The sequence below is a fragment of the Cololabis saira genome, chromosome 1, assembly GCF_033807715.1.
Source record: "Cololabis saira isolate AMF1-May2022 chromosome 1, fColSai1.1, whole genome shotgun sequence".
Lineage (NCBI taxonomy): Eukaryota > Metazoa > Chordata > Actinopteri > Beloniformes > Belonidae > Cololabis > Cololabis saira.
This window is the reverse complement of record NC_084587.1, coordinates 55721884-55793972: the sequence shown is the minus strand read 5'-3', so window position 1 is coordinate 55793972 and position 72089 is coordinate 55721884. Positions and strand designations below refer to the sequence as shown.

Genomic DNA, 72089 nt, shown 5'->3' with positions numbered 1-72089 from the left:
GTGGAGGACTAGTGGAGGACTAGTGGAGGACTAGAGGAGGACTAGTGGAGGACTAGTGGAGGACTTGTGGAGGACTAGTGGAAGACTAGAGGAGGACTAGAGGAGGACTAGAGGAAGACTAGTGGAGGACTAGTGGAGGACTAGAGGAGGACTAGAGGAGGACTAGAGGAGGACTAGTGGAGGACTAGAGGAGGACTAGAGGAGGACTAGAGGAGGACTAGTGGAGGACTAGTCGAGGACTAGAGGAGGACTAGTGGAGGACTAGTGGAGGACTAGAGGACTAGTGGAGGACTAGAGGAGGACTAGTGGAGGACTAGTGGAGGACTAGAGGAGGACTAGAGGAGGACTAGTGGACGACTAGAGGACTAGTGGAGGACTAGAGGAGGACTAGAGGAGGACTAGAGGAGGACTAGACGAGGACTAGAGGAGGACTAGTGGAGGACTAGAGGAGGACTAGACGAGGACTAGAGGACTAAAGGAGGACTAGTGGAGGACTAGAGGAGGACTAGAGGAGGACTAGAGGAGGACTAGTAGAGGACTAGTGGAGGACTAGAGGAGGACTAGAGGAGGACTAGAGGAGGACTAGTGGAGGACTAAAGGAGGACTAGTGGAGGACTAGAGGACTAAAGGAGGACTAGTGGAGGACTAGAGGACTAGTGGAGGACAAGAGGAGGACTAGTGGAGGACTAGTGGAGGACTAGAGGACTAGTGGAGGACTAGAGGAGGACTAGAGGAGGACTAGAGGAGGACTAGAGGAAGACTAGTGGAGGACTAGTGGAGGACTAGAGGAGGACTAGACGAGGACTAGAGGAGGACTAGACGAGGACTAGAGGAGGACTAGAGGAGGACTAGAGGAGGACTAGAGGAGGACTAGTGGAGGACTAGTGGAGGACTAGAGGAGGACTAGAGGAGGACTAGTGGAGGACTAGTGGAGGACTAGTGGAGGACTAGTGGAAGACTAGAGGAGGACTAGAGGAGGACTAGAGGAGGACTAGTGGAGGACTAGTGGAGGACTAGTGGAGGACTAGAGGAGGACTAGTGGAGGACTAGAGGAGGACTAGAGGAGGACTAGTGGAGGACTAGAGGAGGACTAGAGGAGGACTAGTGGAGGACTAGTGGAGGACTAGTGGAGGACTAGAGGAGGACTAGTGGAGGACTAGAGGAGGACTAGAGGAGGACTAGTGGAGGACTAGAGGAGGACTAGAGGAGGACTAGTGGAGGACTAGAGGAGGACTAGTGGAGGACTAGTGGAGGACTAGAGGAGGACTAGAGGAGGACTAGTGGAGGACTAGAGGAGGACTAGAGGACTAAAGGAGGACTAGTGGAGGACTAGAGGAGGACTAGTGGAGGACTAGAGGAGGACTAGTGGAGGACTAGAGGAGGACTAGAGGAGGACTAGTGGAGGACTAGTGGAGGACTAGAGGACTAGAGGAGGACTAGTGGAGGACTAGAGGACTAGTGGAGGACTAGAGGAGGACTAGTGGAGGACTAGAGGACTAGTGGAGGACTAGAGGAGGACTAAAGGAGGACTAGAGGAGGACTAGACGAGGACTAGAGGAGGACTAGTGGAGGACTAGAGGAGGACTAGACGAGGACTAGAGGACTAAAGGAGGACTAGTGGAGGACTAAAGGAGGACTAGAGGAGGACTAGAGGAGGACTAGAGGAGGACTAGTAGAGGACTAGTGGAGGACTAAAGGAGGACTAGATGAGGACTAGAGGAGGACTAGTGGAGGACTAAAGGAGGACTAGTGGAGGACTAGAGGACTAAAGGAGGACTAGTGGAGGACTAGAGGACTAGTGGAGGACTAGAGGAGGACTAGTGGAGGACTAGTGGAGGACTAGAGGACTAGTGGAGGACTAGAGGAGGACTAGAGGAGGACTAGAGGAGGACTAGAGGAGGACTAGTGGAGGACTAGTGGAGGACTAGAGGAGGACTAGACGAGGACTAGAGGAGGACTAGACGAGGACTAGAGGAGGACTAGAGGAGGACTAGTGGAGGACTAGAGGAGGACTAGAGGAGGACTAGAGGAGGACTAGTGGAGGACTAGTGGAGGACTAGAGGAGGACTAGTGGAGGACTAGTGGAGGACTAGTGGAGGACTAGAGGAGGACTAGAGGAGGACTAGAGGAGGACTAGTGGAGGACTAGTGGAGGACTAGTGGAGGACTAGAGGAGGACTAGTGGAGGACTAGTGGAGGACTTGTGGAGGACTAGTGGAAGACTAGAGGAGGACTAGAGGAGGACTAGAGGAAGACTAGTGGAGGACTAGTGGAGGACTAGAGGAGGACTAGAGGAGGACTAGAGGAGGACTAGTGGAGGACTAGAGGAGGACTAGAGGAGGACTAGAGGAGGACTAGTGGAGGACTAGTCGAGGACTAGAGGAGGACTAGTGGAGGACTAGTGGAGGACTAGAGGACTAGTGGAGGACTAGAGGAGGACTAGTGGAGGACTAGTGGAGGACTAGAGGAGGACTAGAGGAGGACTAGTGGAGGACTAGAGGACTAGTGGAGGACTAGAGGAGGACTAGAGGAGGACTAGAGGAGGACTAGACGAGGACTAGAGGAGGACTAGTGGAGGACTAGAGGAGGACTAGACGAGGACTAGAGGACTAAAGGAGGACTAGTGGAGGACTAGAGGAGGACTAGAGGAGGACTAGAGGAGGACTAGTAGAGGACTAGTGGAGGACTAGAGGAGGACTAGAGGAGGACTAGAGGAGGACTAGTGGAGGACTAAAGGAGGACTAGTGGAGGACTAGAGGACTAAAGGAGGACTAGTGGAGGACTAGAGGACTAGTGGAGGACAAGAGGGGGACTAGTGGAGGACTAGTGGAGGACTAGAGGACTAGTGGAGGACTAGAGGAGGACTAGAGGAGGACTAGAGGAGGACTAGAGGAAGACTAGTGGAGGACTAGTGGAGGACTAGAGGAGGACTAGACGAGGACTAGAGGAGGACTAGACGAGGACTAGAGGAGGACTAGAGGAGGACTAGAGGAGGACTAGAGGAGGACTAGTGGAGGACTAGTGGAGGACTAGAGGAGGACTAGAGGAGGACTAGTGGAGGACTAGTGGAGGACTAGTGGAGGACTAGTGGAAGACTAGAGGAGGACTAGAGGAGGACTAGAGGAGGACTAGTGGAGGACTAGTGGAGGACTAGTGGAGGACTAGAGGAGGACTAGTGGAGGACTAGAGGAGGACTAGAGGAGGACTAGTGGAGGACTAGAGGAGGACTAGAGGAGGACTAGTGGAGGACTAGAGGAGGACTAGTGGAGGACTAGTGGAGGACTAGAGGAGGACTAGAGGAGGACTAGTGGAGGACTAGAGGAGGACTAGAGGACTAAAGGAGGACTAGTGGAGGACTAGAGGAGGACTAGAGTAGGACTAGTGGAGGACTAGAGGAGGACTAGAGGAGGTCTAGTGGAGGACTAGAGGAGGACTAGTGGTGGACTAGTGGAGGACTAGTGGAGGACTAGAGGAGGACTAGTGGAGGACTAGTGGACTAGAGTAGGACTAGTGGAGGACTAGAGGAGGACTAGTGGAGGACTAGAGGAGGACTAGAGGAGGACTAGTGGAGGACTAATGGAGGACTAGAGGACTAGTGGAGGACTAGAGGAGGACTAGAGGAGGACTAGAGGAGGACTAGAGGAGGACTAGAGGAAGACTAGTGGAGGACTAGTGGAGGACTAGAGGAGGACTAGACGAGGACTAGAGGAGGACTAGACGAGGACTAGAGGAGGACTAGAGGAGGACTAGAGGAGGACTAGAGGAGGACTAGAGAAGGACTAGTGGAGGACTAGTGGAGCACTAGAGGAGGACTAGAGCAGGACTAGTGGAGGACTAGTGGAGGACTAGTGGAGGACTAGTGGAAGACTAGAGGAGGACTAGAGGAGGACTAGAGGAGGACTAGTGGAGGACTAGTGGAGGACTAGTGGAGGACTAGAGGAGGACTAGTGGAGGACTAGAGGAGGACTAGAGGAGGACTAGTGGAGGACTAGAGGAGGACTAGAGGAGGACTAGTGGAGGACTAGAGGAGGACTAGTGGAGGACTAGTGGAGGACTAAAGGAGGACTAGAGGAGGACTAGTGGAGGACTAGAGGAGGACTAGAGGACTAAAGGAGGACTAGTGGAGGACTAGAGGAGGACTAGTGGAGGACTAGAGGAGGACTAGTGGAGGACTAGAGGAGGACTAGAGGAGGACTAGTGGAGGACTAGTGGAGGACTAGAGGAGGACTAGTGGAGGACTAGTGGAGGACTAGAGGACTAGTGGAGGACTAGAGGAGGACTAGTGGAGGACTAGTGGAGGACTAGAGGAGGACTAGTGGAGGACTAGAGGACTAGTGGAGGACTAGAGGAGGACTAGAGGAGGACTAGAGGAGGACTAGAGGAGGACTAGACGAGGACTAGAGGAGGACTAGTGGAGGACTAGAGGAGGACTAGTGGAGGACTAGAGGAGGACTAGTGGAGGACTAGTGGAGGACTAGAGGAGGACTAGAGGAGGACTAGTGGAGGACTAAAGGAGGACTAGTGGAGGACTAGAGGACTAAAGGAGGACTAGTGGAGGACTAGAGGACTAGTGGAGGACTAGTGGAGGACTAGAGGACTAGAGGAGGACTAGTGGAGGACTAGAGGAGGACTAGACGAGGACTAGAGGAGGACTAGACGAGGACTAGAGGAGGACTAGAGGAGGACTAGTGGAGGACTAGAGGAGGACTAGAGGAGGACTAGAGGAGGACTAGTGGAGGACTAGTGGAGGACTAGTGGAGGACTAGTGGAAGACTAGTGGAGGACTAGTGGAGGACTAGTGGAAGACTAGAGGAGGACTAGAGGAGGACTAGAGGAGGACTAGAGGAGGACTAGAGGAGGACTAGTGGAGGACTAGAGGAGGACTAGAGGAGGACTAGAGGAGGACTAGTGGAGGAGTAGTGGAGGACTAGAGGAGGACTAGTGGAGGACTAGTGGAGGACTAGAGGACTAGTGGAGGACTAGAGGAGGACTAGTGGAGGACTAGTGGAGGACTAGAGGAGGACTAGAGGAGGACTAGTGGAGGACTAGAGGAGGACTAGAGGAGGACTAGAGGAGGACTAGACGAGGACTAGAGGAGGACTAGTGGAGGACTAGACGAGGACTAGACGAGGACTAGAGGACTAAAGGAGGACTAGTGGAGGACTAGAGGAGGACTAGAGGAGGGCTAGAGGAGGACTAGTAGAGGACTAGTGGAGGACTAGAGGAGGACTAGAGGAGGACTAGTGGAGGACTAAAGGAGGACTAGTGGAGGACTAGAGGACTAAAGGAGGACTAGTGGAGGACTAAAGGAGGACTAGTGGAGGACTAGAGGACTAAAGGAGGACTAGTGGAGGACTAGAGGACTAGTGGAGGACTAGAGGAGGACTAGTGGAGGACTAGAGGAGGACTAGTGGAGGACTAGTGGAGGACTAGAGGAGGACTAGAGGAGGACTAGAGGAGGACTAGAGGAGGACTAGTGGAGGACTAGTGGAGGACTAGAGGAGGACTAGACGAGGACTAGAGGAGGACTAGACGAGGACTAGAGGAGGACTAGTGGAGGACTAGTGGAGGACTAGTGGAGGACTATTGGAGGACTAGAGGAGGACTAGAGGAGGACTAGTGGAGGACTAGAGGAGGACTACAGGAGGACTAGTGGAGGACTAGAGGAGGAATAGTGGAGGACTAGAAGAGGACTAGTGGAGGAGTAGAGGAGGACTAGAGGAGGACTAGAGGAGGACTAGTGGAGGACTAGTGGAGGACTAGAGGAGGACTAGTGGAGGACTAGAGGAGGACTAAAGGAGGACTAGTGGAGGACTAGAGGAGGACTAGTGGAGGACTAGAGGAGGACTAGTGGAGGACTAGAGGAGGACTAGTGGAGGACTAGAGGAGGACTAGAGGAGGACTAGTGGAGGACTAGAGGAGGACTAGTGGGGGACTAGAGGAGGACTAGTGGAGGACTAGAGGAGGACTAGTGGAGGACTAGTGGAGGACTAGAGGAGGACTAGAGGAGGACTAGTGGAGGACTAGTGGAGGACTAGTGGAGGACTAGAGGATGACTAGTGGAGGACTAGTGAAGGACTGGTGGAGGACTAGAGGAGGACTAGAGGAGGACTAGTGGAGGACTAGAGGAGGACTAGTGGAGGACTAGTGGAGGACTAGAGGATGACTAGAGGAGGACTAGAGGAGGACTAGAGGAGGATTAGTGGAGGACTAGTGGATGACTAGTGGTGGACTTTCTTAGGGCTGTCATAGAGGGAATATCTCCTCCCCTCTGTGGGGTTGCTGGTGGCCTGGGTTCCTGGTTTTTCCTTGTCGGTCTCTGGTCTCGTGGGTGGCGGGGTTGCCTCCACCCCTTCCCCACTATAGATACACTTCAGGTGGAGCTTTGACTGGATTATCACACACACACACACACACACACACACACACACACACACACTCCCATATCCACACACATACATACACATAGCCACATAGACATACACATAGCCACATAGACATATACACACACACTCACTCAAGCACACATACACACACATATATATATATATATATATATATATATATATATATATATATATATATATATATATATATATATATATATATATATATATATATATATATATATATATATATATATATATATATATATATATATATATATATATATATATATATATATATATTCATACATGTACACATACGCACACATAGCTACACATATACATAGCCTACACACACGCACACACACACATATACACACATAGCCACACACACACATACACAGCCACACAAACATATACATACACACAAACACAAATACATACACACATACACACACATAGCGACACAGACATGTACATAAAAAACGCACGTATACACACACACACACACACACACGCATGATCATATACATACACGCACACACACACACACACATAGCCACTCAGACATGTACATACACACACACGTATACACACACACACACACACACACACACACACACACACACACACACACACACACACACACACACACACACACACATGATCATATTCATACACGCACACACACACACATAGACATACACACTGGCTTGTTCACCTGCATGCTTGCACTGTCGTTTTTGGCGTTAGTTAGCGGTAGCTTAGCTCAGACTGTGATCAGATCTCGAGATTTGGGTCGATTGCTGCTCGTGTTATTGTCGGCTCCGTGTCGGTCTTGTGTTTTGTTTGTGGTTTTTGTTGCAGATTTCCAGTGCTTGACGTGAGGCCTCCGTGCCCCCCCCCCCCCCCCAAAAAAAAATAATCACTGGGTTTGTATGTGTATGTATGTGTATGCGTATGTACGCACATATATATATATATATATATATATATATATATATATATATATATATATATATATATATATATATATATATATATATATATATATATGTATATATACTAAATATAGTAATAATACACATATATATGCCTTAGGTTTTTACCGGCATGGTATCAACCATTACTGTAATATGTGCAGACAAGGTAAAAAAAAAAAAAAGAGAGAGAATATCCGTGTTGGTGCTGCCGTCCTCTGTTGCTGTTTGGTGTGATGATACAAGAAAACTGAATTAATGAGAGAGAAGGCAGAGCCATGAAAGTGTCACACTTCAAAAAACACGCTACTTAGGTTGGGAGGGCTGAGAGCCGAGCACCGGCATCGGCCATTCATCAACCACTTCGGCTGAAGTAGAGGATAAAGAGATGGAAACAGGGAGAGAAGCAACAACTAAACCCACCTGGATTAATGCATTTAGTTCAGCAGCCCACATGGTGTGTGTGTGTGTGTGTGTGTGTGTGTGTGTGTGTGTGTGTGTGTGTGCGTGTGTGTGTGTGTGTGTGTGTGCGTGCGTGTGTGTGTGTGTGTGTGTGTGTGTGTTAAACCACACCTTATTTCAGTGTGATGAATGTCTTTGAGAATAAGTTAAGTGCATATTGAGTGTTTCCTTTTGAAAAATGTTTCCAGTGTTACTTTTGTGTGATCTTTGTGTAGATTTCTTATTCACTGTATGCCATTTTAATGACGCCACATGTAACTTCTATATGTCTGTACACTTAACAGTACAGTAAAGTTCGACAGCGAGGCCTTTTTTGTCAAGTGAAAAAAATGTATGCATTTGCCTTGTCCTGGTTTATTTCTCATCTGTTTAATACCTGGACCTGCAGTGCTGCCGCCCTGACACTGATCATGGTAAGTCCTGTATTTGTTATTAGGAATCTCCTTTTATTCCCATAAAATGTATTCAATATTGTCAGTATGTAACTAAATTGTGGGCTCAAGTGCAACTTTGACATCATTTTTTTTTTCAAAAAAAGCTTTATGCGTACTTTCTCACAAACACAAAATTAAATAAACAAACAGACATCAGCACCAAGATAAATAATATTCTACAATGAAGAAGTGGCAAGTAAATATTAAAGAGTATTCAAAAGGCACATTGTGAAATTTGTCATTCAGGATCAATCAGGAGCAATGTGAGCTCTCCTTTCTTATTTGCAGTTAACTTTACAATATTTACATATGAACAGAAGTGAACTACGAAAACAGCCATTTGGGAGAGTTTTGTAGGCCCTTGATTTATGGATATGAAATTTTCTTGAAAGGAGCATTACATTGATTATGAAGTTAAAAATTGTTTTATTACATTCAAACTTGACTATGATATCCTTAGGCCTGATTTGAATAGTGCCTGTGGATTTATCAAAGATAAATGTCTCTATATCCCTCCAAAACCCAGATGACAGTTACAAAACAAGTGTATTATAGTATCCCACTCAACTTGGCAAAAGGTACAATTTTCCACCAGATCCTTAAAAATGTATACTTTTTTATTACATGGATACATATTGTGCAAGATGTTGAAGTTAAGCCTTGTTTTATTTGAGTATTGAAAGTGAACCAATGCTCTCCGCCAATTTATAACAACAAACTGTGTGTTCCACAAAAACCTTCCTTTGGGTAGCACCATGTTGAAACTACACACAATCTTCCTTATATGCTGAGTTCAACATTTCTTGTCCATCAAGTCAGTTCCCCTAACGTTTAGAAAAGGTATCTGTAAACTACGACTGATAAACAAAGTGTGCTCTCATGAACTCCACTTTGTCTGAATGGCTCTCACGACCGAGACAAAGTCATTATATTTCACTGGAAAACACTTCATTCGCTCTCATAGCTGTTTTATATAAGCTTTGGTTGTGATATTACCATTATTCCATAATGTTTATTTATATGGGAGGACATGGGTATGACATATTTTCCATGAAAGAATAGCCTGCTGGTAAAACTTTAAAAAGTTTTACTGGTAAATTAGAAACAATAAAGTTGCAACTTAGCAAAAAAATGTAAGTGTAAAAATGTAAAATAAAATTCCATAAAGATTCTGGCATCTCCAAACATTTTCTAATCCATTTAATAATACATTACATTTATTTAAGGCACTTACAAATAAACCGTTTATTTCTTTACATAGACTTTGACATAATTTGAACATAAAGAGGATCAGAATGTCTGACGTCACTGTGACTCTGCAAGTTCCCCGTCGAGGCCACAGCGCCCTCTAGCGGCAGAGCTCAGGTCCTGCTTTGACACTTTGTATGCAAACAGATATTCATCACTGGTTGGACAAAACGCTTACCTTATCAGATACACTTACCTCCTATCTCTAAATTTGTTGTATCAAAACCAGTTTTAGCAACACCTACACAGATTATGATCATATCCCACATTCATTATACCAGTGTTAGTACACAGGTGAGGTTGCATCAGTGTTTAATGAGCGCACGAGGACTGAACTGTTGCCAGTTGGTGATATTTATCTCCATCTGCAGATATAATTAGGCATTTTTGGAGAGTCTTTCATATTATATCAGTATAACAGCCAGGAGTATTTAAGATCTTAATTGACATCATTTAAATCTCCAACAAGATGGTTTTCAAGATGAGAGAAACACCAATACTAGCACAAAGCTTACCAGCTATAAGAAAGTAATAACATGGTAGGCTGTATTAAAAAGTATTGCTTATATGGTGTTATAGATAATGAATGAATGAATTAATTAATCTTTATTTCGGCTTGTACAGAACAAGATGAAAAGGAAGAAAAAAAAAAAACCACATTTCTTTTGCCGAAAAGGTGTAGGCTGAAGCCGTAGCTTATAGTGCCTACCCTTTTTTCTTTTGATCAGCAAAAAATATGAGACATTAGCTTTTACTCAGTGAAAACAAACAATACATAAAGAAGAAAAAAAAAAAAATAAGTAAGACAAAATATAAAATTGACATTTCACATCCTAGAATGTTTTTGATAGTATACTTTAGTTAACTGTACAGGTAGATTGAATTTCCTGCTAGGCATTGCTGCCTGTCGCACCTCCATAGTGTTTTATATTTATTTACAATATTTTCTTTAAACAATTTCTTAAACTTGACGATAGAGCGACACATTTTTAGGTTGTTATTACAACTATTCCAAATTTCTCTAGCCTTAACTGATGTACATCTCTTTTTAATATTAGTTCTTGCTGTCGTCATCTCAAACATGAGTTTCCCCCTCAGGTCATAGCGGGTTTCTGTTATCTGGAACAGGTCCTGAATGCAGTTTGGAAGCAGTTTCTGCTGGGCTTTAAAGGCAAATAAAACAGTTTTCTGCTCTACTTTATCATGGAATTTTAAGATATTATATTTAATAAAAAGATTATTTGTTGGTTCATAATAGTCGGTTTTATTAATTATCCTTAACGCTCTTTTCTGTAATAGAAAAATAGGGTTTGTATTTGTTTTATAGGTGTTACCCCATACCTCCACACAATAAGTCATGTATGGAACTATGAGTGAGTTATACATTAAAAACTGTGCTCTTTGACAGAAAAAATAATTTGTTTTATTTACTATTGCTAAGGTTTTAGACATTCTTGATTTTACACTATTTATGTGTGATTTCCAGCTAAGTTTATCATCGATTATTACCCCCAGGAACTTATTTTCATATACTCTTTCTATATAATGATAATCTTGTGTATTTTATTTTATTGATTTCATAATTTGAGTTACATTTCCCATTATAATTAGAATCCTCATTATCATTCAGTTCCTAGCCCCTATAATATTACCAGTCAAGAGTTTTACTAATTATTTGCATTTTATAAGACATTTTTTATATCATACAACAATCTATCCAGCTCAGAATCACGAGTCAGCATTTCTTTCTTGATTTTAATGAATGCATGCGCCTCATGAATGCAAAGTCTACAATAAAGTAAACAGATAATAACCACCCACAGCAAGGGTTTAGTTGTTTCACCAGTAGCCTCTTATACGTTATATTATTACTATTGTGGAAATTGCATGACTGTTTGGTAAGGCCATTCATGGTTATTTGCATGCAGCGAACAACAATGTAGATTAATGAAACTATTAAAACTGAGTTAAGAGCTGAAAAAAAAACCCTGTCAACAGACATTTTAAAAAACATTTATAATTTCATATAATATTCCATCAGCTGGATAGTGAAGAGCCATCATCTGATAAGAAGAGTGGTGATTGGATAGTCATCTTGAATGACCGTCACAGAAGATCACTTATACTTAGTGTAGCCTACAGCAAAATATAGAATATTACAGCTACAGTAAACTCTGAATAAACACAGCAGTCAGAATCACCAGTTCAAGAGCTGTTACAAGAAGTTTATTATATAAAAAAAAATCATCATTTAAAATAGCAATTAGCTGGTCCTGCTAAAAATGAAAATGAATGAACAAATACCTCAAACTCAAATGTACATTCACATAGCCCAGTAAACCACAAGGATGTGTCATCTGGAAACAGCCCACACCCATCAGTCACCACACATAACAATCATCTGACATTTGACATGTGCAGTCTAACATCTCATGGCATCTACAAGGAAATACATTTGCAACCCCCATTCCCCAGATTATTTGTTGAATTGGCAGTTTCACTTAGTTCAGGCAGCTTAGCAATTCAAATCAAACAATAAACACAGCAAACAAAACACCCCAAGAAACTAACATTAATATAAAGCTGAATTACCTAAGGTACTCTAGTCTAAATTACCACAACTGCCCGTTTGAGGAGGGCCTGTGTTAAAATCAGCTTTCCTAATAGAAATACAGAGATATAACAGAGATATAAGCTAGCCGTCTAACTTCAAATTATGACACCTGAAACGGAAAAGATCACTGCAATGTCTTACCCAGAATGTGTGTGTGCCTCAAACCAGGGCTGCAAACTAACGGGAGACAAAGAGGCCTAGCCCACTTCAGCTCACTGTTTTCTCCCCCCAGCACCTCCCACTAACACACCTGCTCTTACTTCCCCTCATCCACCAGGATCTCCTCCAAACCACCACATTAGTAAAAAACAACTGAAGTAAATCCACAGCAGAACTGGTCAATGTTTGACTGTGAAACGAAGGACATCTCTACACTCATTTTTTTATTCTTATTTTTTTTATTTATTAACATACAGTACAAACAGCGACAAAAGACGACATCAGTTACAATGATATGTATCTAGGTGTGTGTGTGTGTGTGTGTGTGTGTGTGTGTGTGTGTGTGTGTGTGTAGGCCTAAATAATATTATATAATATTAATAACAAAACAAAAATGATATCAAAATGATATCACCATACTATAACGATATAATACATCTCTACACTCATAATGTGAAGAGAAGCAGAGTAACTGGAACTAAACACCCGTGTAGTTTTTAGTAAACCTGAACGCTTTAGAGAGTGTAAAGGTCACCGGGTTTATGATTGACCTGTTACAGGACCATGGAAGCAGCTACTGGTCCGGTCCCATTGCCGGGCTGTGATTGGCTGTTGGCGGTGACGTCATAGGTCCGCGCCCTGCCATTGGTGTGTTTTCCAGCCCTGCAGAGCGATTGAAGGTGAAGCTGCTCTCCTGTTCTCCTGCCGACACCAGCACCAGCCCGTCCCGGACCAGACCAGACCAGCACCCACCCAGCCAGCCTCTCCGCTCCAACATGTCCCTGTTCAGCGAGGTCCCGCAGGCCCCGCCGGTGGCCGTGTTCAAACTGACCGCAGACTTCAGGGAGGACGGAGACGCTCACAAGGTGAACCTGGGGGTCGGAGGTAAGACATGCTGCTGGTACTAGTGGGGCCGGTGGGGCTGCTGGGGGACCCGGGGCTGGGGGACCCGGGTCCTCTGGTTCCACAGCCCCTGCTTCACCGGTTCTCCTAGCTCGCTTCTCTGAGCTTCATTGATCATCGAGCCGAGGTTTGACCTTCCTACAGCTAGCTCTGAAGCTAACACGGTGGAACCAGATATCTGACCCAGTTTACTGACCATAAACTAGCAGGTTACTGTCATTTAAACTATAAACTATTAATGTATTTTTATTTATTTAAAATGGACAACGCACATTAATTGACATGAGCACTTGAGTCCATCATGTAAATGTGTATATTTATCCATACAGGCTGATTTACATCTGCAGTCCCTGGCAGGTTGATGGTATAACATTGAAAAAGAACACACTAAAACAAAGAGTACAGACAATTAGTAAAACCATGACACTCCGAATAATGACAAACAACATAAATGAAGAACTATAGCACACCAACACATTATCTCACACAAAAGCACATAAACACAAACGGGTATAAAAACAATAACCTGATTCTACCAGATATGACAGCATGTTTGATTATCCAGTAACCACTGTTTTATGTTTTTAGAGAAGGAATAAAGAGATGTGATGTTCCTTAGTTCTATGGGTTTAGTGTTCCAGGTTTGAGCTGCTCCAGAGGAAAAGGCTGACTTGCCCAAAGGCACTTTTTCTATGTGCAGTTTTACAATCCCCTCTGGTGGCAGCTCTGGTAGAGGAGTTTTGATTTAGTTTAAAGGTATTGTGACATAATTTTTAACCTAATTTTAACACTGTTAAAAGTCTTGGCCAATATCCCTCAAATGAGTCTAAAAAGGTATAACAAGAAAAACTTCACTCCAGTACTCCATGCCTGGCTTGGAGATGACGGTGTTTTTTGCGCAGTGAAAAACGCGTCCTTTTCCCCCTTTCCTGTCATTCATTGCCCCGCTCCTCCTCCAACCCAACTGCTACACACTTCTGCCGTCTCCACACACACACGCGCGCACACCGAACCACAAACACCCACACACACAGCCCAGACAGGGCGACTACAGCCCGGGGATGAAGTCCGGGACCAGAGGACTGGAAGGCAGCACTGTAGCTCCCCGCAAGCAATACGCTAACAGCCGCGTCGGAGAGTTAAGCCGGGAGCGACAGGCGAAGCATGCACGGAAAAGCAGCACGGCGAAGCAGTCCACAGCAAACAATCACAAAAATAAAGGCATGCGAAGCAGCAGTGTCCCCTTATCTTAAGTCCAGTCAGTGGCCGTTGGTCTTTTTAGCAGTTGTCCTCCGGTGATGAGAACAGAGGGGGCTCTAAACAGTGGGGGGGGCGGTGATTTAGCGGACCTATACGTATAGTTCCGCCACCCAACCAGATGCGCCGTTTTTGCATAATTATGCGGAAACTCCCAGAAAGCACACAATACACTGAATGTTAAAAGTTCGGTTTTTTTTGGGTGTAATTGATGTCAAGACACCCAACAAAACACAAAAAATCAAGAAAAATGTGTTTTTCATGTCACAATCCCTTTAATAAACTCATTGAGTGGAGGGGGGGCAGACCATGAACTAGCAGGTTACTGCCATGTTGCTTGTAAACTAGAAGGGTTACTTATGTGATGGTACACGTGGACTTGGATTTTTTTTCTTTATTTATCTTGTTGTGAAACATGGGTTCTTCAGACCAGTTTGATGAGAGGAAAAGACCATTTCTGAAAGCTTCACCTTCAATATTGAAGGGCAACCGAAGTCTGTGTTGGGGCAGGTGGAAAACTTCAAGCTGTCCAAATGTGATGCCCTAATTTATTATTCTTTATGGGCTGGAAAGGCTGTTTATTTCCCTTTTATATGGTAACACATTTCTGGGATGAGCAGCAGAGCTGAGTATGTAGGTTGCGCCCATGAAAAATTCAACAAATCCTCTCTGCCAATGCAAATGGGGGGACGTCATTGACAGATTGGGAAGTGAAAATGACACCCCAAAAAGAGTGTCCTTACTCTGTCAGCACTTAAGTACCGTCTAAGGCTGTCTTCTACAGATTTGCAGTCAAGGTTTGCAGGATGATTTGGTGGACTCTGCCAGAGTCTCTCCGGTCTCACAGGGCTGGGGGAGGCCATGACTGCCCTTGACTGGGTCTGTTTGTGCTGGTGTCAGCAACACGTGCACTGGGACCGGAACATGTGGAGGAAAGTGTTCAGTAATGAGTCCAAGTTCTGGCTACAGCAGTTGGATTGCAGGGTCAGTGTGAAGAATATGCGGGGAAGGCTATGCTGATAGTAGAGATGCACCGATCAATCGGTAACTTATCAGGACCGGCCGATAGTGCCCCTATCGGTTTTGATCGGAGTACTCCAAATTACAGTTCAAAGCAGGCCGATCCGGTGACGTTTACAACAACAAACTGCAGCCAGGGCGTGCGTTCCTACATACCCAAGGTCTCCTGAGGTGCATGGCCGTCTCTACGGAGCATCAATACTGAAAATGGTTTTGCCATATGGTATGCAAGGTGTGTACAAAGGAGAAACCCTGAGGAGGAATGTTATAAAAGAATTTCAACAAAACGAAGCTGATAAAACATTTAAAAGTTTCTCACACGAAGGAGTATATTGAGTTTTAAAAGTTGTCGCTAAGGCAGAGAAAGAACAGGAGCGTGCAGCAACGCCGCTAACTCAGCTGAACGTAACAGAGACCTATTAACGACAGCAACAAGGAAAATAAAACTACATCATAAGGTAATGGATTCATACGCTTTGATCATCAGCTGCTTTTTGATGTAGAAGACATCGGATTTAAACGCCTCGTTAGCTGCTTGGATCCACAGTACGCGCAGCCGATTTGCAAATATCTCACTGATGAACGCCCGCCAGAGTTATACCAAACTATATACAGTCACATCCAAACCCTAATCCTTACGCAGGACGACAGTCATGTCAGTCGCTTCACGAGTGACATCTGGAGCTCTAGTGTTAAGAGTTTCACTAACAAGAAGTTTCCTCACACACGGTGGATGCTATCGCTAAAGCTTTAACAAAGCTTTCAGAATTCATTCATTTTAATTTTAAGATTGAATCCCTTTTTCCACAGGATTACTTAGGTTTAGTTTACAACTTGTATCAACTCTAAAAGAGTGACATGTCTACTGTTTGTGTTGAGGCACATGTTGTACATAATTATTGCCACAGGAAAGCTTAAGCTAGTGAGCTACACATACTCTTTGTAAGCCGAGTTTAAGTCGTCTCTAAGAGTGTCTAGAGTCTGAAATATTGCTCATTGCCTCAACCTGCAATAAAACAGTCAATTCATGATACTTTCTCATCTCCTAATTTTTATACCTAATAATACAATGTCAGTGATGTGTACATGAGACAACAATATTGACAAATTTATGAATTGCAAGCTGTAATTGGTGATCGGCAATATCAATATCGGCAGATACTGCTTTTGGTGATCGGCCCTCAAAATCCTGATCGGTGCATCTCTAGCTGATAGCTTCATCGATAGTCACATCTTTTGGTGAGGCGGTGACGGTGTGGTGCGGCTTCCCCCTCTCTGGAAAAACAAGGCTTGTCATTGGAGGCAATCTCAATGCAGAGAGGTATCGAGATGAGATTCTGCAACAAGTGGCGATCCCATATTAACAGTCTGGGATCCATCCCACAGCAGCGTGAGCAGACTGGTGACCAGTATGAGGGGGAGGAGCCAGGCTGGTGGGGCTGGGCTTGGTTCTTCCACACGCTGCTGAAGCTCCTGTTTGTTAAATGGATAAATTGTTAAATTGCCAATATGTGTTGTTTCTTTAAACTTCAATCGTCCAACCCACCAAACATGTGTCAAAGTTGTTTGGAAAGTGGTTCCTGCCCGCCTCCCTGACGCCCCGGTCTGACCTCACCCCTCATTGCAATACATAAACCACCAAATCTAACTCTAATAATTATTCCTGGCATTATCATGATATATTGTTTCATAGTGTATTATTATATTAAGTTAGGAAATCTCATGGGATGTTAAACTATAGTATTGTTATATATTATAGTATGGTGATATCATTTGGTTATACGTTATAATATTTTATAAAAATTATGTAATAATAGGATATTACTATATTATTATGCTATATTTATATATTGCGCTACACCACTCTATATGATAATTATTTCTTTGTTTTCTCTCAAATTAATATTCCCAATTTATGTATCTACTTTCATCATCTTATTTACACACACACACACACACACACACATACTGACGTCGTCTTTTGTCGTTGTTTGCACTGTATGTTAATAAATAAAATTAACAAAAAAAAAAAGTTGTTTGGAGAGGTGGTGGACGCCCAACACCATTGAAGAGCTTCCGTTGCAGATCAGAATGAGTTTCTTTAATATTCCGAGTATGGTGGTGTTTTTTTTAATGAATGTTGGTTTGGTTTCCCTCCAGCTTACCGCACTGACGACTGCCAGCCCTGGGTGCTGCCGGTTGTGAAGAAGGTGGAGCGTCTGATTGTAGATGATGAGAGCCTGAACCACGAGTACCTGCCCATCCTGGGCCTGCCAGAGTTCCGCTCTGCTGCTTCTAAGGTCGCTCTGGGAGACGACAGCCCTGCCATCAAGGAGAACAGGGTAAGATGCACACAGGTGGAGCAGCTCCAAGGAAGTTTGATGTGTTTATAAAGATGTAATACTTTGTCCTTTTTCATATTTTAAAATGAGGCAAAGATGATGGGAAGGGAAAAAATGACATATTACACCGTGCCTCTGTAGTTATTATAAAAAACAACCTGCAGAAGCAGCGCCTGGAAAAACAAATTCACTTTTACCGCTTTCCTGCGATTTACCAGTGAGTTACTGCCAATACTAATCAAATGCACCAAATCACTGAACGTAATTGTTAGTATGGAAAACAATAGTATAGAGGCGTGTACCGATCTGAATACAATGTTTAACAGCAGCCAGTGTTTTTTCCCCTTACTGTACCGAAAATGAATCGAACCATGATTCTTGTGTCCCGTAACACCCCTAGTTATAAAGCACTTTCCAGGCATTTTGGAGTCTGTCATTCAACAGGGAAAATAATTATTAACGAGTAGGAAGCCAGCGGATAGCAAGTCTTCCCCGGAGTGGACATCACCGCAAGTGCATTTTAAAGTCAAACAACATTTTTCAGAGAAACTGCACAAGTTTTGTAAGAGGTTCACGTCAGACCCTACAGGCCCTAGTGAGCATTTTAAATGTCAGAGTTCATGACAGTAGAGTTACAAATAGACTTCACTAGTATGACCTTGATTGGGAGGGTTGCCAGGAGAAGTTACGCTCTGAATCACAATCATGTTTATTTGGCCAGGTCAGGTCAGACAAGACATGGAATTTGATTCGGTTATTGAAACAAAAAGGCGGCCCAAGCCAAGTTTTACGGCGCTGCATCTCAACAAACGACAAGTTCTTTTGCAATATTGCTCTTTAGCAAAAGAACACATGAGAACAAAGGCCTCCAACCATCAATAACAGTGGTGGAAGGGGGAGGGTTTGGAGCTGTTTCTGTATCCACAAGGACCCGGGGATTTTACAGTGGTTGAGTCGAGCATTAACTCCTCTGTATACAGTATGTTAAACAATTAAAGCTTGGATGGAGCTGGATCATGACCTGGGAAGGACCAGGAGACAAACAAACATTTGTTTTGAGTTTGACTTTAGTCATGTTTGTCATTCTCAGAGCTTGAGAACAACTGGAAACATCAGGTCTTTTATGTTTGTTTTGTGCCCGCTATGGTAAGAGCTGATGGAGGCAAACGCAGATTGTTGCAAGTTGTGTGAATAAATGTTACTACATCCTATAAAGCTGACATTTTTAAGGATGTAAAGGGTGTGAGTGACATTACAAAACGTTTGGTCTCATTCTATTTGTAATCTCTGAAGCTGTTGACGCAGGGTTTGAAGGTGAAGCTAACTTAAGCGAGCATGTACTGGAAGAGCCATGAATGCATGTCAATGTCAATATCTGGAAGGAATGCCAAGAATTCTCAGGATATCTTGTGATTTCAAGAGAGCTTGCACTTGTAAAATCAGGAGGATTTCCACCTCCGTTTGTTTGATCTGGTTCCAACCATTTGCGTTTGAGTCAGGCCCAAGTTAGCATTTAAAATGTCAAAGTTCATGACGGTAGAGTTATAAAAGGACTCCACAAGTATGACTTTGATTGGAAGGGTTCCCAGGAGAAATTCTCCACGCTCTAAAAGAACAAGGCAGCCTAAGTGAAGGTTACGGAGCTGCAGCTCAACAAACCACAAGACTTTTGTAACATTAGAAGACAGAGGAGTGAAATAGTTCTGGCTGTAATGCCGAGCCACAGAATGAAACAACGCACGAGCAGAAACGCCCCAAACCACCGTCACAGTGGAGGAAGGGGGGGGGAATTTGGGCTTGTTTTTGCATCCACAGGTCCTGGGCTCTCATGCTGCAAAGTTGTGTGGATTTCATCTTAAATCTATCTATAAAAAATCTTGCCAATGCAAAAAAAAATATAAAAAAATCTGATGTTTAAAGCTGTGCATACGCCCGAATCTACACACGTTTTCACTGAACATCACAATGGAAGTGAGATTAAATGCAGGTTTGTTAGCACCGAACTCCTCCACGTCTCTTTCCTCAAGTAGATCAATTTGAATATGATCGTGAGTATAAATATCCACGAAAAACTGCTCATCCAAACGAGGAAATGCCAAAAGCAAGTGGGGGGAAAAAAAGAACATTGACCATGAGCTGGAGACACTCCTGTCAGAGGTTAAGGCCAGGAAAATAACGTATGTGGTGGTGTTTCCCCCGATCTAAGCCCTAAAAGTGTAGCGTGATGTGGTTGTGGTAACCGCATTGCATTATGGGTGTTCTTGTTCCTTGTTATATGTGTTGTGTTCAGTGCAGCGCTGTGGGTTTATTGTGTTCATAGGGGTTTGTGAATGTTTATGTATAGCTGTAGTGTAGCAACTCTTTGTACATTTTAGTTTTATAAGAATCAACATCATAAACCTTCTGTTTTTGCTAGTTACTCTTCATAAACTCTAGTGGTTGATTCTTCCCTGTCATCCAGCGGGTCCCCCCGTCCTCTGATGGTGGTTCTCCTCGTCTCTTTCCTCCTCCAGGTGGGAGCGTGCCAGGCCCTGGGGGGCACGGGAGCGCTGAGGATCGGCTCAGCGTTCCTGAGGAAGTGGTACAACGGCGTCAACAACGCAGCCACGCCCGTCTACGTCTCAGCACCTACTTGGGGTGAGTGTGGATCTAAAGCAGATGACTGGCTTCCACTGTGACGGGGCAGCAAAGATGTTTCCAGACAGAATTCCAGAGAGACTCTGTGTCTAAGGAGCTTTCAGACCTGTGGCCCATTGGTTTTGTTCCCATTCAGGGGCTAAATCCATACAGTTGTTTGGTTTCTCGTATGTGGAGTTTGTGTTCTCAAGGCAGCCGTCTGTAGCGGTTCAAAGCTGATAGCAAATGCCATGAAAACCAACTGTTCTCCCATTGGTCAGAAATGAACGCGGAAGGAGGTTCCTCTTCCGTATCCCGGGAAAAACAACAATGCTTATAACTAGGGATGGGCGGTATGGACTAAAAAATTTCTGGCATTTATCCCGATAACGATAAAAATGACGATTAAAAAAAATACCAATTTAACTCTTTCTTTCTTTCTTTCTTTCTTTCTTTCTTTCTTTCTTTCTTTCTTTCTTTCTTTCTTTCTTTCTTTCTTTCTTTCTTTCTTTCTTTCTTTCTTTCTTTCTTTCTTTCTTTCTTTCTTTCTTTCTTTCTTTCTTTCTTTCTTTCTTTCTTTCTTTCTTTCTTTCTTTCTTTCTTTCTTTCTTTCTTTCTTTCTTTCTTTCTTTCTTTCTTTCGAACGGTAAAATATCACCCATTCCTACTTATAACCCCTTTCACGCAAAGTGGCGACCGCCGCCGCCAATCCCATTCATGTATGTGCTACCGCAGCGCTAGAGCGGACCGCTCTGCCTCCGAGCTCAGCGGCGGACGAGAGGGCGCCTGCCTGAATTGAACATTTTTTTATTTCACCGTGCCGCGCTGTGACGACATCTCGGCTCGTCCAATAGGAGAGAAGGGAGAAGAGAGAAAGTTGTGTCCAGTAGGAGAGAAGGTGGTGGATGCTCAGCGGTCGCACATACACATGAATGGAGTTGTGTTGCTGTGTCGATTATGTTCTCGCTCCAAATAAAAACAAACGCACCGCTCCAGGTCTGGAATGGAAGCGATCCGAGAACCTAACCCTAACCTCTCCTAGACGATCTCGGCTCGCATGTTTTGTGCCGCATCCGAGCGCGATTGTGTTCAGATAAACCAAACCAGCCGATCTTTAGGGGGAAACGCTCTCTGTTCTGGAACAGCTGCTCCAAACGGGACAGAGGTGAAAGCTCCCTAAGATGAAGTGAATGGATTCGATGAGTAAAACAATCTCTGTGTATGGTTGAGCTTTTAACCGTGGTCTTGGTTCTCTTGCTCCTCCCAGAGAACCACAATGGTGTGTTTGCTGATGCTGGCTTCCAGGACATCCGCCCATACCACTACTGGGATGCTGCTAAGAGAGGCCTGGACCTCACCGGGCTCCTGGACGACCTGGAGGTAAGAGCTGCTGGAGCTTTTACCATCATCACAATGACTTTAGCTACTTTCACACAGAGTTTGCCATATAAAAATGGGCCGGACATCCCGTCTTTCTTCCAGCTGCACTCTAGTGGTTGACTCTTCACACTGGTGAATCCCCCCGAGGTGTGTGGGGCGGTTAAGTGGGGCCAGCCGGCCTCTCCTCTGCTTTACTGCAGCGTCTGGATCTGGCTTGTGGCCTGAAGCTTTTCTTGGCCCGTTTTGCAGCCATTCTTTTCATGTGTTATTTGGGTTGGTAAAATGACGGCGGCCACACACTTGAGCGATGTTTGTCATACGATACTGCGAACAGCTGCCTGAGGCTGCAGCTATATTAGTCTGTTTTCATTTTAGAATTAAATCAATGTGCATGTGCATTTCAGCTAGGCCTGTGTTGAAAAAATCGATTTCCCAATTCTAAATCGATTCTCATATTAATTCCTAAAAATCGATTCATATGTCTAAAGATCGATTTTTATTTTTTTTTTATTTTATTTATTTACGTTTATTTTTTTCATCATTACATTTTGGTTATTTTTTTGTTTATCCCCAAAAAAGGAATGTTTTGTTGGACACGAGAATAACTGGTGCCATGTTTTTGCCTTTAAATATGTTTAAAGGTATGAAAACATTAAAGTGTTAGGTTATAATTGCATAAATTGTCTATATTTCATTACTTTATATACTGTCTTGGGGTTACATTTGCAAAAAATGATAAAAACCAAATTCTCAAAAATTAAAAACCAAAATAGACCGAAAATGGAACAAATAGGGAGCTGATTGGTCCTTACAGCATCATTAGCTGCAATACTTGCTGTTTAATCTCAATATAATACTAGTATTAAGATGTTGCAGAACGACAGTCATATAATTCATGCAACAACTCAAAAAACAGTTTTAATAACGCTAACCCAAATAAATATCGGAATCAAATTGGATCGAATCAAATCTTGATAATCGATTCTGAATCTTAAAAATCGGAATCAAATCAATTCTTGACATTTGAATCTTTCCCCAGCCCTTATTTCAGCTAAATTTTGGAAAAGGTACATACAAAAAAAGAATTCTAATAACAATAATAATAATATTCAAAAATGTAGCCATACTTCCGAGGACGTAACCTAAGTCCTGTATTTTAAGTGATACAGCTCGGTGATTGTGACGCGTGGAGGATGATGTGCCTGCTTTCTATTAACTTGGACATTTTCACACACATGGACCAGTTGTATTTCTCACCAAGGAATGTTGTTCTGTCAGCGACGTTGAAAACAGCTAAAAGACAGTTTTTTTTTTCCTCTTTAGTCTTTTATGGGTAATAAAGATCTGTTTTTAAAAGCATCCTTTGCTCACGTGTGTGGAATGATCTGACTCTGTCGACAGAAAGCTCCAGAACACTCCATCTTCGTCCTGCATGCTTGTGCCCACAACCCCACGGGCACCGACCCCACCCAGGAGGAGTGGAAGAAAATCTCCGAGGTCATGAAGGTAAAACCGGGGCAAAGGTGGCGTCAGGGGTCTGTGCACCACGTCTTCTCATGCTGAACCTGCTGGTTTTAAACGGTTTACTCCTCAACATTTCCATGGTCTTCCTTCCACAGAGGAGGAAGCTGTTTGCCTTCTTTGATTCAGCGTACCAGGGCTTTGCTTCTGGAAGCCTGGACAAAGACGCCTGGGCCATCCGCTTCTTCATCTCCGAGGGTTTTGAACTCTTCGTTGCTCAGTCCTTCTCCAAAAACTTTGGCCTGTATAGTGAGTACATGACGCGCTCCCCCACCACACCGGGGCACATTTGAATTTAGATGGTTGGGAGTGGTGGAGCTCCATAACACAAGCCAAGAGTTAGTCAATTCAAAGTCCCATGTTCACTCGTACGTACTCTTGTGGTTGAATACGAGCTGTTTCCTCTCCGTGGTTGTTCTCAGATGAGAGAGTGGGGAACCTGACAGTGGTTGCCAAGGACAACGAGAACCTGACCCGCATCCTGTCCCAGATGGAGAAGATTGTGAGGGTGACCTGGTCCAACCCCCCGTCTCAGGGAGCACGCGTTGTCAGCAAGACCCTCAACTGTCCCGAGCTGTTTGCAGAATGGTACGGTGCTAGAGGTCGACCTGCTAGTGTCCTGCCGGTGTCCTGCCGGTGTCCTGCCGGTGTCCTGCTGGTGTCCTGCTAGTGTCCTGCCGTTACCAACGAGCAGGACGGAGTGCATGCAGAGAGCATGTCTTGTTGATTTAGAAAGTGTTATAAGTAGGGCTGAACGATTTTGGAAAATAATCTAATTGCGATTTTCTTCCTCAATATTGCGATTGCGATTATTTTTTCAAGGTCCTGTTCACTACACAAGCAATAAATCAGTTTGTTTTATAATAAACAATGTCAGATTTATTTAAAGCACAGATTACAACAATAAAGAAAACAAATCTGTGGCTTTAGCTCTTTAACACATCTACACACGTCTGTACACACGAGTGTTATGGGTTGTTCTCTGAACCCAATCACACGACACCAAACCGGGTTAAACTTTAGCCAAAACGAGGCAGAGTTTAATAGAAAAACACAGAAAAACTCCCACAGGGAACAAAAAACCTTCCTCACAGGGAACTCAGAACTTCTTCACAAATAACTCGAAAATCACAGAGAAATAAAAACCACCAGCAAACTAACAAACAAACCAACAAAGCTCAGAGTTAACAAAACGAACTAGCAATGAACAACTGGCAGCCGCTGTTTAACCTCCTGATGAGCTGACGGGCTGCAGGTGGTTTAAGGCTGATTTATGGTTCCGCGTTACACCGACGCAGAGACTACGCCGTAGGTTACGCGGCGACGCGCACCGTACGGTGTGCGTCGCCGCGTAACCTACGGCGTAACCTACGGCGTAGGCTCTGCGTCGACTTAACGCAGAACCATAAATCAGCCTTCACAGCGTGACTCCACTGTCCGTGGGAGCGCGCCCAGCTCGTGCGCGCCCGGCTCGTGCTCGTCGCGGCGCACAGCTCCTCGCCGACTCCGCGCTCATACATTTAATACATTTATAAAGCCCATATATTTATAAAGCCCCGCCTGGCCGAGCCCTGACACTGAGGCCATGGTAGATTTAGGTTACAGGCGGACAAGCAGCACTGTTGACTTTTTTTTCGCTGCCGGCAACGTGACCAGATCACGTGACTGGTCAAATCGCAGAGGACTCGAGTCTATTGCAGGTTTTAGATGTTTCTGCCTCAACACAACCCTGATAGACAAGGCTGTGTCTCCAACAGAGTTGTGTAAACCTTGATGATGTTGATGACGACCAGTGATTAGAATCAGGTGTGTTGAAGACGGGGAAACATCTAAAACATTCAGTAGACTAGCCCTGGAGTCCCGGCTTGTGTTATAAGACTCTGTTGATTTTTTTAACCCTGTTACTTGCCTGTTCAAACTAAAAGGGAAGCTTGTGAAGAGGAGACTGAGAGTAGAGAGGGAAGGACAGACTCGTGCTGCATGTTGGACCAGCGGAGGTTCAGCTGTTGAAGGAATATTCCAGCTTCAAATCAACTCTGGGTCTAATCAGTCTAAACTTTCAGTCTGTGAACTCTGTTCCAGTTTCAGTTCAGCCGGCCTCGGTATAGTCCTGATTCATATACTTTAGTTGTAGTTATAAGAAACCCTTTCTTTTCTTTTCTTTTATTTGAATTCCTATTTCTAATTGTGTCCTTTTCTCTTTGCTGTCTCCCCTCCGTTTCTCCTCTGTGCAGGAAGGGTAACGTGAAGACCATGGCCGACCGGGTTCTGCTGATGCGGGACCAGCTGAGGAGCAAGCTGGAAGCTCTGGGCACCCCCGGGACCTGGAACCACATCACCCAGCAGATCGGGATGTTCAGCTTCACCGGCCTGAACCGTGAGTGGAAAACACCAGCGCAGGAGCTTTTACTGGAGTCAAATCAGCCAGCAGCAGTCAAAGTGTTAACGCTGGATAATAACATCATGGTTGAATGTTCATGAAGGCAATCGACAAACAGATAAGAGGTCTCACATTTTGGATTTATGTGGGTTTTTTTTGTTGTTTTCTTCTAAATGTTTTCAAAGAGCTAGAAAGTACGGTGGCCGAGACCCGCCATTGCTGAAAATTAAAGAAACGCTGCAAATGTAAAGAAACTCTGCTGCAAATAAAAGAAACGCTGCAAATAAAAACAAACGCTGCTGCAAATAAAAGAAACGCTGCAAATATAAGGAAACCCCGCTGCAAATAAAAAAAACGACGCAAATAAAAAAGCCACAACGGAAGTGAATTACCGGGGACTATTTTTGCCGATGCACCGGTGTTTTTTACGTGAGAGGAGAAGAAGAAGACGAAGAGGACGTAAGTGAAAAGGAAGAAATAAGAAGAGCGAGGAATAAGAAGAACAACGAACGCGAAAATAAGTGAAAAGGTTAGTGTTTAACGTCGCCACGTGTAATTTTTAATGTGCAACACCGGTGCATCGGCAAAAATAGTCCCCGGTAATTCACTTCCACTTTTTATTTTATTTGCAGCGGGGTTTCTTTATATTTGCAGCGTTTCTTTTATTTGCAGCGTTTCTTTTAGTTTGCAGCGTTTATTTTATTTGCAGCGTTTATTTTATTTGCAGCGTTTCTTTTAGTTTGCAGCGTTTATTTTATTTGCAGCGGCGTTTGTTTCTATTTGCAGCGTTACTTTTATTTTCAGCAATGGCGGGTCTCGCCCACCGTAAGAAAGAGTTTGTTTTTCAAGGCATCTCAGAAGTGAACGTGCTCTGAAATTGGAGTCCAGGGTTTTTACACTTTCAGTAGTCAACGTGAGTTGAGGTCATCTCAACAGGCCCGTCCCTTTGCGTGTGTTAACTACTCTGCCGTAGTGTTGGTGCCCGGTAGATGACTGTTGTGTTCTGTGTTCTGCAGCCAAACAGGTGGAGTTCATGATCAAGGAGAAGCACGTGTACCTGATGGCCAGCGGCCGCATCAACATGTGCGGCCTGACCAGCAAGAACATCGACTACGTCGCCCAGTCCATCCACGAGGCCGTCACCAAAGTCCAGTAAAGGCGTGTCCGCCCACACAGTCCTGCCTTCTGTCTGCCATAGGAAGTACCGCCGTGTCTGCACCGCCGTGTCTGCCCCCCCCCCCCCCTGCTCGTCCTCTCCTCCGGTTGGTTCAACTGCAACACCGTTTGTTCCCAGCTGAACCAACGGGAGGACAGATGTGTTCTCATGTGAAAGTGTAATGATTATCAGAAGACACTTGAAAGCACAACTCCAGGTCTCACTGTTCCCACAGCTCCACAAATGAATGTTTAGAAAGGTAAATGTCGTTAGGTGAATTATCTCTGGTCACACAAGCTCACATACGTTTTAGTCCCAGAGCAGACGATGGGTTAGTCAGGGAGAGTTTTAATGAAATCATCATGCTTTCTCTAAAAGTATATTATTGAGCAAATGCAAGACGGGTAAGTTCATGTAAATAGGTGTCATCACATTGGAGGTCTTACTGTTATCTGCGTATGCACTAAATTCTAACTGTATTTCAGTTATAAAACTAAAAAACCACGAAGAAGAATATTGGTTTCATCCACTAGGACTTACAAAAGAGAAACTGTTTTAACCTGTACTGCCGGTACCGTTTAATTCTAGTGAAGACGACTGAAACGCATAGGACTTTGTCACGTGGAGGTTGAGAGTTGAACAGTTCTGCTCTCCGTCGTGATCAGGTTGCAGTCGTGCACGTGCCTCATGTTGAAGGATTTGCCTCATCAGGCTTCAGTTGGTCTAGTAATGAGTTAATAAATTCACTGTTTTGTGCCATCTCTGTACACAAGTCTTTTGTTTCCTTCCACCCTGCAGTGCCCTTGTTGTTTTACAGAAACTCACTTACTGTAAGGACCCAGTCTGACGAGACCTCCAGCCTGTCTTTAGCCACGCAGCTGCAGCCCCACGTTGTGCTGTTGTCTGTACTGGAATACTGTAATATGTACGTTCATGCTGGAATAAATTATGAACCACACAAACCAACCTTTCCTTTTCTTTCTTTCTTTCCTCCATCAAATCCTCTCGGGTATTAGTCGTTAAGTTAAGTATAGATGGCTAAATACAATAGCCTTGAGCTCTGTGTGTTGTGGAAACTCACTATTAAGATTTTTTATGAGCGCTACTCAATATTCTTAGATCAGATTTTGCATTTAAAATGTTCAGCCAGTCTATGTTGCCATGCCACTTCTGACCACATGGGGGCGTTTAGGTCTGCAGGGCTGACCCGAGACACTGCTATACTGAGCCATACTGCGCTTATGGTGGGAAGGTCATAGATACATAATAAAGCCTTTATTATGTATATCTATGGGGATGGTCCTGCATGTCTTGTAATTTAACTTTTTGCATATTCCAGCGATTGGTATGAGCTTCCTTGTGATATGCTGCCCTTATTTGAGCCGCTGTAACACCCCCATTTCCCCTGTGGGGATCAATAAAGGACTATTTTAGGACTATCTTATGTGGTCTTATGTGGTATTGCTGCATAGACTGCAAGTGATCTCAGAAGACAATCATTAAATGAATTGTTGAAGTTGTTATGATTTAAGTCTTTTCAGAGATTATTGTGGCGGTTTATAGCAGGAAGGATCTGTCGCAGCTTGTGTTGCTGCAGCAGATCTGAAGACTGAAGACGCTCTTACTGAATGGCTGTGATGTGAAGAGGATGCTAGGGGTTCTCCAGAGATTTCTCCTGACCACATCTCTCACTCAAAGATGATTCTTCAGCGTTATCCTTCCATGTCTGATATCGTTCTTAATCCTGTTTCAACAGTCTTCTTTGTTGTAGGGTTTTTTTTTTTTTTTAATGCAAACCAGTAATTTGATCTGATCCAGAAGAACATCTACATTCTTCATGAGCATAGAACCTGTGTTTTGACTTTACAAAATAACTGGTGCCAACTGAAACCGCTCATCTCTGCAATACGGGGGGTGTTGTGATGAATCCAGGTGACTCCTTTTTTTGTAATTTGTTCAGTGGAAAGCTTGTCTGTTACAGAATAACATTAATTGTATTGAAGGCCATTAGATTTCACTGGTTTAACCAAAACCAAAGTCTTGAAGCATCTGTGTAAATGTATCAAACCTATGAAATAAATCCACTGAATATATCAGCAGCTGTGGAAGAGTGTATGACATCAACTGGAGTACTTGTTACTGTTAGGGAGCAGTTTGTTGAAAACAAGAACAACTGGGGACATTAGCAGTCACAAAACAGCAGGCCAGATAAATCCTGTATTTGATAGAACTGTGTATATTTTGATGCAAAACTTCATCACATAGGTGCATTTCACTTTACAATTATTAAACTCGTCTCTCCAAAATTGTTGTCCACATTGTTCATCTCCTCTTACACGTGTTTCCATTAAAAAGCCCGGCAAAAAAGGGCTGAAACGATGCACATTTCCAATGAACACATTTAAATCATGGCAGAAATGGTGGGATAGTTCAGCTTTAAATAAAAGGGCGGTCAGCAGCGGTGCTGGAGAGGGAGCGGTTGGTTTGACCTCTGGGGGAGATGCTGATTGGCTGCAGCTGCTGCACCGATGCAGCAGAGTGACTCAGCAGGTCTGGCAGAAACGCACCAGGAGGGAAGTGTTTCCTGCTGCATCAGCCGCTGAGCTGGGAGCAAGGACCACACCCCCCGTCTTCTTCTCTCCAGCCACAGTCTTCTTTTTATTCTTCTTTCCCTTCCGGCTGCTCCCTTCAGGGGTCGCCACAGCAACCCTCCGTCTCCATCTTCCCCCGTCCTCTGCATCCTCCTCTCTCCCACCAGCCAACCTCTGTCCTCACTACATCCACGTATCTCCTCCGTGGTCCTCCTGCCTGCAGCTCCCACCCCGATAAGCTCATTATCCCTCCACTATCTCCATCTGACTCTCTGTCTTTATCTTTTAAACATGTGCCGTCCAAAGTGGGTCAATATTTGGCATTAGGGGGCGACACTGCCGGGGGGGCAGGTGATGCCAGCATTCACTGCTAATACGATTGTCATGAAAGACTTACATCCAAACTGTTTCCTAGAAAAAGATGTTGCACTGATACGTGGAAGACCCATAGAGATTTATCAGATATGAGGACACACAATTCTAACAGTAAAAACTGCTCGTCAGTTAAAACAGCATTTCCAGGTAGCAGGTTAATACAATCAGGAAAATGGATGAATGGGATTAATCTGAATGGCTTCTCTTCAGAAGCTTTGATACCAGTTTCATGTGAAACTACTCATCTCTCCATCCCCTCAGCATCATGCACAAAAACAACAAAACTGCACATAAGCTATTTGGAGACATGTTCTCAACATACATACTGATATATTTGATCTATGCACCAACTTCTGGGAATCATTAATAGCACTAGACGTGGAGTTGAGGCCTAGATCTGTTCTGCTTTAGATAACAGGAAAGCTTCACAATCACACTTGCAACTTCCAGAGATGCATCTTTGAAGGTGAAGGGCGTCTGCAGCAGAAGCTCGGCTTCCTTTCACCTCCAGTGAAGAACAAACAGAAATAATGACATTCATTTATAATTGATGAGGCCCTAACAAGGCAGGCTCAGCCGGAGTAATGCCTATTTGAAGCGGTTCGGTGTTTAGAAATTGTTTTGGCCAGAAAAAAAGAAATACAACCAAGTACCCCCTAAGCAGCGCAAAGCACTTTTGGTTGTTAAAAAAAAGATCTAAAAAAGAGCACTGTGCCATCAGTAACTGATTTATTAAACATAAAAATATTGCTGCTACGCTTCAACCACGACTCCATCGTTGGTCCAAGTGATTGACAGGTGAAGCCAGGTGATTGACAGGTTAGGTGGAACCATCCTGGTGTGGGGGATACTCTGCAGTTTTAGGATAATAAGTTGAATAGCCTACTCCTGAAGATAAAATTCATTTTAAGAATTTAGACTTATATTTTCCTCAATTATTTATGAAATATTTATTTTTAAAGGATTTTTGCATGGATGCTACTTTTTAAATATATGTATATTTTACAATCTCACGTACCCCCAGGGGTACGCGTACCCCATTTGAGAACCACTGGTCTAGACGATAACTGTACATAGTGAAACAAGTGAAACACGTTTAAAAAAGCTAGTTGGATTGTTAGCGTAGCATATATATTGTCTCTGAAACCCCCCAAAGAAACTGACATTTTTCATTGCACAAAAGGCAAATAACACTCCGAAAAACCCCCACAAGGAAGGGTTGAAAACGACCATTATCTCAAGTGCACAGACACAAGTTCTTTCTACTTGGCTGTCCCAGCATGTCCACAGACGTTTGGCCATAAACCTGTACTTGGCTGAGGACTGTCTTTTTCCCCATCTGTACTTTGATAGGTGGCAACATTTATTTAGGAAAAAAAAAACGCCATTCAAAAATTGTCTGAAATATATGAGTTGATAAATAAAAGGAAAAATTGTATTTCCAGAGTAAAGATACATAATATGCATGGAGAACAAATCAAACAACATTTGAAACAGAAAAACCTCAGTACAGTGTAGCCGGTGTTCTTTTGTTGACATTCCTGCACGATTTTTTGGAGCAGTATGGACAGAACATCTTTGGCGTCTTCCCGTGTGTTTCCTGTGGACTGACATCCCATTTACTTCCATGGTGAGTGATCACAACTGTATAAAATGACATATTTTTTCTACTAATCTTATACATTCACAGTCATTCCTTTATATGTGAGCATCAGCGTGAAAAATCTGTAGAAGTCAAGATGAGAAGCTACGGTTTAATGCATATTGCCAATGCAGCACCTGCAGGTTTGTGATAAAACGCTCTCTCGCGCCCACATGAGCAGCATATTCTTGGTGATGGGTTCACTTTAAAATCTCCAACAGTGCGGGTGTGTGGAGTGTGTTTTCAGATAAAACTCTGATAACCGTAGTCTAGCAACCTCACAGTCCTTACAAAAAGCTCAAAAGGACCATCCGATGATGGAGTTTTCAGGTCCGTTAACTTTTCACCAGCGGCTGCTCTGAAATGTCCTCCGGTGTTTTGTCTCCATCGCGAGATTTTTTCCTCTTCTTGTGGCCTGAGGAAACAAGACAGTGTGTTTAAGCCAATTGTAAATGTAATTTCAAGATCTGGCAAGAACAAGATTGTCTATATTTAATGTCCTGATACATAACAGAGTACAGTTGCAGGGGGATTTATTTTCTGTTTCACGTGGCAGTGCGGCAGGCCGGAGCTGCAGGAGCTGCAAGAGCTGCATTGCGCTTTGTCAGAAACTGCATGAGCATACCAAGTAGGCAAGTCCCAAACACTCATGTATGTGTGAGCAGCAGGCTGTGTGTGTGTGTGTGTGTGTGTGTGTGTGTGTGTGTGTGTGTGTGTGTGTGTGTGTGTGTGTGTGTGTGTGTGTGTGTGTGTGTGTGTGTGTGTGTGTGTGTGTGTGTGTGTGTGTGTCTGTTTAGTGGTTGAGTTGTCATGTGCATCAGAGCCCGTGAGGACGTAAGAAAGCAAAAACAAGCAAAGAACAGATTGGTGAATGGGTGGCTTGTTTGTCTGAGTTTCAGTTTTCACATTGTACTGGGGACTTCTAAACGTGCTGCACATTCACCAACCAGAACCCCCTCGTTACCGTGGAGACCAAAATAAAGGCTTTAGTACTTTTTGTGGCTTAAGACTTCATTTTAAATGAGGTTAATTTGACGATTGTCCAGATCGGGCTAGGCAGCCGTGAAAACTGTCCTGAAACGTCCCCGGAGCAAAGATATGTTTTTATTGTCTGTGTGTGAGTCAGGGTGAGGGAGAGAGTCGGAGAGAGACACTGACTAAGTTTGAGCAGCAGTTTCTTGCCCAGCGTGTCCTCGGAGCTGCTCAGCGACAGGCTGCTAATGAAAGGGGATGTGTCCGTTTCCATGGGAACAGAGGCCATGTCTGAAAGAAAGAGATGAAGGTGAGGAATAAATAGAGGGCAAATTAAAATCCTGTGTGATTCTCAGCTAAATGTGGGAGCAAATGACGACAACTCATAAAGTTCAGGCCAAACACTGACATCACTATTATTTTATTCATCATTTATTCTACTTTAATTAGTTTTATAGTTGTTATCAAGGCACGTTTATTTCTGTAGCACAATTCAACAAGGTGATTCAAAATATTTTACAAATACATTAAAACATAAATAAAGCATGATTTAAAATGTAAACAAAGAAAAAAGAACAATAGATAAAATCAGATAAATAGATAGATAGACTTAAATACACTGTTTCAGCTGATCTGAGGTTTCTGGGAGTTTGTTCCAGACATGTGGAGGCTAGAAGCTGAATGCAGCTCCTCCATGTCTGGTTCTGACTCTCAGAACTGATAACACCCAGATCCAGACGACCTGAGGGGTCTGAAGGTTCATACTGGGTCAGGAATGATGAATTCTGGTCCTGGACCATTCAGAGCTTTATAGACCAGCAACAGAACTTTATCAGACTTGATGTTGGTTTAGTTTAATATGTAAGACCATCAAAGATATTATGTATATGTCATTTATATACATCAACACTGCCCCCACCCGGCGTTTAATTATTCTCATAGGACTACAGGCATTCCCCTCTTCTACTTCTTCTTTTTTTTTTTTTTTACTATCCTCTTCTGATTAGAAATACCTTGCTGTCTTATGTCTCTTTTTTTTCGAGCACACACATTATACATTTATTCACACACACTACAACACATCACACACTCTCCAAACTGCACCCATCACTGTCTTGTCTCCTCTTTCCTACTTTTTCACGCTTCACTTTGGGTGATCTTAGTCCTCTTCTGCAGAATTTTTTCTCTCCCCTTTTTCTCTTTTCTCTTCTTTCTCATTCCTTTTCGTGAGGGATTAATAAAATATAGTAGACTACCAAGAGGGCTGCTGAAGGAGACACACTCACGCACAGCCATTCACACGTACACAAAAAAAACCTACCAAAAACCTTTGTTTGAAGGCTAAAGTGCATTTATCTATGCTTTAGGTTTTTATCAAACTTGGTATTAACCATTAATATATATGCAGACAAGGGACAAAAAAATAACTATCAGTTCATGTCAGTGCAGATATGGAAAATTGCTCTCTCTCTTTATCTTTATACGCCAACAAATGTGATTTTTTCTAATTAGGTTTTAAAAAAGAGTAAAACGAACCAGCAAGTCCATCTGTCTCTGATCGGTCCTCTCTGATGTAGGGGATCTCATCCATCCTGAGAAACACCGAATCACTGGGACTCTTCTGGCCGTCAGATTTACTCCCTGCACCGCGCACACACGCACACAGATGCACACACACACACACACACACACACACACACACACACACACACACACACACACACACACACACACACACACACACACACACACACACACACACACACACACACACACACACACATACACACATGCACACGTAGGTGATGAATACAATGTATTTGAAGAGGAAAATGTTGATTTATCAATTGATACCAATACAAATCCAATATTTGTTGCATATGTCAATCATAAATTAATTTTGAACAGAAGCTTACTTCGGGCTGGGGGGGATGGAGGGGGTTGGATAACAGTTATTTCAGGACAAAACGTGTGGAGCAGAGAAGGGTTTACTAACGGTTTCTGAATTCGAAGAAATGTTGGTTGAAACCATGGAAACCTCAAATCAACATTTTTATTCTCTTCCTCCAAGAAACAATTGAACCGTGCAGGCAATAAACTGCACAGCGGACTAACTTTTAGTTTTACAGGTAGTACTATGACTTTGAAAGGACACAGTACCTCCAGCATTTCTGTGTACTGTGAAGTAAGGAGCTGGTTTTGTTGGTAAAAGTATCTGACAACAGAAACGAGGCTACAAAGATGCACAGTACCTACACAGTTAGGGCCAATCCCAATACACCCCCTACTTTCTACCACTAGCCCTCCCTCACTACCACTACCCCTAAAAAAGAAGCCACAGATTTTAGGGCACTTGTAATGTTCCCAGGGCCCTGTCCCAATACTCCCACTACCACTACTTTCAGCACCACCCCTAAATTTAGCTTGCTACGTCACTGCGTTGTTTACGTTCGGGTACGTAAGCGACTGCGTAGTTACGTTTGCACATACTTCACACCATATCAGGAAGCCGAGAGCTAAAAGCTGTTTTAATTTCAGCTGTAGCGCTGTTAATATGCCACTTTATTAAGTTTTAATATTTTTTCAGGCGTAAAAGTAACCGTTAAGATCCCCAACCTGGGCTTAGTTTATCCAAATAACGCCTGTTAAGAAATTTGATCTGATGTTTTGGGAGAAGAGCCGCCGGTCCGGAGCAGCAGCAGCAGCAGCTCACGGCCGGGTCGACCTGCGCCGTCGACCCGGGGAGAAACCTGCAGCTCTGTGGAGAATTACAGCTGGCTGAAATAAATCATTTAGGAAAATAAATGTTGGTTTAATAGATGAAATCTAACAGTTGTAGCTACGCCTGTTAAGAAACTTGATCTGAAAATTTCGGGATGATGATGCCTGCCGGCTCGGGAACTGATTTATGGTTCCACATTAAATCGATGCAGAGCCTATGGCCTAGGGTACGGCGCGCGTCGCCACGTAACCTACGCCGTAGGCTCTGTGTTGGTGTAATGCGGAACCATAAATCAGCCTTTTTTCTGGCGAGATTTGAAAAAGACTTTGCAACAACGGGCAAACGAGTGATTATGTACATTCACTAAGTGAATATTATGAAAGTAAAATATATATTTCTCGCTAGAAATGTAATTAAAACACATTTTTATGCAGAAACTAACTCAAAATATTGATTTTATTCACAAAAAAATAAGAAATGTCCGCCATGTTTTTTTTTTTTTATTCAGTCCGCAAATGACGACGAAAATCATTCTGGGAAATTTTTCTGGCCCTATTTCAGCTAGGGAGCATCTGAAAACCCTCGCTCCGTAGGGACAGATTCATAGCCACTACCCCTCGTTTTCTCCACTCCCCCTAGGTGAAAAGAGGAATTGGGACACCACTACCCTCACGAGAACGGGCAAAATTTAGGGGTAGTGCTGAAAAGTAGGGCTAGTGGTAGTATTGGGACAGGGCCTTGGTGTAGTTTTATCCAAACAACGTTCTGGTGCTCATGTCACTATCATTCAGCCCATCGTCTGTGTGTCCGACGGGCCTCTCAGTTGTGCCATCGTGGTGCGTGAACTGAGTTTACTGAACTCTAACCAACCTCATCCTACAAGACCCGGCGTCTCGTTCATCTCTGAGGTTGTTGGTACTTACGGACGATGCGGTTCTTCTCGTTGAGGAGGGAGGTGCTGGGCGGGACGCTGAGCTGCTGGCCTCTGCTGCGGGCCGAGCTGGGCCGGCAGTGATCCCGGGGCGGGGGCATGAGGGTGGCGGTGCTGACGTGCTCGGGGGGCATGAGTGATGCCCCGTAGGCGGTGGCCGGAGGCTCGGGCGTCTGGGTGTTGCCCTCCGTCAGGCGCGTGTCGGCGTCAGGCGTCTGAGGGGAGGTGTCCATCCTGGTGGCCGTCAGAGCGTTCTGGTAGTGGCCCCGGTTGATCTGGCACACAAACACAGGAGTCTGGCTCACATTTAAACGTTGACCACACACACACATACATACACACACACACACACAAATGGACACCATCCCTTGAGGTGTTGATGATATTTCTTGTAAAATTACTACCAACGCATCCTTTTCAATCACGTCTGCACAAGTTTGTTCACGGTTGCTAGTTTAAAGGCTCAGCCACTGGACTCCACCCACCATCCCCGGCAGAGTAGACCTCTTCAGAAACACAGTGGGTGCCCCGTGATGAAGATGCTCAGGCTGTTGTTGGGCCACAGCCCTGTGTTGAACATGGGAAGACTTAAAGGGGACCTGTTATGGCATCTAATACCTATTTTAAACAGGCCTTGAATGTCTTAAAAACATGCTTTTGATTGTTTTTGCTAAATAAATTAGAAATTCAGCCTCTGATCCATGTCTTTATCTTCCCATTCTCTAACCTCATTATCTATGCAGGATTCTGAGTGGGCGGGGCTATGATAATGAGGCTCTGTGCTGATTGGCTGCCTGAATGACGTGATACACCGCTACGAAAAAATTGTGGAAGCTCCGGCTGGCTAGTTAGTTGTGGGCGTGGTTTCACCCCTCGGAGGCCAACCGATGTAAATCACATTTTGGTTCCGTAACGACGGGAGCAGAATCTTATTGGCTCGTAGATCCACATGACACTGGACGGCTCATCCGGGCGGCTGTACAGACACTGCAGAATCTGATTGCTTTCCTCCTTCTCTGAGTTGGCAGGCTGAGGGGAGACCACTTTATAAATGTTAAAGCAAGAAAAAACCTGGTTTTCATAATAGGTCCCCTTTAATTTCCATTCTGAGGCCCAACTCTAAGCCCAGCCTCAATTTCTTAATGTTGACCGCATGGTTTGAAACAAAGGAACCTCCATAATGACTCAAAGCCCCAGCAGGCTTAACATTTACGGCCCTTCGGTGATAAGGAATAGCATCCTCATTGGGCATGGACCCCAAATCGGGGGAGGGGCCGCAGCCGATTTATGGCAGCCTGGGCCCAGGTTTAAAGAGCAAGCTCCCCCCTTTCTCGCTCTCTTTCTCTTTCTCAGATCTCTTCTACCTCTGACCTGTCCACGGTCCCATGGAGTTCTCTGTGAGCTATGAAGAAGGCCACAGCTCCTATGGGCCGGCCTTCTCCATTATCGTGCCTGAAGAAGCGTCTGGTTACCTTGAAATGGCAACCACAGTCTGCAGCGCTGCAACGAGTGACCCGCAAACGTTCCGAGCCCCAGATGAGCTGAACAAGGGACCCTTGCATGCCCCGACGTGAACGCCTTCGGACCGACCTGGAGCTGAAGGAGGCCCAGCTGCTGGGCCCATGCTGCACCCCCTCATCCACACGGAGACGAGGAGAGCAGGAGGGACAGAGAGAGACGCTCTTCACCAGGGTCACCACTGGAGCGTAACCATCCAGCTGTTCACCAAGGAACGCTGACCGGCCAGACCCACGGTGTGAGCCGGACCGCTGATCCCGTCACAACTGTGTTTATTAGCTTAAGTGTGTTTGTTTATTTTATCATCTTTCTACTGTTGCCTCCACATTGCTGGATCTTGATGACATGCTCATGAATAACAGCTACTTTGACACTGATTTAGCTGTTCAGTTGATAAAGTCAGGTGGTGCCCCGTTTTGATTGATTCATGTTGATAATTCATTTTGACAAGTCATCTTCTTTATTAATTATTAATAAATATTGTAAAACTATTATTAATAACTCTCTAATAACTGAACCAGCACCACCTTTGTGGCCCAACACTGTCTACTCTGACCTGAATCTGTGATGTCACGGCGTCCTGTACATCTTTTACAAACTGTCACTTTGACATCCAGAATCAAGTGCCAGGGTTGTGTTAGGTCCAGGTTTTTGAGCTGGTGGTCACTTATATTTACCAAAGCACATTTTGTTTTGGTTTTTAAATTTCCATCCATAATGTGCCGGCGTTATGAAACAGGACATTGAAGTGGAACTCTTGCTGCTGCTTCAGCACGTGTAGCACACAGCAGGAACTGGAACTGTAAAACGTTCACGTCCAGGAGCTCCGTTGCAATAGGCCCAACATGTTCATGACCAATACAGGACACTACGTTGTTGCTTCTGATGGAAAAGACCTTTTTGTCTGCAGATGACTTGTCTTTGGTTAAAACATGCACCTTTAAACACCCACTCAGAAAACTTCAACGTACCGATTAGCTTGAACACATACTGGACGTAAACTGTGGTTAGAGCTAAAAGAAGAGGAGGAAGAGAAAAGGAAACTGATAAAATGTAATCCTTTCATGCTCCGCTGCCCACCTCCACACATTTACAACAACCGAGCACAAACTGTGGGGTGTTTTACAGCTCACGGTGGATGAAAACCAGAACAGGAGTTTGAGCTGGAACCTTGAGGATCTGAAGGGGAGTGAGCTGTCTGACGGAGTAGTCCGGCAGGTAGACGTTGCTGCCTCCGTTCAGCTGACCCACACTTCCTCCGTACAGCATGGACTCGGAGCGATCCAGGCCGCTGCTGCGAGAGGGAGACCTGTGGACTACAGCACAAATCTTTCAGCTCAAGGGTACACAAAAAGTGCTCCTTTCAATCAAACCGTGAATGGATTCAGGGCAAGGGCGTAGGTTTGCATGGGGACGGTAGGGACATAAACTACCAACTTTTCAGGAGGCTCAAATTGTCCCCACCAACTTTTAAGCAACCTTATTTGCATTATATAATGAGTTCAGATATATAGGTCATTTAGATTGTCTTCCCAAATGTTGTAAGGATAGAATTGACCCTACCATTATTAAGTGAATTGTTTTCATTATGTTCAGACTTACATTTACCTCTTTTTACTTGCTGAATTTGCCGGTCCATTTTTTTTTCCTCAAACGCACGTTTGTTTGGCTGATGGTCTTAGACAAATGTTTATTTTTTGCATTCTGGATAGTTAAGAGATTATTAATAAGTACAATTAATACATTTATTCTGTATGTTAATATAATTTAAGTTATGTTAAAATATTGCAATTTAAATTGCTAATAAAATCCTGGAATATTCTGGAAGTTTTCAAAATGTTTCTTTAGTAGTTTTTGAAAACAAAGGTTCGAATCGAACCGTCTATCAGGTGAACCAACACACATGAAAGTCAATAGTATAAGTCAATACAGATTTATTTTGCATTGATCATTAAATTAGGTTCTTATTCGTGACAAATGTAGCCCTGACCCCCGTTCACCCAATCTGTTTGGTCTTATTAATGTCCCGTCCCCAGCTAAAAGTGAACATGCAGGTTATGCTGTTATATCGTCCCTACCAATGTTGAGACCAAACCTACGCCCTTGATTCAGGGATGCCTACTTAATTTAACCCTGTTTAACTGAGCTGGTCAGCGCTAGAAGCATTTATCTGCTCCTTGAAGGAGCACTCCAGTTTGCATGCTTTCAAAATACATCAGATGTTATGGTTCAAGATATCGGGACAGTTTTAATCCACATTCACAAAATGCATAGTGTTCACAGCCTTCGGTTGTAACCTGGGATTTGCTCTCTGTTTCATCTCTGTTCACCTGGCTGACTGGTTGTGTATGCCAGAGGAAAACCATTTCAATGATCTGGAAGTGCCCGCAATCCATCATTTTAGCACAGATGGTTTGGGAAGGAAACAACTAATAGTTTCATTCCACCAGCTCATAGATCTGATCACAGTTCCTGGAGACCAGTTAGGAAGAATGGAGGGATGGAGCATCATCTTACTCAAACCCTCTGATGCTTGCACATGCAGAGACATTTCTAAAGTGCTCCAGCTTTCAGGATAAGTCTGTAGAATCCTGATGAGAGATTTAGTGGAATAAGAGAAACTTCCAAAGGAAAAGTCCTTCCCAGGAAGATGTGCGGCCGTCGTTACCAAAGACGCTTGAGCAGAACCTCAAATGAAAAGAATACATGCTTACACAGCTGGGATGCTTTAGTTTATCAACATCAGAAAACATTTAATCAGTTCAAAACCCTTTTATTGCTCGAGTTTGAAAGTTTTCCACCATCACAGTGTGACCTGGAACATTTAGCAGATGTTGGTCTTCTTCAGGGCCTGATGACACTCGCCTGTAAGTTAAAGGTGCATTTATTCAATTCAATTCAATTCGTACCAGTTGGCATGATGGCGGGAACGCCAAAGTAGGAAAAAGCTCCATTCTCAAACTTCAGTGCCTCTTTACCAAACTCCACCTCAACTCGACCCTGAAAACAGAGAAACGGCGTGTCAGGAGGACGTGCTGCTGCCGAACTGCACTGTGACATCACCGCTATGGCCAACAGTGTTGACGTTACCTGCAGCACTAGGACGAAGTAGTCCACCGGTTTGTTGCGCTGGAACAGGAAATGCTGCGGCGCTCGCTTGTTCTTCTCGTCAAACTGGAGCTCCTGCACCACGCTGGCGTGCTTGATCAGCCTCAGCAGGATCTTCTCTGAGATGTGAGCAGGTTTAAAGGGCTCCACCTCTGACGAAGAGAGGAGGAAAAACAGAACAACTTGTTTTTCCCATAGTCATATGTGTGATATGTTAAATGAGGCGTCCCCTGGGAGCTGGTCCAGGCAGGTATGTTGAGCAGTGTTTTATGTCTACTTTAGCCTCTAAAGCGTTTATTCCGGTGACTCCCTCTCACTCATGACGCCCAGCCTGATCTGACCAGATACGAGCGTTGGTGAGAAAGGCAGAGAGCTGACTGTGTCACGAGTAGGTTGGTTAGGACCCAAACGCAGGAGAGACCAGGAGGCAGGAGTTCCAAAAACAGGGATTTATTATGCCGAAAACAAAAATGAAAGCGCTGCAGAGCAGGGGCGTCAATTGGGTATGGCAAAGTATGGCAGCTGCCACACCTCGGCTTCAGGGGAAAATGTAAATGTTTGATTTTTAAATAAATGTATGGAATCACTCTGTGTCTATTTGTATTGATTATTCTATTATTTAACACATATAAAATAACTACAAATGCAAGTGAGAACAACATTGATTTCACTAGGTATTATCTTTCCCAACACTTGTACCCCCCCCCCCCCCGCCAACTCATATCTTGAAATGTGATGTCCCAGCGTCCCTGACGACAGTGGTCGCTAGGTCAGTCTCGTTTTTAGTGCACTTTGCAGTGTTACTAACTTACAAAAATGAAAAGGAAGCAGGAAACCCTGCATTTCTTTTTTTTAAAAGAAGTCAAGTGATGGTCCAATGTTGCCCCAGCAGCGGAGGGAGAAGGACCAGGTAGCGAAAGAGGGAGTCAGGCTGTTAACGAGGCTGTTAGCCACTCCATGTCCACGTGATATTGTTGCACTGACATAATGAATGAAATGAACAGAATGAGTTAAATTGCGTTTGTCAGTCGTTGCGTTTGTTTTTCTGCTCTCTAACTCTGCTCTTGCTGTCCGTGGTGCAGAAAACGGATGCGTATTGCGTAAAGGCCCATTGACTGAATTGATCAACTCGTTGTTAAAGTGTAGTGTTCATAGTTAGCAGGATGTGAGTGAGACTGCATTTGAAAAAGTTCAAATGTTCTTGACCACACAGATAAGCTACATAGCAGACCTCTGTGATGAGTATTTTCTGGGCATGTTGATTGATACTGTAGTTAAGTTCTGTGAGTCGTAACCTTGCCGTACCTTAGCTTTGACTGAATTGACGCCACTGCTGCAGAGCAGGGTTAACCAAAACACAAGAGCTTACAAAAAACTGACATGACACGAGGAGGGTGGGAACAGTACGGACCAGCAGGGAGCAAGAGAAAGACAGACCAGATATACAGAAGGGTTGACGAGACACAGGTGCAGACAAGCAGGGCAGATGGAAACAGGGAAGTCAAGACGGAACTGAAAAACAGACACGGGTTTCAAAATAAAACAGGAAGTGAAAGCAGAGCGTGCCAGACTGGCTGGTACCTGTAGAGAGGAAGCGGTGCGTGGCCAGCAGCAGCTGAGGGGACATCTTCACCTTCATCTCATTCTCTGACAACTTGAAGATGGAAAAGTCCTGCTGCTTCTGCTCGTGGTGGGAAACACGGCGCCTGGTGCGATTGTCCGCTGAGATAGACACCAACACACACATGATGATTTTAAAATAATCCAGCTGTTCTTAATCATGTTTAAACCCCCAGATATTTGTCGTCCAAGCCTGTTTGCATACATACTGTACAGGTCTGTCTCATCCAGGATCTCCGACTTGATGATTTCCTCAATGACATCTTCCAGGGTGACGATCCCCATCACCTCGTAGAAGGGGTCGCCCTCGCCCTCGTTGTTCACTCGCTGCACAAGGGCCAGGTGGGACTTCCCTGGAAACACCAGCAAGGACGGTTTGATCAGTAGGACTCACAAACGTGAGACGATGCAAGCGCTTGATCTGAAATGCAAGGAGGCTGTTTGCTTTGGCAAAGCACCACACAATCACAGCTAAACTGTGGGACTGGCCATTTCTCCAACTGATGCATCAGCCTTCTCTCGCCAAAATGACTGATTTGCTGATAACTAAACTGAAAACAGAGCAATAATGAGAAGCCTGGTTATATTTTTTGGCGATTGCTGGAGTTGTGGCCTCCTGGACAGACATCTCCGATGTCATTCCCGGAATCTGCCGGAGCAAACCCCCACAGTTTGGGAGTCATAAGCCCTAAACGTCTGATTACCAAATATGAAGTCAGGTCTTTACGCCAGAGACATATTTGAACAGACTACCATGTTTTCCAGTATTGCAAACAGAGTGGGTGACTGGTCTGGACGGCAGGCGGACCCGTATCACTCGTGCCAGAGAGCCCGTCTCTTGGAAAATGTGCACAATACAGTTTGTGATTGTCTTGCTGACATATCTGAGGTCTGATGATGTCATGTGAATAAAAACATTGATGTTGCTCCCGCAGGTGTAAGATAAACATCTCATCTGGATGAATCTCATATGCTGGCTTCCAAACAAGGTTAGACATGATGAGAAACCCAAGGGTCTCCCTCCTCTGCAGCCATTTTCCAAAGGTTGGTTTCCATTTTTTGTCTGTCAAAACACAGAGCAGTCTTGTACTAAACATGCTCCCTCTGTGTTTTCCTGTTGTGTTGCAGAAATGTTTCCACGGAGCTGCTTGAGGGTTTCAACTTTGCACTCTGGGTACAAGAGACTTCCCAGGATTTTTCAAATCTTTTGATTATGTCATTTAACTTAGAATGATGAGGTCCTTAGACGTTTTTAGAATTTTTGAGTGAAAAACAAGTTATTTTCAATCTTTCAATGACACATCAATATCAATATCACATCAATAAGGAAGGTAAACTTTGTTATTTGCTTGGAGATTTCAACATCAATCTGATCAATACTGAGAGCCATTCTGCTACTGTTAATTTTCTAAATGTATTATATTCATCTTGTTTTTTTCCTCTTATTGATAAGCCAACCAGAGTAACCTGTAAAACAGCTACTCTTATTGATAACATTATAACTAACATATTTGATTATCCAGGTAACTCACGAATATTATATTCTGACATTTCTGACCACTTTCCTGTATTTCATATCACTAAAATAATAGTCTCAAACACAAGGGTTCAAATGTCAGAATAGGCTTTCGAAAATTTAATGAAGATAACATCAAATGCTTTGGAGAAATGCTTGGAAAAGTAAATTGGGATGATGTTTATGATCAGCAGCATGCCAACAAGGCGTATCAATCATTTATTCATAAGTTTAAGACCGTATTCAATGAGTGTTTTCCACGTCTGAGCCTAAAAAATCAATAAAAAATATGGTTTTAATAAACCTTGGTTCACTACTGGATTCTTAAAATCCTCAAGGAAGAAAAACAGATTATACAAAAAGTTTATTTCTAATCCAACTCTTGTGGGGCTTCTTTTCCTCTCCTGCACAATTATTTGTCCTTGTATTGTTAATATAATTACTGTTTTATCATTGTGCATATGGATAAAAATAAACTAAAAAATAAAAATGTTGCTGTCATCCACGCAGTAGTGGAACATGTCAGAGCTGGGCCGGGGGGCGGGGCATATGACCGGGGGGCGGGGCATATAACCGGGGGGCGGGGCATATAACCGGGGGTCGGGGCATATGACCGGGGGGCGGGTCATATAGCCGGGGGCGGGGCATATAACCGGGGGGCGGGGCATATGACCGGGGGGCGGGGCATATGACCGGGGGGTGGGGCATATGACCGGGCCGTTTGCAGCAATTTATCACAGACTCCCATGTTCTTGCTGCCAGTGTGTCTGTGATTGTTCTAACTGTATCTACCTGTAAACCTGTAAACCTGCTCCTGACCAGGATGCAGCTTCTGGCGGGCCCGGGGATGAATCTCTGCTAACAACGTCAGCTTCATCTCCCACAGGAGGAGGATTAGGGCCAACAAAATATGCGTCTAGTTTGGGCAATTTGGCTTTTTCTTGCTCCCTTTTTTCTTTTTCTTTGCGTTTTATCGCTCCACTTTTGTGTTTCTAACGTCCGCTCATGTTTAGGCTGTAGGATTACTGCTCTGTTGACAAGTATGACGTTGATAGACGGCTGTTGATGACGAACGATTTTACCAAAAATACATCTGGAGATTGACTTGCAATTTTTGTTTTAATGTTAACTGTGAGGATGAAGATTTCAGCACAACATATTATACAATGCTAATGCTACCTAATATGAACCAAGTGGTGCCACAAAAAAAAACTTAGGGGTGGGGCCTGCTGCCTCAGGGGCCCCATTGGGCCCCAGGCCAGGGGAGTAGGGCCCCCCCAGCCCCCCCTGAAGCCCCGCCCCTGCATCCATGTAAACTCCTCTCCAGCTGGATGCTTTCACTGACCTTGTGAGTCTTCCATTTTCTCTGCGTTTACTGGCTCGTTGTGCACCATGTCATTTATGAGACATGGAAACAAAAATACATGTTCTTCTGCAGATTAGCGGTGTATTGTCACAGCAGATTGTATGGTTTCAAATTTAGACACCGTTTGAATGAAGTAAAGCTGCGTCCTCTTACGAGCGTGTGTGACTCATCCTGAGTGGGAGTGGGCTCTGTCAGTGAAGCTGCAGCAGGAGCAGAACCAGCGGGAGCAGAATCAGCGGGAGCAGAACCAGCGGGAGCAGAACCAGGAGCTGGACCGAGTGGGTGTGACAGCGGGGACGAGTCAATACACAAGAGGCTCGGTGGAAAAACACGACGCATCAACTGACGTCAGCCAGGGCGTGCAGAGCAGAGCTGCTGCAGGGGGATGACTGCGTTTCCAGAGAAATGGAACCATTACTAAACCGCGGAGCGTCGTGGGAAAAGAAAACTGATTTTAAAGGGGACCTATTATGGTATTCGTATATAGGTATGGTATTTTGCTAAATAAATTAGAAATTCAGCCTCTGATCCATGTCTTTATCTTCCCATTCTCTAACCTCATTATCTATGCAGGATTCTGAGTGGGCGGGGCTATGATAATGAGGCTCTGTGCTGATTGGCTGCCTGAATGACGCGATACACCGCTACAGAAAAATGGTGGAAGCTCCAGCCGGCGGAGTTAGTTGTGGGCGTGGACGGGAGCAGAAGCATTGGCTCGTAGATCCACATCACACTGGAGGATCATCCGGGCGGCTGTACAGACACTGCAGAATTTGGTTGTTTCCTCCTTCTCTGAGTTGGCAGGCTGAGGGGAGACCACTTTATATATGTTAAAGCAAGAAAAAACCTGTTTTTCATAATAGGTCCCCTTTAAATGTGTTTATCTGACACCAACATGCATCCAATTGGTGAGAAAAGCCCTGCTGTAAACACAGGAGTGGAGTGGAGAAGTTCCATCACTGACATGGTTAGATAAAAATGAGTCTACAATACGAATAAGTGTTGATGTGGAGTCTCGGATGTAAAATAAGTGGCATCAAACGCGTGATACCTGCACACAAACTTTCAAGTGAAAACGGCGGGTCCTTGTGCGTTCGATGCTTCATCTCGGCAGGCTGGCTCAGCGTCAGCTTCCTCACCAACACGTACACACTGATGCTCACACCTTCACACTCACACACCCGTGCACAGTCCTGGCAGCGCTGCATTCAGATAAATAGGCCAGGCACACAAACCCACTGCAGACTGAGGGAGGCTGGAGTGGGGTTCCTTCCTTCCGTGTGAAACCGAACGAACGGCAGTGTCAACCAGGCATGGTTCTCATTTGACTGACTTGGACAACTAAAGGTTCAAATATGTCAAATAAAAACGGCAGCAGCTTCTCAGTTTGTACCTGTCTCTACAGTTCTAACACTTACAAGTCTAAGTCACATGGAGCTATTCTGAACTTTACTGGAGACATTTGACATTTGAGGTGAACTGAAAGGTGAAGCACCTAACAACCTTGGAAGCTGCTGGTTCGACTCTGGCTAGGGTTTGCTTGTTCTTGTGCTACCAGGGGTTTTCTCCAGGTACTCCCACAGTCCAGAAACATGTACGTGATGAAGGTTTCTGGAGTGTACGGCAGAGAGATGCTGCCAGGTGGGAACAGCGGAGCAGGAATAATGCAGTGATGCGCTGCTTCCTATGTGACCCGTTGTCCGCTCTTCAGATTCATCTGGATAAATGCATAAATCCTGAGTATGTCGTTGAATTAGGACAGGGCTCGGCAACCTGCGGCTCTAGAGCTGCATGCGGCTTTAGCGCCGCCCTAGTGGCTCCTGGAGCTTTTTAAAAAATGTTTGACCTTTTTTTTTCCTTTTTTTCTTCTTTTTTTCTTCTTTTTTTAACTTTCTTTCTCTTTTTTTCCTTTTTCTCTTTTTCCCTTTTTTTCTCTTTTTCTTCTTTTTTTAACTTTCTTTCTCTTTTTTTCCTTTTTCTCTTTTTCCCTTTTTTTCTCTTTTTCTTCTTTTTTTCTTTTTTTCTTCTTTTTTTCCTTTTTTTCTTCTTTTTTTTCTTCTTTTTTTCTCTTTTTTTTCTCTTTTTTTCTCTTTTTGTTCTTTTTTTCTTCTTTTTTTCCTTTTTTTCTTTTTTCTTCTTTTTTTCTCTTTTTTTCTTCCCTTTTCCTTTCCTTTTTAATCTCGACATTTTGACTTTTTTCTCGAAGTGCATAATGAAAAAAAAATCTTCCCCCAGTTATAACTAATATAGAAACATGCAGCATGTGTTGGCTGATACAAGACTTTTCATTTTTTGCGGCTCCAGACATATTAGTTTTTTGTGTTTTTGGTCCAATATGGATCTAAAACATTTTGGGTTGCCGACCCCTGAATTAGGATGATGCCCAGTTCCTGTTTGTGATTATGGCAGTGGGGCTAATGTAAGGCTAATCTTACGTCACAGGGACGAGGACTTGACATCACAGCACCAGCAAAACAAACGTTAAGCAGCAAAGGCTTAAAGCTTTACTGGGTCATAGTTTGGGTTTGAAAGGTTTGCAGCCTTTCATATACGTAGTCTTCTTAAGGTCCTGCACTGTGACTGTGACTGGACCTTGTGGACCACCTTGATGTTTTTCTATTGGACTTTTGCTGCTGTTCTTGAACTCATTACCCGTTGTGGACAGGTTTCAGACAAACTGCCACTGATGGCCTCACATTTAGGAAGCACTGAAGACTCCTGGAAGGTCCTGATTCTGCAGGCCCACATCATCATACCTCCACCACTGTGCTTAACAGTTGTTACAGGGTGTTTGTGCTAATGCGCTGTGCTTGGTTGGTACAAAACATGGCTGTGAGTTACAACCAAGCAGCTGCACTTTGGCTTCATCCTCTGAAAGGACTTTATTATAGAAATCGTGTCGTTTGCCCAAAACACAACTTTACAAACCCGACTTGAGTAGAGATGTTCCTTCTCGAGAATGGAGGCTCCCTCCTGACAACCGTCCCAAACAAGTTACTCTTAAGAAGCCTCTTTGTAGTTGCCAGATAACAGTTAATGATGGATTCTGAATTAGATTCTGATTTAGAAATGGCCCTATAACCATCTCTGACTGACGGGCAGCAATAATATCTCCTCTCAGGTCATCTCATCCTCTAATTCACAGCAGCGTGAGGTCACTTTACTCTTCACATACTTCTTTTTCATTTTGTTGTTCATTTGAGGTTACAGTAATGTAACTTTCTCTGTCACATAATAACCACATTATAAATTGAGTTTCTGATTTGAAACCTAAATTATGCAAAACATAAATGAAAAAGTTAAATGAATACAGGTAAAAGATGGCGAAGACAGAAACTGGAACACTGAATATTTTATTTTCCCTCCTGAGGAAGTGACAAAAAGGAAGAAAAAGGAAGGATAAAGCTTCAGAGGGGGAAAAAGTAATGATTAAAAAGGTTTATACTTTACATGGGATCAAAGGGCATGAGTGTCCATGAAATTAAAGAATGATGTTGCCACGGTGTCAAAATCAGTTCAAGTATTCAATTCAAGTATTAATAAGATAATATGAAGTTATTATTTTTATAGTGAAAGAAAACCAGAGGTCTGGTATTTTTAACTAAGACTGACTCATTCAAGTCCTAGTGAGGGAAAAACAAAAGAAATAAACCATCCCTCCACAGATTAAGCAAACTCCTCCAGGAGCCGTGTGATGCTCGGGTTCAGCTCATCTGTTTGAGCGACACTGCTCTGAAACGCTCCCTGCACCAATGCTCCAAAGCTCCAACGCTCCACCGCTGTCATTATTCCCGCCGACGACCGAGTTGCCCGGCTCGTCTCAGTCGTGCCAGACTCACTGCTTAGCATTCAGACCAAAGATCCTCTGTAGCCTCCCCAGACCTGCACGGCCAACTCTGCAGCACCTTTAAGCGCCGTTATCCCAAAGTTTGACTGGTTTCTGTCAGCTGTCATTTCTGTTATGGAAGCAAATAACACAGTATTGCTCTGAATTACAAAACTCAATTTACTTCATCCGATCTCTCAATTACTACTTTTGTAACCTCTTATTCCGTCAGCCAGCGTAAACTTTGTTTCTTTCGTTCTTGTCATTTCTGTGCTAAACGTTGATCTGCAGGACGGGGGTAACGCTTCTGTGTGGCCCGCGGGGTCTGACATCACTCTCCCAGGCAACTAAAACCCCCAGCACAGAAACAGAGACGAGGCGGTGATGCCAGAGGAAATACTCCCGAGACAAAGGAGCAGCCTGGAGGCCTGGCAGAGCCGGGGGGGAGTGGGCACTGGTGCAGAGATTATGTCAAATCACAAGAAAGCTGCCATCACGGCTCAACTTCTGACCTTCTGTTGCTCTTTCATCCACGTTGTTGGTGGATACATAAAAAGAGTCTGTAATGATTTAAAAACATCATTCATACCATATCTTATTCCTAATAAAACATAAAGAAAATACCTGATGTGGAAAGTGTGACATTTAGCCAATTCATGAAAAATCTTGGTTCATTTTTCAATTTGATGGCAGCAACATGTCTAAAAAAAAGTGGGGAAATGGGCAACAATAGGATGTTTTTGTACGTGGTAATAAAAATAAACACTTCAAGGAACATCTTGCATTTACTTAGGTTAAATGTCAACAGGTTGTTAAATGACGGGTGGAGAAAGAGCCTCTCGGGAGTAAAGATGGAAGGATTCACTGATCTGACAAAAACTGCATCTACAAATTTTGAAACTCCATCCATCCATCCATCGTCCACCGCTTATCCGTTCCCGGGTCGTGGGGGAAGCAGTCTCACAGAGATACCCAGACTTCCTTCACCCCAAACACTTCCTCTAACTCTTCCTCCAGCTCTTCCTCCAGCTCTTCCTCCATCTCTTCCTCCAGCTCTTCCTCCAGCTCTTCCTCCAGCTCTTCCTCCAGCTCCTCCAAGGGGAGTCCGAGACGTTCCCAGGCCAGCCGGGACATGCCTGGAACACCTCCCTAGGGAGGAGGGACATGTCTGGAACACCTCCCTAGGGAGGAGGGACATGCCTGGAACACCTCCCTAGGGAGGAGGGACATGCCTGGAACACCTCCCTAGGGAGGAGGGACATGTCTGGAACACCTCCCTAGGGAGGAGGGACATGTCTGGAACACCTCCCTAGGGAGGAGGGACATGCCTGGAACACCTCCCTAGGGAGGAGGGACATGCCTGGAACACCTCCCTAGGGAGGAGGGACATGCCTGGAACACCTCCCTAGGGAGGTGGGCCATGCCTGGAACACCTCCCTAGGGAGGAGGGACATGCCTGGAACACCTCCCTAGGGAGGAGGGACATGTCTGGAACACCTCCCTAGGGAGGAGGGACATGCCTGGAACACCTCCCTAGGGAGGAGGGACATGCCTGGAACACCTCCCTAGGGAGGCGGGACATGCCTGGAACACCTCCCTAGGGAGGAGGGACATGCCCGGAACTCCTCCCTAGGGAGGCGTCCAGGAGGATCCGGTACAGATGTCCAAGCCACCTCAGCTGACTCCTCTCAATGTGAAGGAGCAGCGGCTCGACTCCGAGCTCCTCCCGGGTGACCGAACTCCTCACCCTATCTCTAAGGGAGCGTCCAGCCACCCTGCGGAGGAAACTCATCTCTAAGGGAGCGTCCAGCCACCCTGCGGAGGAAACTCATCTCTAAGGGAGCGTCCAGCCACCCTGCGGAGGAAACTCATCTCTAAGGGAGCGTCCAGCCACCCTGCGGAGGAAACTCATCTCTAAGGGAGCGTCCAGCCGCCCTGCGGAGGAAACTCATCTCTAAGGGAGCGTCCAGCCACCCTGCGAAGGAAACTCATCTCTAAGGGAGCGTCCAGCCACCCTGCGGAGGAAACTCATCTCTAAGGGAGCGTCCAGCCACCCTGCGGAGGAAACTCATCTCTAAGGGAGCGTCCATCCACCCTGCGGAGGAAACTCATCTCTAAGGGAGCGTCCAGCCACCCTGCAGAGGAAACTCATCTCGGCCGCTTGTATCCGCGATCTTGTCCTTTCGGTCACTACCCAAAGTTCATGACCATAGGTGAGGGTAGGTGCAATCGAGAATAAATCGAGAGCTTCGCCTTTCGACTCAGCTCCCTCTTCACCACGACGGTCCGGTACATCGACCGCATAACTGTGGATGCTGCACCGATCCGTCTGTCAATCTCCCGCTCCATTGTTCCTTCACTTGTGAACAAGACCCCGAGATACTTGAACTCCTCCACCTGGGGCAGGACTTCTCCACCCACCCGGAGAAGGAACACCACCCTTTCCTGGTGGAGAACCATGGCCTCGGTTTTGGAGGTGCTGATTCTCATCCCTGCCGCGTCGCACTCGGCCTCAAACCGCCCCAGCACATGCTGAAGGTCCCGGTCCGAAGAAGCCAACAGGACAACATCATCCGCAAAAAGCAGAGATGAAATCCTGTGGTTCCCAAACCGGATCCCCTCTGGTCCCTGGCTATGCCTAGAAATCCTGTCCATAAAAATTATGAACAAGACCGGTGACAAAGGGCAGCCCTGCCGGAGTCCAACAAGTCTGATCTACTGCCGGCAATGAGAACCAAACTCCTGCTCCGATCATACAATTCAATTCAATTCAATTCAATTTTATTTATATAGCGTCTAATACAGCAGAGTTGTCTCTAGACGCTTTACAGAGACCCATACCCAGAACATGACCCCCGAGCAGTTATTACATAAACAATGGCAGGTAAAAACTCCCCTAGTGGGAGAAAAACCTTAAGCCAAACAGTGGCAAGGAAAAACTCCCCTTTAGGAGGGAAGAAACCTTGAGCAGGACCAGGCTCATCAGGGGGGGCCCTCCTGCCGAGGGCCAGACTGGTGGGTCAACATACAGAGGCCGGACAGCCCTTAATAGAGGACCCCGGACTCCATACTCACTGACCCCCTACAGAATGGCACGAGGGACACGGTCAAATGCCTTCTCCAGTAGTGGAGGGTCCAGCCCCTTTTCAAGGAACTGGTTCCAGAGCCCAAGCTATGTGTGGAGGTAAGCCAGACTATCTCTGGCCGGTATCTCTCAACCTCATGCACAAGCTCCGGCTCCTTCCCCCCCAGCGAGGGGACATTCCATGTCCCCACTGTGAGGGTTTTAGTCCAGGGATTGGGTCGTCGAGGCCACGACTGCTACCCAGCCCACATGGCACCAGCTCATCACGGTCCTTCCTGCGAGTGGTGGGCCTACAGGAAGGCGGGCCCACGTCGCCGTTTCGGGCTGAGCCCGGCCGGGACCCACGGGCAAAGACCCGGCCACCAGGCGCTCGCCTTCGAGCCCCAACCCCAGGCCTAGCTCCAGGGAGGGGCCCCGGTGACGCCGATCCGGGCGACGTAACGGTCCCTGATCTTCTCTTTACCATGATTAGCTTGTGGACCGCTCTTAAAGCTGGGCATACACTGTGCGATATTTTAAATCGTTTGATTCAGCCCCATCTCAAACTGCACGACTAGATCGCTGAGTTCAAAAGTTCACAGCCCACGATTTATGGTCTCACACTGTACGACCCGATGCTCTGATGCTCCGTCTGCTCACACTATACGATCCTCCCGTCGGACATCTGTGTACTGGAACTCGAGGCCGGTTTTGGAGCAGGGGGGTGCTGTGTCCACCCAAACGTGCGTCCTGCCCACCTGATCAAAGGTTATGGGGATCCTTTATTTTTTTTATATATATTTTTTTTATATATATAAATCCCAAAATATCTGTACTGTTTCTGATTGGATGGGCATTGCGCATCATTTTTAGACACAACAATAAACGCATACCGCAAAAGTTGTGTCTCGGCGGAGGGCCCGAAGTCCTAGCAAAATGAGAAGAGAAGTGTTCAGAACAGCACAGAGCACAAACTAAAGGCTGATTTATGTTTCCGCGTTGGTTACACCAACGCAGAGCTTATGGCGTAGGGTACGTGGCGACCCGCACCGTACGTGGAAATGCGGTCTTTTTTTCTGCTATTAAAACATGATTTGTAATATGAATATGCAACAATTAAACTACAAATAATAGTTTTTTGACGTGACATCAGATATTGCGTATGCTCTCTGCGAAAGGATGAGGCCAATCGGGTCGTAGCACAACCAGGATTTCAAACACGTTTGATTTTCTTGCGGGCTCACGATTTGTGATCGGGAGCTCGTCGTGAGGTGTTAATCTCTCGTCGTTACCCCACGTACACAGCTCGAGGCACGAGCAACGAAATCCGTCCCGATGCAAAAAATAGTCGCACGACTAGAAAATCGGCTCAAAACGAGCCAATAATCGCACAGTGTATGCCCGGCTTTAGTCTGGCCCGTCACCCAGGACCTGTTTGCCATGGGAGTCCCTACCAGGGGCGTGATGCCCCCGACAACATAGCTCCTAGGATCACTCGGGCAACACAAACCCCTCCACCACAGTAAGGTGGCGGTTCAAGGAGGGGTGGTTTTGAAATTATTCCACAATAATATTTCTCTGTGTAAAATGGTGAAGGCTATAAATATGTCATCATCTACAGAGCATGATATTATCAAAGGATTCAGAGAATCTGAAGGAATCTCTGTGCAAACTTGTCAGCGAACGTGGGGCCTTCAGGTGGCAATGCATTAAACAGATATTATTCTGTAATGAAAACCACTGCATGAGCTCAGGAACACTTCCTGAAGTAATTTAGCTTGTGGTGCCGTGAATGCAGGTTACAGCTCCATCACAACAAAGAGAAAAGCTGCTGTCTTGGACAGATGTGGAAACAGATCCTGTCGTAGGAAAAATCTGATTTTAAAATGACTTTTAGGAAACCATGGATGCTGTGTCCTCCAGACTAAAGAGGAGAGTTATCAGCGCTCAGTTTAAAACCCAGCATTGTTTTGTGATGTGGTGGTTCATAGTGCCTAGGCGATGGGCAGCTTGCACATCTGGAAAAGACACATCAGTGCAGAAAGGTATATACAGGTTTTAGAGAAACGTTTGCTCCCATCCAGACGGCTGATTTTACAGCCAAGGCCTTGCATCTTTCAAACTGCATCCACTGCAAAACCCTGGTATAAGAGTCCAGGTGATGAACGGACCTGCCGCTGTCCTCTCACCAACCGTAAAAACCAACCTTCATCATGAAGGAAACAAAAGAATAATACAACAAATCACCCTATAGGAACACTGAGCCCCTCAAACACTATATCAGATAAGATTTGACATGAAACTCCCCAAATTCCAGCTAATGGTTTCCTTAGTTCCCAGTCATATATGGACATCTGGAGAAAGAAGAGGGGATGCTACACAGTGGTACATATCCCCTGTTGCAGCTTTATGGAGACGTGATGGTGCCATTAAAGTCAAAATTACCTTGTTTTTTTCTTTTTTTCTTGAAACACAGTTGATATATCTTCTCTTCTTCTGCAAATCAAATGTGGGTTTATGTCATTTTTATTCAAATATTATTTGTATTTTAACCCTGTGTCTCTCCTTCTTTGGGTCATTACATCTGTTCCCGTGCTGTAATCATGTGGATATAATACAAAGTAGGTTTTTTTCTTGAGTTATAAAACCTTTATGCTTTAAGTTGGGGCTTAAAAACATCTGGGAATATAGTCTTGCAGGCACATGCAGAACGATGGCTTGCACCAGCCTCCCCGTACTCTTTAGTGAGCCGCGTTGTCAGCTGACGGCATACGGCTGACGGATGGTAACAAATAAGCTGAGGTACACGAATAATTTGATGAGATGGAGCCGAAGCACAAGTCAGCTGAACTACCCTCAGGCTTGCGTGCAGGACACAGGAAGAGGAGAGAGTTCAGTTGATATTTATGAAGAAACGGCACAAATGTGCGTTTTCTTTATCTTGACTGCTCTGTCTCAGCGTGAGCTGCTGCAGGAGCCTCGCTGGAACCAATGCAAAGGGCTGCATTTTTCTGCTGCAGTGCCTTAAAGTGTCGCTACAGAGAGAAAGAAGAAGAGGGGCACCCAAGGAGAGAGAAGGAAAGACCTTGTTCATAATGACCCGGCTGTGCAGATGATCTCATCCAGAACCCCTTTGTGGGACAGCAATGTTTTCATCCTGATCCTACACTTCAGATGTCATCCAGCCTTCCAACCCCCCCCCCCCCCCCCCCGGAAGACCACACACACACACACACACACACACACACACACACACACACACACACAGAGAGAGCCCATTTAAAATATTCAGTGAGCCAGAAAGCTTTCAGTTCAATGCATCACAGGTCTAAGAGATGGTTCATGTTGCAAAATAGGAAATAAATAGTGATGAATGAGCTGTCATGTGTGTCCTGTACATACAGGCTGCTTTGGTCAAGGTGTCCTGCTCTGTTTACATATCTGTCTTCCTGTCCTCACTGCAAACCCAGCAGGAAAAAAATACAGAGAACTGCTGAGTATGTAAAGCTCTGAAAGATGCAGGAAGGGAGAGATAAGCACAGAGGCCTGTGATTGGATGATCTGAACCCCTCCCTCTTTAAAATCAGCACAAAAAAAAAAGAAAAAAGAAATTGGAGTGCCTGCAGACGGTACGGTCTGCTGCAGAGTCACTGCAAACTGTTTATGTCACGTTGGTGCAGAGGAAAACTGTGCAGACTGAATGAGCTCCAGCCTTTTTCTCCGGCTACTATTCACTGCTATATATTTGCATTCCTGATGTATCACAATACTTTGTTGTGAAACAGTGAGGAGCTCAACTATGAGCGAAAGGTTTGAGGACTTGTGATGAAACACATGCAGATGTCTTTTTTAACGTCCAGCTGGTCCAGACGGGGACTTTTATCGCGCTTCAGTCTCTTCTTTAAATGTGACTTCATCCATTTATGGATTTCCAAAACCTAATGTAACGTTTGGTATTCTGTTTGTTGTATTTTGGTACAAATACAGTTACTGTTTGATGTCAAATAAAGAAAAAACACATGAATCTCAGCTTAATTAAAAAAAAAAATCATGGAGAAACTTACAAGCCAGTGACTCAAAGTTTTTAGTCGCTTTATTATTTTTGCCTCCATAATAAATTACAATACCAAAAAGTGGAAGAGCAGTTTTTTTGTGTCCGTGTGCAACTTTTCAGAATTTCACTTCTTATTTTATTCATTTTCATCTGAATAAAATCAGATGAAAAGTCTGTTCTGGCCCGTCAAACACTGTTTTCCAGCTTCAGGTTGCTACTGACCACCAGACACAACGAGGGGAATCACTGAGCTCAGGTTGTCACCACAAGCTGGGAAACCACAGATTCACTATCCCAAATGCAGAAAGAACAAGCCTATCACAATAACTTGCAGGCACAGCTTTGACAGCCATAATCAGCTGTGACAACCAGATCACATGGGTTTTCTGCTCACGTGCACGTCACCACTGACTGCTTAAAGCTGGAGAAATGTGTTGGAGAAAGCTGTTGAATTCCTGGATCTGCTCACGTCCATGAGGCAGATAAAAGCCAGAAAAGTATTGCAATCATGAAGAGAAGAGGAAACTTTGAGGGTCGTGTGAAAAGAGAAAACATAGATGTGTGTTTTCAAATAAAAAGGAAATCAGTCAACTCTATGTTTGATATGTGTGTGAAGATTATTCTACTCTTTAAATGTTGAAAGTTTTTAATGCAAAAGACTCCTGTCTGAATGTGTGTGACATCACTCATAGGATCTCTGTTACAAGAACTTAACACACGTTTTCTAAACCTGCAGCAGTTTTCTATTGGAGTAACTTATAATAAGATAGATTGGAAAAACACATGGGTCTTGTCAAGAAAATGTATTATTACAAACAAAGTAAGAGAGGTTACTTTTAAAATACTTCATAGATGCTATCCAGTCAAGACCAATCTTGTTAAATATAAGATAAACATTGACACACTCTGTTCTTTTTGTGGTAATGTGGATGAAACAATATCTCACTTATTCTGGAATTGCACATATACTCATTTTCTCTGGATTGACCTTAATAATTTTATAAATGCTAAAGTTGATTCTTCCTTTAAGTTGAGCATTCAACATGTACTATTTAGTGTATCAAAAAATTATATGACAAGCCCAGACAAAGTATATTTAATCATCCTTCTCTTAATTATTGCTAAATATCATATTCACTGTACTAAATTTGCTAGTCAACGTCCAAATATAATTGTTCTCAAAGCTATATTAATATTGTATTCAGATAGTCTTAAACAGAGCATAAACCCAAAAGCGGTTAAAATGAGAAGCCTATGTGAAAAATATGATATTTCCTGATCTTTTGTTTTTATTTATTTTTCAGCGGCTTCAAATGCTATCAGTCCACTGAACAGGAATGTATCATGTGTAATCACAGCCTTGAATGGTGTGAGTAGATGGGATACTGTCTACCGGTAGGTTTTTGTCATTATTCTTTGGGTTGATAATGGCTTTCTCTATGTATTTTAACCCAGCTACTGCTATTGAAAACGAAACTTAGGCTCAGTAGATGTTTTGTCACCATTCTACGCTCAACTACACATTTCAGAGTCATCATACCTCACCTACACACACCCTAACCCTAACCCTAACCCTCACCCTAACCCTCACCCTAGATCTAACCCTAACCCTCACCCTAAACCTGACCCTAACCCTAACCCTCACCCTAAACCTAACCGTAACCCTCACCCTAAACCTAACCCTCACCCTAAACCTAACCCTAAACCTCACCCTAAAACCTAAGCCTAACCCTCACCCTAAACCTGACCGTAACCATAACCCTTACCCTAAACCTAAACCTAACCCTAACCCTTACCCTAACCCTAACCCTAACCCTAACCCTAAAACCTAACCCTAACCCTCACCCTAAACCTAACCCTAACCCCCACCCTAAACCTAACCCTCACCCTAAAACCTAAGCCTAACCCTCACCCTAAAACCTAAGCCTAACCCTCACCCTAAACCTGACCGTAACCCTAACCCTCACCCTAAACCTGACCCTAACCCTCACCCTAAAACCTAACCCTAACCCTCACCCTAAAACCTAACCCTCACCCTCACCCTAAAACCTAACCCTAACCCTCACCCTAAACCTAACCCTCACCCTAAAACCTAACCCTAACCCTCACCCTAAAACCTAACCCTCACCCTCACCCTAAAACCTAACCCTAACCCTCACCCTAAAACCTAACCCTAACCCTCACCCTAAAACCTAACCCTAACCCTCACCCTAAACCTAACCCTAACCCTCACCCTAAACCTAACCCTAACCCTAACCCTCACCCTAAAACCTAACCCTAACCTTAACCCTAAAACCTAACCCTAAACCTAACTCTAACCCTAACCCTCACCCTAAAACCTAACCCTAACCCTCACCCTAAACCTAACCCTAACCCTCACCCTAAACCTAACCCTAAACCTAACCCTAACCCTCACCCTAAAACCTAACCCTAACCCTCACCCTAAACCTAACCCTAACCCTCACCCTAAACCTAACCCTAAACCTAACCCTAACCCTAACCCTCACCCTAAAACCTAACCCTAACCCTCACCCTAAACCTAACCCTAACCCTCACCCTAAAACCTAACCCTAACCCTCACCCTAACCCTCACCCTAAACCTAACACTAACCCTCACCCTAAAACCTAACCCTCACCCTCACCCTAAAACCTAACCCTAACCCTCACCCTAAAACCTAACCCTAACCCTCTCCCTAACCCTAACCCTCACCCTAAAACCTAACCCTAACCCTCACCCTAACCCTCACCCTAAAACCTAACCTTAACCCAAACCCTGAACACGAAGAGAAAGCCATTATCAACCCCAAGAATAATGACAAAAATCTACCGACAGTATCCCATCTACTCACACCAGTCAAGGCTCTGATTACACATGATACATTTCTATTCAGTGGACTGATAGCATTTGAAACGGGTGTGTATTTTTCCTCCTTAAACCTCAAGCCTTCTATTTTATTTTGATATATAATTTACTGTCCTTAATTTGTAACAGCATTTTATCCGGATGTTTTGTACCTTTTCTGTAGGCTATAAATCTGTCAATTAAAAAAAAATAAAAATACATTTAAAAAAAAAAGGAAGGCTCAGAACAAATTAGTTATAATTATTTCTGGCTAATTATTCTGAAAAGTTTGATAAGTTTCATAAATAAAACAAAAAACAAAAAAAAACACACATTTGGAGAGACTGCCCCTATTTAAAGGCTGATTTATGGTTCCGCGTTACACCAACGCAGAGCCTACGCCGTAGGTTACGCCGTCGATTTAACGCAGAAGCATAAATCAGGCTTAAGACGCCCCTCACCTTTCTTGAACTCCTCCAGCATGGCGTCCAGCTTGGTGTCGTTGAAGACGCAGTGCAGCGGGTGCTTGTAGAACTGGGTGATGGTCTTCAGGGACGTGCAGTCGTCCGGGTCCACGAACGCCAGGTCCTTGACGAACAGGATGTCCACGATGTTGGACCTCTCGTTCTCGAACACGGGGATCCTGGTGTAGCCGCTCTGCATGATCTCCGACATGGTGTTGAAGTCCAGCAGCGCGTCCGAGGCCAGCATGAAGCAGTCGGACAGCGGCGTCAGCACGTCCTCCACGGTCTTGGAGCGCAGCTCCAGCGCGCCCTGGATCATGTTCAGCTCCTCCTTCACCAGGTCGTGGTACGGGTCCGTGACGCGCAGCATCTCCAGCAGCTTCTCCCGGGTGTAGAAGTTGGAGATCTCCTGGTTGAGGATGAGGTCCAGCAGCTTGCTGATGGGGTAGGAGATGGGGAAGGAGAGCACCATCAGCAGCCGCGTCACCCAGATGGTTTTGGACGCGATGGCGAGGCCGTGCCGCGACGCCACGGAGTGCGGGAGGATCTCCCCGATGAAGAAGATGCCGAAGGCGCAGATGACCGTGGAGAGCCAGGTCATGCCCAGGATCTGGCACATCCACACGGCCAGCGAGGCGTTGATGATGGCGTTGCCCAGCAGCAGCGTGCACAGCACGTAGTTCCCGTGCCGACGCACGGACTCGATCTTCCGCGCGTAATTCTGCTCCGTGTCGGTGCCGCTGTTCTGCAGCACCTGCAGCTCCACGGGGTCCAGGGCCAGCAGGCTGAGGTTCAGCCCGCTGAACAGCGCGGACAGCCCCAGCAGCAGCACCGACACCAGCACCTGCAGCCACAGCTCCGGGGCGGCGCGGCGCTCCGCCACGGCCACCCAGAAGTCCCGGGTCCGGTAGTGCTCCCACCGGGACCCGTCGAAGGCGCACATGGAGTAGTACTTGACCTTCTCCCCCCTGCGCAGGTCCTTGGCCAGCAGCTCCACCAGCACCGAGTTCTGGCTGGAAGCGGACTTGAAGGAGCCCAGCACCTCGATGTCGGACGTCCTGGCGTTCTTGTCCATGCACTTGTTCCGTTTGGGGTGGACCTGGCCCTCCCGGCCGGGAACGGGCTCCTCGATGAAGGCGATCCAGGGCGCGGCGTTGTTGGCGCGGGTCCCGGCGGTGCGGTTGAGCCTCTGCGGGGAGGAGGAGTAGTAAACCCGCAGCGTGAAGCGCGTCCCCTCGGTGGCTTTCAGCACCCCGTCCTCCACGGACAGCTCCGCGCCGGTGCGCTCCGGCCGGAACCCGAGCAGGCAGCGCGCCGGGGCGGGGAGCAGGAGGAGCAGGAGGACCAGGGACAGGAGCAGCAGCCGGGACGGAGGGAGCGGAGCCCGGGGCGCGGGTCCGAGGCGGAGCGGAGCCCCGGAGGGTGGGGGAGCCCCGGAGCGGCGCCGCACAGCCGCATCCCCCGCAGCCATCATGCGCTATGAGAGCCTCGCTCAGTCCTGGGAGTCATGTGCTGCTGCCCGGTTCCGGTCCAGGAGGGAGAAGGAGGGACCTCCAACAGTCCATGTGAGCGCTGCTGATTATAGCCTGATTTATGGTTCTGCGTTAAATCGACGCAGAGCCTACGCCGTAGTGTACGGCGTAGGCTCTGCGTCGGTGCAACGCGGAACCATGAATCAGCCTTCAGACTCCGCTCTAGAGGAGGAGATGCGCCCCCAGCTCCATGACGTCACTCTCTATTAATAGCCTCGAGCTTAGGCATCAATATTGGCCCTTGTTTTACATGCTTTTATATTCTCTAAGGAAATTAGAGATTCAGTTATTCCAATTATCTGTCTGGCGTTTATATTTTTGCTGTCATGTTGGTTGCTGGGATGTAAAAATGGGAAGATTCTATTGATGACAAATTTGGAATTAGTTCATGGGCGCACTTATTTTTTACTTTTAACATCGCCCAGTTTAGAAAATCCAAGTTAAAAAAGAGAAAACAGCAGGGACGCAGTGTCAAATGGAAATTAAAACACAAGACAAATGATTTGAACATCTAATAAAAAACGGACATTTTAGCAGAATGCCTTAGCTATTACTGAAAGAGAGAAATTCATAAATCGCTAGTTCATTTTCAATTTGAATATCAAGACTGAAAAACAGAGAACTGGACAACACTTGGGCTGAAAAAGTAACTATGGGTGGTAGCAGGGCCGCCCCTGACCAAATTGGGGCCCTAAGCGAAATGTTATTTGGACCCCCCCCCCCAACAAATATTAAATTAAAACTGAAATAAATAAATAAACCTGAGTCACGAATAGCCAAAACTCAACAAAAGAAAGTTACTTCCACCACCTCAATCCCCCACAAAAAACTGAAAGCAGGTCTAAAAGGTCTGAAATCAGAACTAAACATGCACGTGCGCCTTGTACAGATGCACACGTATTTGCATCAATGAGGTTGAACACTTCTTAACAACATAAATTGATATAAAACTATACCCAAGATTTTAAATATTGGCTAAAATTTGTCACTTATATACGACCAACCGGTCATTTTACCGATCTTTTTCAATAGAGGTGAATAACAAGGCGTTATAATGTCCATCAGAGCCACTGGAAAAACACAATGTTTCCTGTCTCGACAGCTCAGGTGTTTGTGCCACAAAGTTTTATTTCAACAACACATCTACCTTCAAGTGAAACACAGTTTCCGAGTGTTTTGCCTGTTTTAATTTTCTCTAGCTCGCTCCTGGATCATGATGTCTTTTGGACGAGATGTTGAAATCTAACCTTCTGTAGCTCTGCAAGAGTCTGCCTGCACATGCTTGGTTGATTGGTCAGATGTCGAGCTGTCAATGATTGCGCGGTCAGATTAGAGGTATTTTCTCTCCTCTGCCTCACATATGCACATCCATAGCGTATATGTGCTACTGTGCAAATGCATCCCCTCGCGCACAATGTGGCCCCGCTGGAAGATGAGGCCCTACATGTTCTGCATTTCTAAAGAGAAACCCTCCCAGAGAGAAGCTGCAATAAGTCACTGATTGGATATTGAAGAGAATCATAGAGTTGCAGAGAGACTATGGGCAGAGGTTCACATACAAAAACTGCATCTATAGGGAAACTATTAATGAACATACTCCTCAGCTTGAAATTGTAAAGAATTTGAGTAGCTCATATTTAGATTGATTGATTGATTGATTGATTGATTGATTGATTGATTGATTGATTGATTGATTGATTGATTGATTGATTGATTGATTTAAGTTTTTATTTACATGTCATGCACATGAAGTGCCCAGCCCGAATGTTTAGAAATGCACAATATCATGAAAGCATTCAGAGAATCTGGAAAAATCCCTGTGTGCTCAGGACGAGGCTGACAAACAATATTGTGTTGCTCTCATGCAGCACTGTGGCAACGAGTTAAAAACAAGCATGATTCTGTAGATGGACTTGAGACTCAGAAACGCTTTGGAAAATCCATTTCTAAGAACACAGTTTGTCATACCATCCACAAATGCACGTTCTATCATGGGAAGAAGAAGTCATATAACACGATCAAGAAATGCAGCCTTCTCTGCCAAAGCTCTTTTAAAATGGATGGAGGCAAGATCCATTCTGTCAGATCAATCCAAATATCACATTCTTTATGTAAAGCTTGGTGCTGTCTCCTCTGGACTCAGGAGGAGAGAGAACCAGGCTTGATATCAGCTTTCAGACTCACAATCAGAACATTTTATTGATCCCTTGAAATGCAATTCCGTGCAGTTACCCAGTCAGGTATAAACATTAAAAAAACACAAAAAACAAGAGGTGTCAGTTCACATACACCCCAACAGTGCAACGCCTGCACTGGATGAGTGCAACATTTGCAAAAACTATACAAGTAATAAGAGACAGAATAGAGGACTTGGACTTGTTTTGGTTACAGCTCTGATAAGGTTGACCTGAGGGTGTTATATACGACCAACCAGAGGAAATGGATATATGGAAAGAGGATGACATGTGCTTCTGGGAAAAATTTATATTATGTGCAGATTTTCCATTAACCTGACTCTTGGTCATTGTTTGGTTTTTTTTTTGTAGGGTTTTGAGTTTATATTCTTGTGTTTTACTTGGTTTGTCAGTTTTCATCTTGTTTGTGACCTGTTTCCTGTTTTATCTTCAAAGTTTGGTTTCTTTTGGGTTACATCATGTTTGACTTTCCTGTTTCCAATCTCCCCTGAATGTTTGCACCTGTATCTTGCCAGCCCTCTATATATTGTCTTGTCTTTTCCTTTCTACCTGCTGGTCTGTGTGTGTTATTTGCCCTTGGATATGTTTTTCTTGGGCTGGGCCAGGACTCTGCCTCTGACTCCTGTCCCACCCGTTCCTGTCCCCGTCCCAGTTGTTCCTGCCCCAACTCTTGAATTCAGTTCAAAATTCGTCTTCTCTGGTATGAGAGTGCATAAATGTGTGTTGAATGGGGAGCTGGTAAAGAAAGATCAATGCTGTGATGTGTATAACGGTTTTAGAGGACCCAATATTTCTATCCAGACAGTTACTTTTTCAGAGAAAGCTTTTCATCCTCCAGCAACACAATGTTAAACTGCATCCATTACAAAAGCATGAAGAGGGAAAACATGTTTCTTATGATTTCTAAGCTCTATATGAAAAGAAAATGCATATAAAAGATCTGCAAATTCCTGTTCTTTTTTCTTTTGTACGCACTTTGCAGGGTGCCGGAATTTGAATCTGCGCTGCCTGCACGAGGGCAACTGGCCTCTGTAAATGCTGCTAGCTCAACTCACTGAGCTGTCCAGGACCCTAAGGATGACTTGTTCTAAATGACATTTTCTATGTGAAGTTTTTTATAATCAGCATGGGGAAGGCTACCTGTACAGGTAATCTGTCATCAGTGTCTTTTTAACTGACATTCTTTTTTTTTTAAAGCATTTATTGCCTTCTTTACAAATCAAAACAATCAATACATACATGAATGAAAAGGAGCAGAAATGATACAATCTTATATAATCTGCCCTTTTCAATAATGAAACAAACAAAAAGTAATTAACTAATAAAATTGAATTGAAAACACCTGCAGGCCAACATGCCACCGATTTCCACCAAATTCATCATATTTTACTCTTCATTAATTATCTACACAAAGCCACAGGGCAAAACAGAATAAACCAAATTAAACTCATTCATCATATTTTCTTATGATAATTGAGTTTGCTTCTTTAGATTATTTCTTGCATAAACCAACTCGGTACACTGAAACACATCGCTCCAACACTTTTGTTCTGAATCTTGGTTTTATGAATATTTCACATCCTTTTCAATTATAATGGCTTTGTGGTTTTTTTCCAAATCTTTTTTGTATATTGCTTGTCAAAAATGTTCTTTTTACATTAGCTTGAAAACACTGTAATCAACTGGGTCACCAAATTTTAATAATTGTGACTTAATAAATATTGGACTGGAGTGATCTCTATATCTGCACTGACTAATGAGTTGTATTGCTCTTTTCTGTAAAATGAAAACCAGATTTGTGTAAGTTTTACATAGTTCCCCAAATTTCTATAGAATAAGTCAGATATGAAAAAAGAATTAGGAAATAGATATAATGCATTATTTTCCAAATAATTCATTATTTAGTGAAACATAGCAATTCATTTTGCAGTTTTTGTTTTTATGTGACTTCCAAGAAATAGCTTCATCAGTAATAACACCCAAAAACTTCATTTCTCTTACTCTCTCTGTCCATACTGATACCTTCTATATCCACTTAAATATCAACATTTGTATCTCTAATACTTTATACCATGAATACGTTTTATATAGGGACAAAATGTTTTTAAAATAGATATATCTAATATGTCAGACCAAAATCAGTTCACCTAGGTAACATTAACAATTCCATGGAAAAAATACAGGCATCAGGGGAGAAGCTTTTTGGATGGAAATACCCTGGTTACCTGTAAACATCAAGGAATTTCTATGATATAGGATAAATAAAAGCAGTAAACCCTCCAGATGTTTGTCCCGACTCAAAGTCCACCAGCTCTTTAACCACCGACGCTGAGGAAGGCACTGCCTTCGGACCGCACCACTGAACAGAACTAAACATAACAGAACAGAACATTTACGGAGTGTTTGTATAATTAGGAACAACTGAAATATCTAATGAAAGCATATTTTGACTTTTTTTTCAACATTTTGAAGAAGCAAATATACTTATTGACCAACAGACCGTAGAGGTGATACACTTACATTTAGTCATTTGCCTAAAAAAGAAATCACTAAAACAGTCATCAAATAAAACTTTTACATTGGAAAAGAAGTTGAAAGAAGAAAAGAACTATAACAAGTTAATAACAATAATAAAAAAAATCAAAAAACAACATATAACTATTTTCAGCTTAATATTATTTATTTAAAAACAATTAAACTGCAAAGACAAAGAAAAAAAGATGAGCAATATTAAGTACATTCCTGCCAGATGTTGCTGATCATCAGCACTTTATAAATGGATCATACGCAGGTCTGCAGACGTCTATAACAGCAGATGTTTTGACAGTTCTACAATTTGGAGCATTTGGGTGTGTGATAACACAATGCCAAGAGGGAGAGACATAAGCAGTAGTTAACAACAGTAACAACAATGATGAACCACTGAGCTGCCTGTGTTAACACCTTGTCCCGATGTGACACATTTTGGACACAAAAGGACACCCTATTGTTAAGAGAGCGTTCAAATAAATATGCCATGAATATGCCATGAAAACCTGAAAATACCTGTGAGTAGTAAAGTTAAATTAGAGGTGAGAGCATGCAAATTACAGTGTAAAGCTTGAATTATGGTTCTGCGTCAAACCAACGCAGAGCACACGGCGTCACCGTGACGTCGTCGTGAACCTTCGGACTTCTCCGTCCTTCCATTTCTCCGCGGTGCAGTACCCCCGCGACCGCTAGTTAGCGATCTTTTCCTGAATGGTTTATCCGACTTTTTCCGGTCACAGTCAATCAAAGAGATAAGGACAACTATTGTGCAAAAAACCAAAACAAAAAAAAATCACACACACACGAAGAAAAGAGCGCTGAAAGTTCACGACTGCTTCAAACTGGAAACCGGAAATGCGTTGCTACGAAGTGAACCAATCACAGCCCTCTCGTCTGCGTTTGGTCTGCGTCGCCTCGACGCGTAGTTACAATTTTTGGGAGGTGACGCCGTCAGTGACGGCGTGTGGTACACGTCGACGCGTACCCTACACCGTTTTGACGCAGAACCATAACTCAAGCTTTGGTGGGAAAAGCCTCATCTTACTATCGTCACAAATGCATATGACAGTATTTATCTCAGTTTGGTTAAGATTTAGGAAATGGATAAAATAAACTCCATTACCCATCCTCTTGGGAATTGGTATTACAAGTACCCCGGGCCAACTGTTTTACCTTTTTTTTGCGTAAACATCACAAAACAGATGGGAGTTTAGGATCTTTCAATATTTCTTCTGTGGAGCTGAAAGGTAAGTGTGCAACTGATACACACTCACCGGCTGATCTGCGTTTATCATTTGTTGCTGCACATCATACTATAAAGGGTTATAAAACCATTTCCAAGCAATTTCAGAATTGCATGGCAATTCAGAATGCATCATAGCACAGAGACATCATAACACAGAGACAGCACTGGTTCGAGTTACGAATGACCTTCTTATGGCCTCAGATAAGGGATTAGTGTCCATATTGGTTTTACTGGACCTCAGTGCTGCTTTTGACACTGTTGATCATGGCATTTTACTGCACAGGTTAGAGCATGTTGTTGGGATTAAAGGGATTAAAGGGACAGCTCTATGTTGGTTTAAATCATATCTATCTGACAGGTTCCAGTATGTTCATGTACATGAGGTTTCTTCAGAACAGTCAAGGGTCTGTTATGGTGTTCCGCAGGGTTCAGTGCTAGGGCCAATCTTGTTTAGTTTATACATGCAGCCGTTGGGAAGTATAATCCAGAATCACGGCATACACTTTCATTGTTATGCTGATGATACGCAGCTCTACTTGTCTATGAAGCCGGATGAAACAGAACCGTTAGTTAAACTTCAGGCATGTCTTAGGGACATCAAGGACTGGATGTCCAGAAATTTCTTGCTTCTAAATTCAGATAAAACAGAGGTTATCATTCTTGGTCCAGAGCATCTTAGGAAGGGACTAGATGGTGTTGTGATGGCTTCCAGTGCAACTGTGAGAAACCTTGGTGTTGTTTTCGATCAGGATTTGTCGTTTAAACCATATGTTAATCAGGTTTGTAAAATAGCGTTTTTCCATCTCCGTAATATTGCAAAAATTAGGAAAATCCTCTCGCAGAGTGATGCAGAAAAACTAGTTCATGCGTTTGTATCTTCTAGACTGCATTACTGTAATGTGTTGTTAGCAGGATGTCAAAGTAATTTGCTGAATAGGCTCCAGCTGATCCAGAATGCAGCAGCACGAGTGCTGACAGGAATCAGCAGGAGAGACCACGTCTCTCCAGTGTTAGCGTCGCTCCATTGGCTACCTGTAAAATTCAGAATTCAATTTAAAATTTTATTACTTGCATATAAAGCCCAAAACGGCTTAGCTCCGCAGTATTTACAAGATTTGATAGTGCCTTATGTTCCTGGCCGAGCTCTCCGCTCCCAGGGTGCAGGTTTACTCGTAGTTCCTAGAGTATCTAAATGTAGATTTGGAGGGCGGGCGTTCTGCTATCAGGCACCATTACTTTGGAACCAACTTCCAATCTGGGTTAAGGGGGCTGACACCACCTCCACCTTTAAAACTAAACTTAAAACCTTTCTGTTTAGTAAAGCCTATAGTTAGTGTTTAGTAAACCTCTAGCTGGTGTTGGTAAATCTCTAGGTAGTGTAAACTCTAGTGTGTTAGAGTCAGTAGTCATAGTTGCAGCTATAGAACAAAACTATAATAGTTAGTCTCAAATATAGCTTGGTGGTAGATATGCTGCTATAGGCTTATGCTGCAGGGGGGCACCGACATGATCCGCTGGGCGGTGCCTCTCACCCTTCTTCTCCTCTCCTTTTCCCTGCCTCTCTTCTCCATTACCATTTTTATTTATTATAAATATCTCATAGCTATCATTTTTGTCCATCGTTCCTGTAGTTTCTTGTGCCGGCCCCCCCTTTTTTCTCTTTTGTGTATGTTTGCAGGCCGGAGCCTCGGGAGCTGCGTTCTGGCCTGTGTTCCCGGCCCTCCCCCCCCCTCTGGTCATCCCATTGCTTCTTCCACCTGCCTACGTGGATGTCTGCTGTTGCTGCTTCCGCCTGCCTGCACCCCCCCCCCCCCTCTGGTCATCCCGCTGCTGCTTCCACATGACTGTTGTGTGCTGCTGACGCCCTCCCCCCCACCTCTGGTCATCCCGCTGCTGCTTCCACATGCCTGCTGTGCTGTCGACGTCCCTGACTCCCCCAGTCTGGCCTTCGGCAGGAGGGTCCCCCCTTATGATCCAGGTCCTGGTCCAGGTTTCTTCCTCCTAAAGGGGAGTTTTTCTTGCCACTGTTTGGCTTAAGGCTTTTCTCCCACTATGGGAGTTTTAACCTGCCATTGTTTATGTAATAACTGCTCGGGGGTTTATGTTTATGTTTATGCTTATGTTCATGTTCTGGATCTCTGGAAAGCGTCTAGAGACAACATCTGTTGTATTAGATGCTATATAAATAAAATTGAATTGAATTGAATTGAATTTGTAGTTCACTAAACAATGAGAATATTTATTCATTAAAAGTGATCAAGACACTCTTCCCAGGAGTTGATGTCGCAGTAAATTTACTCCAACATTAAGCCATGCAATGCTAAATAAAAAAAGAATAAAAACAACACACACACACACACACACACACACACACACACACACACACACACACACACACACACACACACACACACACACACACACACACAGTCCTGGCAGCCGGCAGGAACATGGCAGCTTAACTCAGTTACCACCAGATAACTATAGGCTTAGTGCAGCTCATGCTAAACTTTGATGCTTACTAACATTTTCATACATTCCTTCTGATAGAGTTTGTCCATCATTTTCTAATTTCTGATATTGCTTCTGAAGCCAAGCTTAACAGTGTTGGAGCTGAAATGAGGAATTCTGGAGTGCTGTTACAGCTCCACCAGAGCTGTTGCGCTCATATGGCCACTAGCCACTTCCAGCTGGCAACAGTTTGGCCGGCCAACTTGGAAGAGTTGAAGCCTTCAGAACCTTAAAGATTGATGAGGAAGTGAGGCGGCTGAGCCAGAGCAGCTACTCCTGCCCAAGAGCCTCCAGCATCCTCCAGCCAGGCCACGCAGACCCTGTTGCTAGGGTCAGCTAGTACGGCCAACAGTGCAACAGACCATAATAGGAAAGATCTCTTACACCTTTATTCACAGCTTAAAAGTCAAGATCACTAAAAGTCATAAGTAGCAGGAAATATGATATTCCATCAAACCATTACCTACAGATAAGAAGTTTTATTTTAAGTTCCCAGGATAGTAAAACCAGCTGCCGTCTCTATCACTTTTAGAAAATATGATTGTAAACTATTCGGAAGGTCGTGGTCAAGTATCTGTAGTTTATGGTATGTATGTGAGGTTGTCTGAGGAATCTTCAGAGTGTAGAAGATTGGCCTGGTGTAATGATCTAAATATAGAAATAAGTGCTGAAGTTTGGGAGAGGGCTTGCTACAAAGCCCAAACACAGACGATTAATACCAGGTACAAGTTATTACAATACAAGTGGCTTATGCGAACGTATATTACTCCCTCTCTACTTAATCGTTTTGATCCTCATATACCGGACCAATGTGTAAAGTGTAACGTGGAGAGGGGTACATTATGTCACTGCTTATGGCAATGCCCAGAGATCGCAAAGTTTTGGAAAGACTTGGTATCTTATCCCAGATTATCTCAGAAGATATTTCTATTTGTCCACAATTGTGTATCTTAGGTATATTTCCTGATAACTTCAAAATAAACAGTAAAAAGAAGAGTATGATAACTTACTCTCTTCTCCAGGTGATACATATGATAGCATTGTTTTGGAAGAACCAGACAAACCAGACATCAAGCAACGGTACAAAGAACTCTCAAATTGTCTTGCATTAGAGAAATGGACATCTGCCATGAAAGGGAAATCTGATGACTTTTGGGAAATCTGGGGACAGTTCATGCATTTTATGAGGAGTAATCCATTGGGACCTGGGGTCCATTTCACAAAGCAGGTTCAACAAACTCTGACTCTAATCCTGAACTCTTAGTTGACCTACTCTGAGATCGGAAACTCTGAGTTTTCGGTTCCAGAACAGCGGATTTGAGGTAATTTACTCAACTCTAAGTAGTTTCACCTGGAGTTAAGCTTGTGCGTGAGGGAAATAAAAAGCCATCATCAGTAGAGCGCTGATACGAGGATTCACCATGGCAACCGGCGACAACAAAAGAGCCACATACTTTTTCTTTTTTTTCTTTTAAACTTTATTTATCATTTCAATTTACAAAATCCCTTTGAGGAAACGTTAGTTTGCATCTCAAGATCCACATACTTCACGCCGTGTCCTTTTTCACCCGAATGGAATTAGAGATTTTAATGCGCGCATACGGCGAATTTTAACATGTTTTTCGAAAAAAGAGTAACACCCCAGCACAGAATAATATAACATTAATTGAACAGATCTCTGCATCATTCACCTGCAATCCTGTGGAACCCCTTGATGGCTTGGACAAGTTTATATAGGCTTGCCACCCGTCCCTTGAAATACGGAATTGTTCCGTAATTGAGAATTAAAAGTTGCGTTCCGTATTGAACCAATACAGACACATATTATGCCAGGGTTCTCCAACTCCGGTCCTGGAGAGCACCTATCCAGCATGTTTTAGATCTTTCCCTGCTTCAGCACACCATGATACAAGGAGCTGTGTCAGCAACAGAACTGTCCGGACCTTGATGACAAGTTAATGACGACCATTGATTAGAATCAGGTGTGTTCATGCAGGGAGACACCTAAAACATGCTGGATAGGTGGATCCAGGACCGGAGTTGGAGACCCCTGTCTTATGCTCTTATTTATTCATGTAATAATATACAGGTGGAGGTCGGAAAATTTGAATATATTGCAAAACTTAATTCGTAGTAAATTCAACTTAAAGGAGCTGTATGTAAGAGCAATAATAAAACGAATCATAAAATGACCCCGATATGTCAACAGACATTTAAAAATCATGTTCATTTCAAATACTTATGTCACTGACAACAGCACTCAAGCCAGGATATTCCAGTTTAAAAAGAGGAGTTGCAGCTCTCAACTGATGTTTATGTTGTCATTTTTTGTTTTGGCCTGAAGCTCCACCCTCCACCTATCTCCCAATCACCAAGTCAGTATTGTTTCTGAAGCTCCACCCTCCACCTATCTCCCAATCACCAAGTCAGTATTGTTTCGGCATCCGGGTTGCCAGCTCGGCTCTAATTATCTCAGCCATGGCAGCCTACGTTCCTGCTGCATTCTGCAGCCTACCTGGCAACCTCTGGGGCCTGTACTACGAAGCAAGTTCAACATACCCGGGATATCTTTTCCTTATCCAGATTCACTAACCCGGACAATTGCAAT

General features: G+C 44.3%; 2 protein-coding genes across 3 annotated transcripts; one reads left to right on the top strand and one right to left on the bottom strand.

Annotated features, from left to right (window-relative positions):
- Nucleotides 1-12927: 12927 nt before the first annotated feature.
- On the top strand, nt 12928-27823 carry LOC133448833 (aspartate aminotransferase, cytoplasmic-like). The gene is made up of 9 exons (XM_061727738.1): nt 12928-13167; nt 17623-17804; nt 20318-20441; nt 21688-21800; nt 23202-23306; nt 23420-23570; nt 23744-23909; nt 25556-25698; nt 26718-27823. Exons 1-9 carry the CDS (start codon nt 13059-13061, stop codon nt 26855-26857), a joined length of 1233 nt encoding a protein of 410 aa, XP_061583722.1. The 5' UTR covers nt 12928-13058; the 3' UTR covers nt 26858-27823.
- A 1253-nt stretch (nt 27824-29076) lies between these two features.
- LOC133448822 (metal transporter CNNM1-like) lies at nt 29077-60989 on the bottom strand. 2 transcript variants are annotated; one of them, XM_061727726.1, is made up of 10 exons: nt 59466-60989; nt 42546-42689; nt 42298-42438; nt 40699-40868; nt 40518-40608; nt 38779-38924; nt 36083-36365; nt 33974-34078; nt 32624-32728; nt 29077-31880 (listed from the first exon to the last, which is right to left on the bottom strand). In XM_061727726.1, the coding sequence occupies exons 1-10, from the start codon at nt 60940-60942 to the stop codon at nt 31801-31803; spliced, it is 2742 nt and encodes a 913-aa protein (XP_061583710.1). In that variant the 5' UTR covers nt 60943-60989; the 3' UTR covers nt 29077-31800. The 2 variants fall into 2 exon arrangements, with proteins under 2 accessions (XP_061583710.1, XP_061583700.1); XM_061727716.1 differs by lacking the exon at nt 29077-31880 and having other exon boundaries at nt 32327-32728.
- Between the last annotated feature and the right edge of the window lie 11100 nt (nt 60990-72089).

Coding starts and splice junctions, on each gene's coding strand:
- LOC133448833 (XM_061727738.1), top strand. CDS start 13,059: ATGTCCCTGTTCAGCGAGGTCCCGCAGGCCCCGCCGGTGGCCGTGTTC. Junction 20,442..21,687: donor CGTCTCAGCACCTACTTGGG/GTGAGTGTGGAT, acceptor TGCTCCTCCCAG/AGAACCACAATGGTGTGTTT. Junction 23,307..23,419: donor AAATCTCCGAGGTCATGAAG/GTAAAACCGGGG, acceptor TTCCTTCCACAG/AGGAGGAAGCTGTTTGCCTT.
- LOC133448822 (XM_061727716.1), bottom strand. CDS start 60,942: ATGATGGCTGCGGGGGATGCGGCTGTGCGGCGCCGCTCCGGGGCTCCC. Junction 40,609..40,698: donor ACTTCGTCCTAGTGCTGCAG/GTAACGTCAACA, acceptor CTCTGTTTTCAG/GGTCGAGTTGAGGTGGAGTT. Junction 38,925..40,517: donor TCCCGCCATCATGCCAACTG/GTACGAATTGAA, acceptor TTTGTGCTGTAG/TCCACAGGTCTCCCTCTCGC.